Raw genomic sequence first — 72089 nt, forward strand, 5'->3', positions numbered from 1 at the left:
GAGCACTACTATATTAAAGAGGGGTCATACACTGTCCAGGGTCTGGCCCTTCAGGAGGTGTTTTTTTGAGTGTGTTACTTGATTTCTGTTGTTGTGACTTTCAGTACTTTATCTCCCTACTCAGTGTGATGTTTTGGACCCTCCACCAGGTGTGCTTTGATTTGTTCCTTGAAGTATCCCTGGAAAGGAACACAAACAAACAAACAAAAACAAAAACAAACAAATACACAAACAAAAAATCCCCAAAACAGAAAACCAGAAACACCAGCTACAAGTAAACAACAGGGTGGAGGTGGTGCTGATGGAAGAGATCTTATCCCATACAAAGAGAGAAATGACAGGGGGAAGGGGAAAAAGAAAAGAAAATTGACCAGAGAAACCATATGGCTTAATCCAGACAGAAAGGAAAATAAGGGGATGTAGAACAGGTATAAAGAGAATAGATTAAAAATGTCTGCTTAAACAAACCAACAACCAGAATAACCAGACTAGAGGAGGAAAAAGATAAGAAGGAGAAAAGGAAGGGGGAAAAAATCAATATATAATAAAAATTGTCCAAGAATTAAATCAGGCAATGCAAAACTGCAGGGTGTGGGTGGCAGCGCTGGTCTGGAGGAGGGGCCATCTGGTTCATCAGGGTCTATCCCACTGAAGTAGATTTGCAGTTAGCGGGTGCTGAGGAGTGTGGTTTTGTGTAGGCGGGTCCTGCCTCCCCTGTGGGCCCGCTGTTTCTTCCCTGAAGCCCCACCTTGTTGGTGATGCAGAGAAAAATGGTGACACCCCAGTCTCTCCTCCACAGACCAGCTGTCCCAAACTACTCTGTTCAGGACATTCTCACTGTGCTGGGGCGTGAACTAGGTGGTTTGTCCTGCTCCGCCAGCTCCCGTCCCTCCCTGGCACTTGGTTGTAATTTAAACCCTGATGTCTTAAAGAGTTCTGCTCTGTGCACCCTGATGGGGGAAGAGCTCCCCTGCTGCCTCACAGTGCCATGTGTGCTATTTGTCATGCTCTGCTGACTTCGATACCTCCCTGGCACTCCGCTGGAACTTAAACCCTGATGTCTTAAAGGTTCCCACTCTATCTGCCCTGGTTTTGGGGAAGTGGCAGTCCATGCTGCTGGAAATGTGGTCTCTGGCTGGTGGATGCAGGTAGGCTTTGTCCTTCCCACAGCACCCAGGGAGGGGATTTCTTGCTTTTACTGTACTTTGAGGACTGTGCCCCTGACGTAGCCACTGAATGGGGGGCTAGATCCCCTCCTCTCCAGGTGCTTGATCTAGGCAACAAGCCCCATCCAGAGCAAGCCCCACTGTTAGAGATTGGATCTTTCTCCATCCCAGTCTGAGGTTTTTCTCTTGTCTGGGGACAGTCCTATGCTTCCCCAGCTGCTCTTTCTCTTCCCTTTGTCTCTCTGCAGAAGGGGATTCCTTCCCTCCATGCCTACATGGCCCATTTTATCTCTCCCAGTTCGTAATCACCCACCGATGGCCCCCCAGGTTGTCCCAATAGGTCCCTGGAGGCATCTTTGTCACTTTGCCACCCTGACTCTTACAGTTCAAAGTCCTTTGGCCTCAACACTGCTGTGTTTGAGGGATGAGGGAACTTCGGATCCCCCTACTTCTCCACCATGTTGGATCCCCCTCCGATTTGCATTTCTTTCCTGTGTTTTTTAGATAAACTGGGCAAATATGCATACAGATAGATTAATTCTTTTTTTTAAGTTTATTTATTTTGAGAGAGAGAGTGTATGTGAGCACATGAGCAAGGGAGAGGCAGAGAGAGAGGCAGAGAGAGTTAATCCCAAACAGACTCTGCACTGGCAATGCAGAGCCTGACATGGGGGCCCAAACTCATAAAGTGTGAGATCATGACCTGAGCCCAAACCAAGAGTCAGAAATTTAACCGACTAAGCTACCCAGGCACCCCATAGACAGATTAACTCTTATTTCACCTTTATTCTTATACAAAACTTAGTGTGCTACATAAAACTCAGAGTATACTAAATCTTGTGTAAGAATAAACCAATGTGTCTTGCTTTTTTTCCCCACTCAGTATTTCCTGTAAGTCACTCCATCTTAGTGCATAGAAATTTTCTGTGTTCTTTTTCATGACTCTGTAGCATAGATCTATTATTGCACCACTGTTTATTCAACATATCCCTTTTTAATATTCCTTATTAATTAGAATTAAGTAAAGTTTTATTACAAATGGGACTTTATGCCTATGTTGTTAGTCTTTGTGGAGTTATATTTACTGCTGATGTATAAGAAGTCCTGTTTCTCTATAACCTCACCAATGAAGTGTTTTTCAAACTCTTGATTTCTGCCTGTTAGTTAACTAATGATATCTCTGTGTAATTTTGAGTCTCTGATATTATGAGTGATGTTAATCCTTTAAGAACCATTTGACTTTTTTGTTCATTTTCTATGAACAGATTATTAATGTCTTTCAACTCCAAGTACTTGAAATTATTTTTTATTTTTGTAAAACTATAGATACACAGAAAAGTGGTAAGTATAGTGCAGAGAGTTTCCATGCACCCTTCACTTAGCTTCCCACATGTTAGCCTTTTAAATTACCATGGTGCCTTGACTGAAACTAAGAATTTAACCTTGGTATAATACTATTCACTGAATTATAGACTTTATCTGGAGCTTGCCAGTGTTCCCACTAATAGTGTTATATTCTGTTTGAAGATCCAATCCAGGATATGACATTGCATTTAGTTGTCATGTCTTCTTAATCTCTTCTGATCTGTAACTGTTTCTGAAGTTTTCCTTCTTTTTCATGACCTTGACACTTTTGAAGAGTACTGGTTTGGTGTTTTGTAGGAAGTCTCTTGTGGGTTTGATATTTTCTCATGATTAGAGTGGATTATAAATTTTTGGAAAAAATATTGCAGAGCTGAAATGCCTTCTCATTGCATCATATCTGAGGTATGTGATATCAATATGCCTTATAACTGATGATGTTAACCCTGATCACTTGGCCAAGGCAGTTTTTGCCAGGTCTGCTTACAATAAAATTACTCCCCCCCCCCCCCCCCGTCATATATTAAAAGTGAGTAACTGAGTTCAGTCCACACCCAAGGGAAGGAGAATTATGTTCCACCTTTTTGAGGAAAAGTATACAAGAGTTAGTGGATATATGTTAAAACCACCACAGGACTTAAAAAATACTTGTATAGGAGTGCTTGGGTGGCTCAGTTGGTTCAGCATTGACTCTTGATTTTGGGTCAGATCATGGTATCACAGTTCTTAGGATCAAGCCCCTCCCCTATTTGCATACATGTGCACTCTCTCTCTAATAAATAAATAAACTTTAAAAAAAAGAAAACAATTTATAGAAATATTTTTGCTGATATGAAAATATTGTTTATCCTTAAAGTTCTGCCCACTAATTTTAGCACTTGCCTGCAGCAATTGTCACATGGTATTCCAACGGTAATTTTCTATTTCCCTCATTGCATCTACATTTATTATTTGGAATTCTTCTATAAGGAAGATTTGTCTCTTAAACCCCATTTAGCTATTTATTCAATCATTTCTTTATATTACAATCATTTCTTTATATTAGTGTGGACTCATAGATACTTATTTTAATATTTGGCTTTAATCCATCATTATTGTTATATATGTATTGCTCAAATTGTTTCAGGCTGTTGGGAGTTCTTTCAGATGGTCTCCTGTGTGTGTGTGTGTGTGTGTGTGTGTGTGTGTGTGTGTGTTTACTATCTTGCTTTCTAACACTACAAAATACTTCAGGCTTGTCTTATATTTTCCCTATCATGTTCTATAGACACATACAAATTTTAAAAGCTTTTTTACTTTGAACTGTTTTTATGCTTACAAAAGATTTGCAAACATAATAGAAAGTTCCTATAAAGCCTGCACCCAGCTTTTCCTAATGTTCACATCTTATAGAACCATAATACAATATCAAAGAAAAATAGATATTTCTTCCACCTTTTCTTATCTATCATGAATGTGACACTTTTAAAAAGTACTAGTCAGGTACTATCCTCAATATGGTTTTATCTGATATATTCTGTTCTTAAACTGTGTATCTTGGGAAAAAATACTGCAGGGGTGATCAGACACATTTTTTAACCTCTCTCAACTTCAGACTCCTTGTCTGCAACATGTAATGATACAAGGACTTTCCTCATAGATCTGATGTGATAATTAAAGAGACAATAAAATAAACTGCCCAGCATAAGACTTGATGCATATAAAGTTTTTGATGTTAGGTATATAATCATCATCATCATCATCATCATACTTAAGTTGGTAATTTTTTAATTAAAATTTTTTTCCCTTAGCTGTTGTTTTTAGCTTTTGAAAAAGCAAGTGAGAATCCATAAACTGAAACACACACACTTTAGAAAAAAAAGCTTTTTTAATACCCCAATAATGATGACATTGTAGAATGAAAATATATTCAATCACTTTCTAAGTTTGTTGTTAGAAAAATCAATCTTTTGTTGCAGATTAAAAATAAGTTATGAGCCCATTCCCCATGGCTTTTGTATTTTTTAATTCTGCATAATTTGTGTTGTAAACTTGATACCTTATAATATACTTTCACTAAATTTTAATCTTTGTTTTAATATTAATATCCTAATTTGTTTAGGGATTTCTTTTAATTTTGGGGTGAGCATCTTTTTAAAAATTTTCAGTATAGTTAACATACAGTGTTACATTAGTTTCAGGTATACAACATAGTGGTTCAGCAATTCTATACATGAGTCAGTGCTCACTGTGATATGTGTACTCTTCATCCTCTCTGCCTATTTCACCCACCCCCCAACTCTCCTCTGATGAACACCAGTCTGTTCTCTATATTTATCTTTTTGTTTGTCTCTTTTTTCTTTGTTCTTTATTTTGTTTCTTAAATTCAAGTGAAACATATGGCATTTGTCTTCCTCTGACTTATTTCACCCAGCATTACGCCCTCTAGTTCCATTCATATTGTTGTAAATGGTAAGATTTCATTTTTTGATCACTGATAATATTCCGTTGTATATGTACCACCTCTTCTCTATCCATTAATCTATCAGTGGACACTTGAGCTGCTTCCATACTTTGGTTGTCATAAATAATGCTACAGAAAACATAGGGGTCCATATATCTTTTTGAATTAGTGTTTTTGTATTCTTTGGGTAAATGTCTGGCGGTGGAATTACTGGATCATATGATAATTCTATTTTCAGTTCTTTGAAGAACTTCCATACTGTTTTCCACAGTGACTACATCAGTTTGCATTTCCACCCACGGTTCCTTTTTCTCCATATCCTCACCAACACCTGTTGTTTCCTGTGTTTTTGATTTTAGCCTTTCTGACAGGTGTGAAGTGATATCTCATTAGGGTTTTGATTTCCATTTACCTGATGAGTGATGTTGAGTATGTTTTCATGTGTCTGTGGCCATCTGGATGTCCTCTTTGGAGAAATGTGTGTTCACATGTTCTGCCCATTTTTTAATTGGATTATATTTATTTGTTTGTTTGTTTTTTTATGTTGACTTGTGTAATTTTATATTATGCTGGTAATTGTTAATATCACTACTGTCCTTTCACCTTCATTATTTCAACAAATCTTTATTGAACATTTTACCATACTCAAGTCTCATTCCCTGTTCTCCTCAAATCTATCCAACATATATCTACTAGAGTGATCCATAAAAAAACCAAGCATTTATTTGATCAAATTATTTCATTCCTTAAAATATTTCTAGGGGTGCCTGGGTGGCTCTGTTGGTTAAGCATCCGACTTCGGCTCAGGTCATGATCTCATGGTTCGTGAGTTGGAGTCCCGCACTGGGCTCTGTGCTGACAGCTTTGAGCCTGGAGCCTGCTTTGGATTCTCTGTGTCCTCCTCTCTCTGCCCCTCCCCCATTCTCTCTCTCTTTCTCTCTCTCAAAAATAAATATTAAAAAAATTTAAAAAATGTTTCTACTATATTAAGTAACTAACCATTACCTAGAGGGTGAAGTTTAAATTTCTTAATGTGACATCAAAATCATTCATCATCTGGGTCCCACACATTCTTCAGGTTTATCTCCAACTAGTGCTTTGAATAATTGCTTGTGGGTCCTCACGATAAAGATGCTCTTTCTTCTTTTTGAACTCATGTAGTTCTCTCTGCCTGGCTATTTTCTCACAATGTTTCACAACCTCCCAATAAACTTCCATTCATTCTCAAGACTCAACTCTTATTTAATCTCTTCCCAAAACTCTTCTTTCCCTTTAGAGGTTGTGTTAAATACCTGTTCCATAGGTCCATAGCACCCATTTACTCATTTATAGAGTCAATAGATATTTATTAAACACTATGTTCTAGGTTGGGTGTTAACCAGAAGCCTTGATAGGAGCAACTGTATAAGAAATGGGATTGCAGGTGACCAGCAAGAAAACTATGGCAAGAATTATGACCAAGCATATACATTCTGGTTTTTCCTGCATTTAGATTGCTGGCAGAGGTAGACAAACAAAAGTCTATTTGAGTAAGTTGAAGTTTTTAAAAGCAAACCCATATTAGCAGTTTCTGAACTCTGGTACTCACTCCTAATATTTGTTTGAGAAGAGTCAGAAACTTAAGCAGTAAGCTTCCTTTTGAAACATTTATCCTCCCCTTGGATTAAAGGAATGGAAGTTCCAAATTTAGGGTGCACAGTATTAACTGTACCCTTTCCCACAAAAATGGATATTTTTGGAACTCAAAGGTCATATTCAGAAGGAATAAGATTGAAGTTAGATTGTGAAATTGTTATATATTAATTCAATGCTCAACTTTTCTTATGGTTTTTATAAGTTAAAGTAAATTATTTATCTGCTAAAGTTTCTATTTTTCTTATGTAAGCACTAATATTCTCATATTTCCCAGTAATATCTCATTGTTTTCAAGGGACCAAGTTCACTTACATGGGAGCCAGTGTTTTTGAGAATGATGACAAGAGCTTGAAGTCTCTATGGATACCTTCAAGTTCATTTGTAATTTAATAAATTATTAGAGAAATGGAGTTTAACATGTAGAGTTGAGTAGGGATGAGAAATTGACAATTATTGCTGCTTTTTATTAAACTCCTATATGCCACTGACTGTGCTGGGTGCTTTACATACATGATCTAATTTGACTCTTACAGTAGTTCTTCAGATTAACTATTAATATATCCCTGTTCAGAAGAGTTGTCACTTGCCTATAGTCAGCTAGTTAACCATGCGTGTGGGGTTAAAATCCATGTGTTCTGGATTTGAAATTCTTTGCTTTTTCCCTACAGGAATCTATTGTTCAAAAAGTGGTGGGATGAAGGCAAAAATGTGGTTGGAATAAGATGATAGAACATAGAGTCCCTCACTCGGTCAAGTATCAGAGTGATTAGAAGTAGCTTTTTCAAAATAGAGATTCCCAGGATCTACTAAGATCGAGTGAATCCTCAATGGTTTTTTAAAGGATCCAGGGTGACTTAGATACATCCTCTGTATGGAGTAGGGTTAAGCAATTCCTGAAATGAAGTATTAACAAAATATTTCAATTATATTGTATAGAAAGACAAGGACACTTGTCCTTGGAGAGGGTGAAAATATAGCCATAGGAGGGGAATTACATGCGAATTCCACAGAAAGAAGAAATGAAATTTAAGGCTGGGAAAATAGGTAATAATTTATTAATCTTGGTATCATAATATTATTTCTCAGAAGTTAACTTTAAATGACTTTTGGCTACTTCAAAACATGAACCTCAGAGGGTTATAATTTACTACCAGTGAAGCTATTCAATAGAATGGGCTATTGAAGGTAATTTCTAAATAGTTTCAGAAATTGAGTGATGGCGACTTTGTGTAGTTTCTTAAAGAGGCTAGGGTTTACTTGTATAGATCTGACACAGGTTTCAAAAGAGCTTTTTCTTTTATTTCTTTCTTTTTAAGATTTTAATGCTTATTTATTTTGTTAAATTTTAACAAATAATATATATCTTATGTATCTCTTTCTCAAAAAGCTTATTAAAATAATAAGCTTCCCCCCCATTGTATTTTAATTGGGGAAGTAATCTCATAAAAAGGAAATGTAAAATATCTTATAACAATTCTGAGGACCTCTGGTTCCATGCTATAATTTCCCAGCTGAAAGTTACCAATTTATGAAGTTCCTATACTGAAACTTTACAAATCAAGATATGCATATTAGGATGTGCTGTAGGTGCACTGGTGGTGGCTCATTGTGTCAAAGTCTGAGAAATGGATGCACGATATGTTCTACAGACATCCAGGAGTCCCCATCCTCTGTGAGAGCAGCATCCAGAGACATTTGGGGAAATTGGACTATGAGGAAGCCCATCAAATCTGCAAACAGTGCAATGAATACAACAAAAGCCAAAGTGCCTTAGTAGTCTTTTTGTTTTGTTTTGTTTTTTAAGTTTATTTTTCAGAGAGAGAGTGAGCACAAGCAGGGAGGGGCAAAGAGAGACAGAGAGGGAGAGGAGAATGCCAAGCAGGCTCCACGCTGTCAGCAAGGAACCCTATGTGGGGTTTAAACTCACAAACCATGAGATCATGACCTGAGCCTAAATCAAGAGTGAGTCGGTTAACTTACTGAGCCACCCAGGCACTCCTTAGTAGTCTTTCTGGTGGAAGTCTTGAGATTTGTTGTTCAGGGAGCTCTATCATGTCATAAAAACATGAGATAAACCATTTTGATGGATTATTTCTCTTTGCAGAAAGACTTAATGTGGCATTCTTGTCCTTTCTACTGTTTCTTCTTCAGATGGTTCCAAGTCACCTTTAGTTTTTAGTTCACATTTTTCTTCTTCAGCATCTGCCCAGGAATAGGTGCTTATAAATCCTTGTAATGAGGGATGGTGCTCTCTTTGTTATGATCCCCCAAAACACCAACTGTTTGACCATCCCAGTCACCATTCCTGAATTTCCAATATTTCTGGGTAAAGAGATGATGGTCACTCTTCAAAGAGAAAATGGCTTGATGTTTAAAAAAGTTGAACTTTTTTTTGAACTTGGCAGTCATCTTCATTGACAAGAAAGTTAAAAGACCTTTCATTTTGCAAAAGAACCCATTTTGGTTCTTCCAGTTCAACATGCTTTTTGGCATGCATTATTTTTCAGATTTTCTCCCTGCTGAGTCATCATTTCAACTGCTTTACTAACCTGGCTTGCCTGATCAATAGCTCCCAATATCTAAGCCCTCCAGGCTTTTCATGCTGTACACTGGCTAAGGAACATTATATTCTTCTCCAGCTTCTTAATGATTTCCTGGGCCTGGCTGTCATCTTCACAGAACAATGTTAAAGACTCTAATAGACATTTAGGTATGTCTGTCTTCAGATTTTCTTCTGTCCAGTCACAGGACCTTCCTTCAAACTCCACTACTTTCTCCAAGATAAACCAGTTGCATTATTGCTGGAAAACAATAATCTGAGAAATTTGGCCTTCACCTCCTTCTCATTAGCCGAAGTGTTGTCACTAAGATTTTTCCTATTTTTAAAACGTGTTTAAAATAGTCACAAAACTTCATGTTAAAGTGAATTATTAGGGCTTGATTTATAATTTAAAATGTATCCCCATAGTATAAAATAACATAAGGTTGAATAGTCCATTAAAAGGAAATAACAGAAATTTGGCATTATAATTAAGAGATAGTTAACATGTTTAAGAGGTCAGGGTTTTATTCTGTATATATCAAACAGTTTAAAATATATAAAATATGACTTATAGGTGCCGGAAGCCGAGCTATCCAACCAGCCTGATAGCAAGGCCCGGGTGGTGGATGGATCGGGACTGCAGGCGGCCCACCGACAGTGAAGCTTCTTGTACTCCTGCTTTTATGTAATTTGGCCTTAATAAAAGTACCTGGGGAATTGTCTGTTGGGGAATTGCCCTCGACAGGCCCCCTGGGAAAAGTACCATTGGGGAAGGAAATAAGGTTCCGCAAGGAAATTGTGCAGCCCTGCGTTTAGCCCTTTCCACCCTCTATAAAGACTCCTCTACCTAAAGGAAGGGTAGCCTCATACGTTTGCCAGCAAAGGAGGAATAAATGGATTTAAAAGCCCCACTCCGGCAACAAAGGAGTGTATCTATGGGCACAAGTTACTCCACCCCTAGACCCACTTGGCCCCCAGAAGGCGTTCCAGATGATGATTGAACCTAGTAGGTTAAGGTACAGAATGGTTCATTAGTTCCTAGGTGCATTGTCTTTCTGAGAATGCATAAGGCGTGGGTTCCTAAGGCCCTCTTGGCCCCCTCCTGGCACCTCGGACTGAGGCGAATACTTTTGTTCCTCAGGCCACAAATGGTTCAGGGAAACAACTAAGAGGTCATGTCCCTGTAACTGTTCCACTTGAGATGTTGAGAGATAGATGACCTTTCATGAAAACAGCAAAACAAATGCTTTATAGATTATAGATAAACATAGATACATAATGAAAGTAATGTAAGAAATTAATCAATAAGCAAAGGGCAGGAGGGAGCATTATGAGAAAATAACCATGTTATTCCTTAGAGGGTGATTACATATAGGAACATTTTTAGAATTAGGTAATGCCAGAACACATAGATGATGCATGCTACAAGGAAATTGCTAACAAATATAATGCCACATTTGCCACAATAAAGTGGCCAGTTCAACACACTGCTGTTGTCTGTGTCCACTTTTATTTTTATTTTATTTTTTTTTTTTTCACTTTTTCGCTGATGCCATTCATCCTTCGGGAACCCCTGGACCTGCTGGAGCTGGACTCCAGCATAGAGGGCTTCAGGTCTGGGAGGGTTTTTAACCCTCTAATCCAACTGCCCATCTTTTAATTGTAAATCTTTTGAAATATCCTTGTAAGAGAGGAGACAATGTGTGATGAAATAATCCACTAATGGAAATCGCATTGTTTCTTGAGAAGCGCACTCAATCTGGATACAATCCTGATATAAAAACATTTCTTCTTTTGAGATGGAATCTGACTTCCTAATCATTGTTATCTGTTCAACTCCCTAAGACCCTATAAACAAGGTCATCTCCCTTTGCCACATTCCAACCATCAGAGGTCTAGTGACTAAAATGTTCATTCCTCTTTAGACTAATCATCTCCATTCCTATAGTTGCTTTTCATATAGCATTATTTCAAGTCACGTCAGCATCCAGGAGGTGCTCTCTTGCAACCATTTTAGTTTCTCTATATTCCTTTCAAATGTGTGTATCCACAAGCATTTTAAAATTCAACAACGTATATACTTCTCATTATATGGTGTCATAGTGATGGAGTCTAATGTAGTAGAAGGACTCCTCATTAGTCTAGATAGGATAGTTTTTTATTATTTCTCCTTTGATGTCTCTCTTCCCCTGTTGGACTTTTAGCTCTTTGATGTAAGGGAATATAGCTCTGTCTTGGCCCTCATTCTGTTTTCCATGCTTAGCATAATGCCTGTCTGATGCATAGTGTTCTATAAGTATCCATTAATTGAATGAATGGATGGATGGATGGATGTTAAGGTGTGTGGCATCATTTTTATTTTAATTCAGTAATAAATTATTTACCTGTGGTTTCAGCAGGGCTCTGATATAAACTAGTTTATGATAGTATCTCATAACTATTTCCTTCAAGAGCTATAAAATCTTTCTAGCATGACTTTTTACAAAGGAGAAACATTATACATCAAGAGGCTGTATCCTAGAGGATAAGGTGATTCGATTCTGTGAGTCTGACCTGTGGAGCATCCAAGTTATTGATGGATATTTTTCCTTGTGAATTCTTTTATTGATTTCACCCTTTGGAAGGAGGTGAAGTGTTAGGCAATTATTGATCTGAAATAGGCTTGATAATAACATGCCCTCAACATCTTAATCAAGATTATGGATCAAGAGATTTCTGAGAGGCTGATCAATACGCAAATAGAATGGATTTGGAATATACTGTGAACACTGGAATCTTGATCCAAATTGATCTCAGCAGATGGAATTGTGATGCAGTTTCTTCCTTTTTCATCGAAGGTCGAGAGAAGATAGAAGAAGCCATAAATTACATAGCCTGACTTGGAAACAAGAGCTTGTGGCAGACCAGAAGCTATAAGGCATGTACAAGAAGGGGAGTAGATAGGATGCTGCATTAGGCAGTTTGATCTTCAGCAATATAGTCTTAAGGGCTATTGAAGAAAGTACTGCAGGACCTCTCTGAAAGAACCTCATCCCATACAGCAGCACAGGATCAAACAAGTGAAAGAGATATGTAAAAGCCTAGAAGTTTTTGCTAATGTTGAGAGGAGAAGAAATATTATCTTAGGCTGCATTAATAGAATAGGGAGGTGGTAGTTCAGTTTGGAATTTTATGTTCCTTACAAGGTGTCGTTGTTTTAAAAGCAAGATTGAAAACCAATATATCCCAAAGAGTAGCTGAGATGGAGAGGATATTTTGGATTTTATCAGCTGAAGAAAGACCAAGGAAATTAAGACACTGGTTCTTAACTTGGCATGTGCTTCAGAGTCATTTTAATTTTTTATTTTTAATACACATACAGATACCCCTCCTCCTAAGCATTCTTACTCTTTAGATCTGGAATAGGGAGAGGATATGCATTACCCCCCTGCCCCTCCCCAAAGTTTTACAGACAATTCAAATGTATACCTCTGACTGCAAATCATCAAATTAGAAATAGCTTAGAGAAGAAAGTTAAGAGGGATAGGACTGTCTACAATTGTAGAGATGACAGAGTTTTACTCCCTGAACCTCCTGGGAAACCGGTTAGTGAATTCCCATCTGGGGTCTTTTGCTAATTCCAGAACTGACAGCTAAACGTTGTGGCCATGCTCTTTAGGTAACTGTGTCAGTTGAGTGGGCTGGCTGCGATGGATATTGCTGGCACAGAATCACTATACTGTTTTCTCCTATGTTCTGCAACCAGATGCTGAGAATGGATTTTCTTCTTTCCTTTCTCTCCCTCCTTGAACATTCATCTTGTACCAGGGGAGCCCAGGCCTTGGGGGATGGGGGTGGGATGAATCTGAACTAGCAGTGGGGCTTAGATAGGGCCTGACCTTAGTTTGTATGTGGTTCATAATTCAGCAAAGATATGAAATTCAGTGACTCTTACTAAAAGTCTTTAGTAACTCTCTTTTTCTCTCTTTATCTGCCTGTCCCCCCTCTTTTCTTTTCTCATTATTGCCTCAATGTCAGTTTTCCAAACAGGCTTTACTCATTACAAACATTCACCACTCTTCTGTCCTGCCATCTTGGCCATTGTGCTTGAAAAGTAAGATAATAATATGCTTCTAAAACTCTGCAAGACTCCCTATTTATTACAAAGTAGGTAAAATTAGTCACCTGTGTCCATGACTTCACTCTTTTCTCTCTGTTCACTATGCTTTACTCTCCTAATTTGGTAATTCCTGCCTGAATGGATTTTTCTAGTTGTGTTTGTGGTTATCTGACTTTGAAAAAGAAGGAAGATAAAGCAGGCTCAGCTGTACTGATAATTTCCTCTTAAATTTTCTCTCCTTGGAAAAAGAATGGCAGAGGTCACATCAAGTTTAGTTTAGAACATGAGTATGTTTTGTCTCATAAAACATAGCATAGTCCAAACCTAATTATGCTCTAGTATTTGAGACCTCTCTAGAAAAGGTTTTGTTTGCTTGAATTTTGCCAAAGGTTGTCTTCCTAGGTAAGCTACATCAGTTGAGATAGTAACGTAACATCCCTGGGAGAAAGGGACATCTTGGATCAGATCTGCTTATTACACAGGGTCAGAGGAAGTTTGGAGGTGAAATGGACTCCTCACATTTTGTGTCTTTGGAGGAGGCTCTGAGACCCTACTATAACCTGTCACTTCCCCTAAAAGGACAAGACACACCTGAAAATATAGGCTCAGTGAAGTCAACTAGTTCATCAAAGAATATTTTGTGTCCCCTCTGTCATCTAGTCCATCCATCCTGAGGAAGGAGGAATGCCCAGCCACCCACTCTGGGACCAGTGAGATGAAAATAGGGAAGCAGGTATCTGGTTACTTTATCTGTTCCATGTTTTTCTGTGGCAGAGAAATAAATAGCCCCTTCCATACCACTCCCCTCCTTATTTTAGAATACATAGGATTTTTTTTATAATCCAGTACTTAATTCCTCAAGTGGTAAACTAGCCTCCTGCACTTTTCCTTTAAGAAAAGTGCTAATAGCAGTTTTTCCCATTTCAGGAAATGGTACTTTTCTGGATATGTTTACTTGGTATTTTTCTTAGTCATGTTTACATATTAAACCTCTCATTTAAAAAAATAGAAGCTCAGTCTTTTATTAAAGAAATTTCAGGGGCACCTGGGTGGCTCAGTAGGTTGAGCATCCGACTTCGGCTCAGGTCATGATCTCGCGGTCTGTGAGTTCGAGCCCCGCGTCGAGCTCTGTGCTGACAGCTCAGAGCCTGGAGCCTGTTTCAGATCCTGTGTCTCCCTGTCTCTCTGCCCCTCCCCTGCTCAGGCTCTGTCTCTCTCTCTCTGTCAAAAATAAACATTAAAAAAAATTAAAAAAAAAAAGAAATTTCAGACATGGTGGACTCTGGTGTGGCTAGTGGGACTGTGGGATATGCTTTGGAAACTGTGGTTGTGTCAGAGCTTCTACATTCATACCAAGAGATATGATATGATATGATATGATATGATATGATATGATATGATATGATATGATATGATATGATACAGAGCAGATTTTTACATTAAATATCTCTGTCACTCCTGAATTTTTCCCAGCTAAGACCTCTGATACACATAGCAGTTTCCCTTAAAATCATGTTAATGACTTCAATCACTCACCACTAGCTTCATGTCTCTATTGGAAATGTCACCCTGACAAATCTATCTCATCATTTCCAAATGATTGATTGAGACCTTTCATATCAGTGAGGTCAGAGTGCATAGTGGTTTGGGTTTGGGTCTTAAAGTCAGAAGAACCTAGGCTTCAATCCTAACCTCTACACTAATTAGAATGACCTAGGACAACTTACTTAATCTCCACGATTCCCAGATTCCTTACCTATAAAAGGGAGATGATGATGCTCAGCCCACAGAGGAAACGACGCTACCTGCCTTAGAGTAAGCAGCAAATAAATGATGGCTCATATTTTGATAGTTGCCTTACTTACTAACCTGATGTTCTACTTGCTCCAGACTCTCTTCTCATTAGTTAAGCTAAAGCATTAAAAGCCATAGTAATGATGATTATAACAGTTATTGATAATAATTATAATTTATTCATATTTACTAAGTGATAAATTTATGTGTATAATCTGGCATGTAATAAATATTCTTACCCCTATGTTTCATAGCAAAGCTGAAAATGAGTCTGAATATTCTAAATATAGTTCACACTCACCACCCCCCACTACCCAAAAGAAATCTCTACTGGTTTTGAATTTCAATCCTTTCTTTCTCTTTTCTTGATTAAACTTGTGGTGTTTTTTTTTTTCCACAATGAATGCCATAAAAAAAATCTAACTCTGTGACATAGAAGTGGAAAAGGTAACTTTAGGGGATGATTTAAGCTGGAAACACATTTGTTTATAGCACTCACATTATCCCAGGGCATCCTGGACAGAATGAGTGCTGCCTCAGGCCACTAGCTTCTCAGGTATTCATTAATCCTGAAGAAAGCTTCAGGTTGAGGCCATTACCGCTTAATTACAGTTTGTGATTACTGGCACATTCTTTAGTGACCTTATTCTACATGCTGGCCTGTTCATTCACTAGAGAATCCATGCAGCTGGAAATTTTGGCTGACTAGAAAGTATAAATGGGGATTTTGGGGGGGGGGCTTGAATTGAAACCATTCTTGCTGAAATGTCAACACATTTTTCTCTCATCTGGATATGGTTAATCATGGTGCTTGCTTTGATATACTTTTTCCATAAGCTGCGCTTTTGAGGTGTGCCTGAACTTATCAAAATGCTATTTTAAAGCCGAGCTTTGAGCAGAAGTGCTTGTCTATCATTATTTACCCTTTGTGGCCATAACAAGGGAGGTTGCTTATGAACAGTTCAGCATTTTAGAGCTTGCAGCCTAGGTACCATCCAAGACTAGAAGAAACTGGAAGGAATTTAATTCGCTGATTACTCTAAGAATAATATTGTTCTATAATCGAAGGGAAGGAAGCCTAATCTAGGAGCAAAGAGTGCTTGGCTAGGAACTGGAAAATCTGACTGGATTCTCTGCTTAACTGCAATTGATTTGGGGGCAAAATAGTTTCACTTATAAATAACTAGTGAGTGTTTTTTTTATGGGCCACACACTGAGGAAGGTATTGTGAATACCGAAGTCTATGGGGCGTGGGATGGTATTTTCCCTTTGTTCCTATGACACCTTCCCCAATGTATGATAATTATATAAGCAAAAGAATGTGGCCAGGCTCCAATAACATTATATTTATGAACCATAAAATTTGATTTTCATATAATTTTCTGTATGTCATGAAATACCACTTTTCTTTTTTTTAAGTTTATTTATTTATTTTGAGAGAGAGAGAGAGAGACAGAGAGAGAGAGAGCGCACAAGCAAGGGAAGGGCAGAGAGAGGGAGAGAGAGAATCCCAAACTATGAGATCATGACCTGAGCCAAAATTAAGAGTCAGATGCTTAACCAACTGAGCCACCCAGGTGCCCTGAAATATAGCTTTTCTTTTGACTTAAGACACTTTAAAAATGTAAAAACTATTCTTAGGTCATAGACCATTCAAACAGCAGTATAGATTTGGCCTATGGGCTATAGTTTACCAACCACTGATATATACCACAAACAAAATAAACAATAGCATGATCATTGTTGGCAGTAGATTTTCTGGGTTTTATGGGAGCATGTAGAACTCTTGGGTATCTGAGTCTTTCCTAAGGGATGAGTTACATGATAGGACTGAAAGGATAAGTCCGTTGGGACCAAAAAGAAGGGTATGTGTGAAGGCCCAGAAACAAGAGAATAAATACAATAAATGAATGACTGAAATACAGAATATAAGAAATAAATACAAAATTAAAAAAAAAACAGTGATAAATGTATGGTCTGCTTAATTGTGCAGGGACCATATTTTGAATAGCTTTATGTGCCATATAAAGATTTTGGAGCAACAGGAAACTTCTGGAAGGTTTTTAATAAGCAAGGACAAAATTAAATTTCAAGTTTAAAACATCTCTGAGGATACACATGGAGGATAGAATAGACATGGCTGTGCCTCAATATGACTTTATTTACAAAAATAGTGGCAGATCAGATTTAGCCTTTGGGCTTTCATTTGCTAAACCCTGCTGTAGAGTCAGACAGCTTGATTGAAATCTTGTCCCATAAATATTTTTTTTTTGCAAATTGCTATTTTTTTTACTATTTTCTGTTCAACACTTCTTTTCCTTCAAAAAAATCCATCAGAAATCCATAAATATCTTAAATGAAGAGTGGACAAACTTCATTTGCTATGTTGAAAGAAAGCACTAACTCTGGGAAGATATTGAGACAACAGCTACTTTATTTCATTGCATTGAATGTTAACTCCCAGGGATTTGTCCTTCCATAGAGGAATTTGTCCCCTCATTAGTTCTAATGTCCCCTTTCCTGCACATCTGTATCCTGATTTCCAGCTTATGCTATTGAGCTTCCTCTGTGACACTGGTTATATTTACTTGAGTTATAAGATGCCCAGCTAACTAACTTAAAACCTAGCCTTAGTCTTCCAATTTCAGTGACTTCAAATGCAAGTAGAGAATGTCAAAGACTGTCTGCCAGACTACTTAATTTTAAAGGCTTTTTACTCACTTTGATACATGAAAGAACAATTTCTCTAGTGGTAAGATCGCAAAAACAATCTTGAATACAAACATGTATAAGAAAAAAATGACAAAGAATGGTAGTGCCAGTGAAAATGCTGACAAAGGTGAATATGAATAAACTCTATAGAAGTAAAGACCTCCTTTTCAGCAAAGGATTCAACACAAATATCCAGAGTTGAAAGTTCAGCAATAGAAAGAGAAATTAGAAATTTGAAAAATCATGAACTCATTGACATGCTTGGCATTCTGAAAAAATTGTATGACTATATATTTTTTTAAATAAGAAGTGGGGAACACCTGGGTGGCTCAGTTGATTAGGCATCCAACTTTGGCTCAGGTCATGATCTCCAGTCTGTGAGTTTGAGCCCCTCATCAAGCCCTTTGCTGACTGCTAAGAGCCTGGAGCCTGCTTCAGATTCTGTATGTGTGTGTGTGTCTCTCTCTCTGCCCCTCTCTCACTTGCGCTCTGTCTCAAAAATAAACAATTAAAATAAATAAACATTAAAAAATGTTAAAATAAGAATTGGGTTAAGCATCCAACTCTTGATTTTGGCTCAGGTCATGATCTTACAGTTCATGAGTTCGAGCCCCATGTTGGGCTCTGTGCTGACATTGAGGAGCCTGCTTAGAATTCTCTCTCCCTTTCTCTCTATCCCTCCCCTGCTCATGTGCACTCACTCTTTTCCCTCTCAAAATAAATAAGTAAACTTAAAAAAAATGAAAGAGAGGGGTGCCTGAATGGCTCAGTCAGTTAAGTGTCCAACTTTGATTTTGACAGGTCATGGTCTCATGGTTGGTGAGATCTGCATCAGGCTCTGTGATGACAGTATGGAGCCATCTTGAGATTCTCTCTCTCCCCTCTCTCTGTCCCTCTCCCACTAGTGTTCTCCCTCTCTCTCAAATTAATAAACATTAAAAAAGAAAACCCAAGGGATCTTTTCAAGGTAAATCAATATATGAAATGTGTAGTGGATAGACTCCAACGGGGTTGCAGGGGGGGTGGGGAACACAACCTGTGTTATAGTCCAGTATCTGCAGTTAACCAGACGCTATTTGACTTTGAACAGGTATTATGATGTCATATGAAATGAGAAAAAAGAGCGTATCGTGTTTTCTCCCCCTGCATTTGCTCCCTACTTCTGCCAGCTTATCGCCCCAGAAGAAATCTAGACTTAATTAAGACAGTTTTCTCCAACATTAGTCAATATGTGTACTTAACAATATTATAACAACTATAAAAGCAGTAATTATTCTTAAACTGATCGCTCCAAAAATTGATAAGAAATCATATGTGGATTTGAAGACTCATATAGATGAAAATTCTTCCAAAATTGATCCTTGGACTTTAATTCCAATCAAAATTCTGGCAGGTAAGTTCTGCTTCTGAAAGCTGCAAAGGAATGTTGCTCCCATCCTAGCAGTAAGAGAAAGCCAGTGGTTTACAAATTTATCATTTAGCTCAAAGCCATCAGAGTGCTGAGGTCACAAGACAAAAAAGAAACCTGACTTCTTAAAAGTGACAGATCCCTTGGCATGAGGAGGACAGACACAGACCTTTCAACCTTGGCCAAAGCACAGGAAGAATATGTAGCTACCACAGAAGTATATAAGAAAAAAGTCAGTTGATACTGTAAATACTTTTTTTAAAATTTCATTTATTTGTTTTGAGAGAGAGAGAGCAGGGGAGGGACATAGAAGGAGAGAGAGAGAGGGAAAGAGAGTAAAAGAGAGGGAGAGGGAGGGAGAGGGAGAAGGAGAGAGGGAGAGAATCCCAAGAAGGCTCCTCACTGCCAGTGCAGAATTTGATGCAGGGCTTGAACTCCAAGATCATGACCTGAGCCGAAATGAAGAGTTGGATGCTTAACTGATGAGCCACCCAGGTGCCCCATATTGTACATACTTAAAAGGCCAAGAGTGGGTAAAGATTTCGGTTTAGAAAAACTGAGAGCCACAGGCACAGGGGAGTTTGGCCTCACTCACAAACTCTTCTCCACGAGTGTCATTAAGTGCTCACACAGAGTAGGTTCAGGGCAAGAGAGCCCCTCCCTACCTCTTGACCTGTGATAGGGTAGATGTGCAGGAGGTGATTAGATGCCACTGACTGACAGGCAAAAAACAGTACTTACTTCACAAGATCCTTCATCTGAAACAAAAGAAGTCTGAAGCCATGAGGAGGGTCAATTCATCCAGAAGATATAACCATCTTAAGTGTTTATGTACTCAATTACAGAGCTTCAAATATATTTTTAAAACCTGATAGAACTCTCAAAATAAAAAATAGACCAATCTATAAAGATAGTCAAAGATGTCAACACTCCTCTGTCAATAATTAACAGAAAAATAGACAGAAAATCAGAAAAATTATGGTAAGTAGTCGAAATCTGTAGTAAGACTGTAGAGATCTGAAAAGTTCATCAACTGCCTAATTTAATGGACTCTTAGCAACCCATTTCATAACATCACCACACACATTCCATTCAAGTGCTTGCAAAACATTTACTGAGATCGAACATATTTTTGGCTATCAAAGTATGATAAATCTCAATAATAGGCTTATACCAGAGACAAATAACAAAAAATATAAAAATTCTCACATATCTGAAAAGTAAACCATATATTTTGAAATAACTTTTGTATCAAAGAGGGAATGCTCAGAGTCATTTGAAAATAGTTTAATTTCATGAAAAAGCACAACATATCAAACTTTAGGGTATACAGCTAATGCACTGTCTATAGTTTTCTCTATATAAAAAATAGAAATAATATAAACAATAGAAAATAAATATTAGAAAAGAAGAAAGATTTGAACTGAAAAATCTAAAGTTTCACCTTAAGATAACAGCAAAACAAAAGCAAACTAAATTGAAAGCAAGCAAAAGAAAACATGTAATAAACTTAAAAGTTGAAGTAAATGTAATTCAAAACAAGAAAATAGAGAAAATCAGTGAAACCAAATGCTGGTTCTTTGAAGAGATCAAATTGATAAACTTCCAGATACAGATGACAAATATCAGGAAAAAAAAAAAAAGAAGATCAGTATAGATCACAGACCTTGAGGTTATTAAAAAAAATTATTAACACATTTATTTAAATACATTTGATGGCATAGATTAAAAGGACAAATTTCTAAAAGGTCACAATCTACCAAAGTTAATTCAAGAACTAGGTAACTTAAGGGGTGCCTGATTGGCTCACACGGCTGAGCATCTGACTCTTGGTTTCTGCTCAGGTAATGATCCTGGGGTTGTGGGATGGAGCCTGGTAACAACTCTGCACTGGGTGTGGAGCCTGCTTGAGATTCTCACTCTCTCCCACTGTCCCTCTCCTCTGCTCATTCTTTCTCTCTCTCTAAAATAAATAAAATGAAAAAAAAAAAAAACCAACAAGAATTAGATAACTTAAATGGTCTTCTGTTTAAGATAACCTGTGCACAAAGAAAATTCTAAGTGAGATGGCTTCACTGATGAATTCTACCGAATGGTTATAAGCTACAAAAAAATTCTCTAGATAACTGAAGGAGGAATACTTCCAAATTTATAAGGCCAGTGCTACCCAAAGACATGACAAAAAAAGAAAACTACAATATTCAATATTCCTCATAAGCATAGGTGCAAAAAAAAACCCCTTGAGAATAAATAGCATATTTTGTGAGCAGAAAATGTTCTCAAAGGAGATCTTGGTGTCTGGAGCAATTTTCCAACCTCAATCAGCTCGAAACCCCTAAGAGTCAAGGGAGGAGTTCAGACTTCGACTCCAAATTCTATTTGCTAATTTTGTCTCTAATCTCATTTCCCCAAACAGATTGTAAATACTTTGTAAATACCACGAAATTGGAGATCATATCTTCTACTTAAGTTTTTTCCACTAGCATAGCAATTAGGTATTTAATTAATGTTTGTTCAGTAGTTTGAGAGACACAAATGTAGAAATCAATTGTATCTGTCCAACAGATAAATTGACTGCACACTGAGATTTTGATACTGAACTTAGTCTGACAGTTATCTTGGGCTTGCTAATGGCAGGTTCTCTCTCTCAATACATAAAGCTTCCAGTGCAAACTTTTAATACATCTTCAAAATGCATAGAAATAAAATGTAGCAGAATAAATTTCACAAAGTAATACCAGCAGAATACCACCCAGATCCCCAAAATCCTCTTCTGTCCCCTTACAATTTAGTGCCAGGCCTCTAAGAATAACCAGTTTCCTGACTTTTAACACCTTAGGCTAATTTTGTCTGCTTTTGAAACTTTTATCAATAAAATCGTAACATATGCACTCTTTCGGGTCTAGCTTCTTTTCCTCTTCATCAGATTTACCCACGTTGTTATATATAATTATAGTTTGTTCATTCTCAATGCTGAATAGTATTTATTTGTTACATAAATACTATTTATCTAGTCTACTATTGTTAGATAGTTGGGTAGCTTCCAATTTGGAGATATTATGAACAGTGTCATTATAAACACTTGTACATGTCTTGTGGGGTATATATTAATATATTTCTATACGGTTTAATTAAAAAATTTTTTTAAATATAATTTATTGTCAAGTTAGCTAACACACAGTGTATATAGTGTGCTCTTGGTTTTGAGGGTAGATTCCTGTGATTCGTCACTTAGATACAACACTCAGTGCTCATCCCTACAAGTGCCCTTCTTGATGCCTATCACCCATTTTCAAAAGTTTATTTATTTTGAGGTGTGTGTGTTGGGGTGGGGGGGAGAAGCAGAGAGAGAGAGAATCCCAAGCAGGGTCTGCACTGTCAGCACAGGGCTCAATCTCAACGCAGGGCTCAATCCCACGATAGTGAGATCATGACCTGAGCCGAAATCAAGAGTCAGACACCCAACTGACTGAGTCACCCAGGTGCGCCAGTTTTTACTAAGGAGTAAAATAGCTGGATCAAAATATGCATATACTTAGCTTTAGTAGATATGGCCAGGAATTCTTCCAGTTTATCGTTCTAAGGGCGGTGTGGGAGAGTTCCAGTTGCTCTACATTGTCCTCAGTACTTGAAATTGTTACATTTTTAAATTTTAGCTGTTTTGGTATGTGTAGTGGTAATTGGTTTGTGATTTAAATTCCGACATTCTTGATGATTAATGAAGTGGAGCACCTTTCTTTAGTATTTTTGGCCAAATGGTATGTTATTTTGTGAAGCACTTGTTCATATCTTTTATTCATTTGTTTTCAATTGGATTATATCATGTATTCTTCTTGATTTGTAGAAGTTCTTTGCATATTCTAGTTATAAATCTTTGTTGGATACATTGCAAATATTTTCTCTCACTTTGTGGGTTACCTTTTCTTAATGGTATCTATTTACAAGACTACTAAAGCTTTTCACAGTCTTTTAAACTTTCTGTTTAGGTTTTAGTATCCTGCTTGCTACTGTTCCAGAAATTGGTAACTGTTGTGAGATAAAACCAGCAGTAAGCCTGAGGCTCCTCGTATATCTATCAAAAGCTTAGTTTTTTTCTTTCTCTGTCCTCCATTAGCATCCCTTTCTGGGATCTAAATTTAAATTCTCATCCTTATGCCCATTCACAAAAGTTACAATGAACCTTGGATAAAAGTGATTGCAGAAATCTGTTCACTTTTGCTACATTCCTTCTCTCTGAAGTATGACCCTTCCAATTCTCTGATTAACATGTTTTATCTTGGTTTTCCTTTTTGTTCTCAGTGGCAGCATTGGTCTGCCAAAATCCACTCTTTCCCATTTATTTTTTAAGCAGCAATCTACCACAGTATATTTTGGATTGATAGATACTGATAATTTATCAACTACCAATCAATCAAGAAACATCAGCTAAGTGGGGTGCCTGGGTGGCTCAATCAGTTAACCATCTGACTCTTGATTAGGGCTCATGTCATGATCTTATGGTTCGTGAGTTTGAGCTTTGCGTCAGGCTCTGTGCTGTCAGCCTGCTTGGGATTCTCTCTTCCACTCCCCTGCTCATTCCCTCTCTCTCTCTCTCTAGATAGATAGATTTTTTTTTAAAAAAACTTAAAATTAAAAACAGACATGTCAATTAAGAAATATTTTATGTAAAATGGACTTGCAAATATTACTCTTCTTGAGGCTGACACATTTTGGGGTAAGTGGGCATCGGGAGACCTGAAGAGGAAGACTCTTGAGAGAGGAAGACCTCATCTTTATTTGCTTTTGGGAACTGAACCCTTCTTAGAAGCACTGGGAAACTAGAGTGGAGCTGTTTGCCCTAATCACATGGGAGAAGTGAAACAGAAACAGATTTAAGGGTGTTTAAACACATTAGTAGTGATTTTTCCCGTGCATGACTAGCTTTGTTGCCAATTCAAGTAATGTAACTAAATCATGGCTTTGGGACTTTTCTCAGAAAACCATGAAAAGAAACTGAAAAATTACTTGGCAAATTGCACATAGAAAATTGTGATTTGTTCTGAAATGAATTTCTGACCTAGATTGCCAGCCTGATTCCTGTATTTATGCCAAGGGTGGAGCTTGAACCTATGATGTCATAACTATTTATGGTTAAGGCAGACTCATACTGGCAAACCACATGGCTGATGCCTGAGGATAACAACATGAACAATCTCAGTCTTTTTAACTACATTGTCACTCTTACTGGTATTTTAACTTCTTATTTAGGTTTCAGCAATGTTTGTGTACAGTTACTTTTTTATCTAAACAACTGCCTCAACACAAAGCTGAAGTCTTAATAATATTTTAATAATAGTTAAGCCCTCCCAGGGGATAGTTTTGGATTTTATTCTTGAGCCAAGAGATTTCCTAAAGATGATCTGAAATAATATTTCAAAAACAGACACAGGTTTTTAAAGAAAATTCATATCCAAGTATCACTCACTATGATCGGGTACAAATAATGTGACACAAATAATAATAGTTAAATATGTAAGTGTGAGGTACGTAAGTGTAAATATGTAAGTTTTCTCTGATTCTAATTTTAAAAATAAGATTTATTGACTTTTTCTGATTATAAAGATAATGCTTTTCTGTGCAAAACTTTAAAGAAACGATTATTTATCATTTCACCCAGAGAAGTGTTAGTCTGTGTAAAACCTTATATTTTTATATCATAAATATATATATATATTTATATATATATATAGTATATATATATACACTATATATATACACACATACATGTTTTTACATATGTATATAGATGTTTAAACTGGATTTATATTATATATTATCTTTTATAAACTGACTTTTTTCATTTAACTATATATTTTGAGAATATTTTGAGAAATTTCCCTTTCCATTACATTTTGTGTAAAATGTGATTTTAACAGGTATATAGTGTAGCAAATGTATATGCTAGTACACTATTGATGAACATATAAGTCGTTTGAAACTTTTTACCATGTTCTAAGAACATTCTTGTATATGAATCTTTCTGTACACATCTAATCATTCTATTAGAATAATTTCTTACAAAAAGAAATATAAGACAACAAATTCATAATTTTAAGGCTCTTGAATCATGATATCAAATTACTTTTCAGAATAGAAGTGAGTGTATTAAAGCATATATTTCACTGAGAATTTGCCAGTACTGAAAATTGTGCATTTAATTATCTTTCCCAGCTTCACAGTTGGAAAAAAAAAAAGAGTTATTTTTTTGTTCTTTTAGCATTATTTACCATTTGGCAAGACTGGGAATTTAGATAACTGTTAATGTTCACTGGCCATTTGTGTAAGCTGTTCTTTATTGAATTGTCACTTTACATACTTTGCTTACAGTTATAATTGGCAGTTTTATTTCTCTTAAGATTAATGAGACCTCTTTTAATATAAAGATTGTTAGCCATATATCTGTCATGTATGTTCCAAAATATTTCTGTTTATAATTTGCCTATTAATTTTTCTGATGTAATAACATTTTTTTACTAGTCACATCATCCAAACCTATCATAGAAACAGAAACCATAGAAAGCTATTAAATTTCTTTATGGTTTCTTCTTATAGTTTCTTTGCTATCGTTTCTTTGCTATTGTTGATTTTTCTGTAGCTTCCTCCTTTGTTTAAAAAGGTCTTACTAACTCCAAGATCAAATAGATGTTTATCTACATTTTCTTTTATTTCTTTTATTATTTAATATTTTTATATTTAGTTCCTCAATCCATTTAAAATGTGTATGAGGTATGATAATTATCAATTTAACTTTTTCTAAATATACAATTTATTACACAGCTTTTATTAGCAAATTTTTATGTATAGCAGGTCATTAAAAGATGTTCTTTCTGTTTGTGTTCTGCTTTTCACTATTGTACTGTTTCACTTATTGCTTAAAATGTGTTTAGACAGGTAGCAGGCTACGCCAATTCTCTCTTCACTATTATTCTGTTTTCAAAATGTGTTGAATGCTTCCATGCATTTTTTTCCTCCATATTAATTTAAAGATAATGTTTTAAAGTATAGAAATAATCCCACACAGCTTTTCAAAAACATGAGTAAGCTTCTGGTGAGCTCTTCTATCTGAAAAAGAAAAAGTAATAGGTAAAAACAAAAACAAGATAAATAACCATATAGAGTAAACTATTTTTGGTGTTAAAAACGAATAAAAATTGCATTTGCTTGAATATGAGAAGATTTTCTCTGGAAGGACACATAAACAGTTCTTAGTTTCAGGATTGGAAGACAGGGATGACTGGGAGGTTTACTTTTCATTAAACATTCTTCTGTACTTTCAAATTTGATAATATGCTGAAGAAAACAAATTCAAAATTTTCAGTCATCAAATAACAGCCTTGTAGGTGGTTTTAAAATTATTTTGAGGTTTACACATTGAAAGAATTAAAGCTGCAAGGTTAAAGCGCTTGCCCCAAACCATGTGACTAGTGAGTGGTGTGGCCAGGACTCTCTGAATGGACGCCAGAGCGTTACATGCATAGTCCACTCAAGGATGGAGGCAGAGAACCCACAAGCAACCGTAGTCCAGGAAACCCTTTTTTTTCTTACTGCTTCCTAGTTTTTGCTTGAGTCATCTTAGACATAAAATTGTTAGTTTGAATATCATTCAATTTCTGAAGGTAACCTGTATCTTTAAAAAGTGAGGATAGGAAGTTAGTTTGAAGAGAAGCAGGAGAGTTGAAGAGACCCAGTGCAAAGAAGGTAAATGCCTGAGAACACAGAGGGATATAACCCATGAAAAGTTCCATAGTGCCCTGAACTGTTGATGTGAAGTGGTTTGTAATGGTGATATATAGGAAGTGTTACCTTATACATATAAGCAACTATGTTTCTGCTGAGTACCAAGTAGGAAGAGTGTCTCAACAAAGGGCATTAGTGCTTCCCATCTTAATAGCACAGGAAAAAATGGAGTCCCCTATACAGAACACTGAGAAATCAAGCATCCCACTCAGATAAGAGGGGCAAGGCTGACAATTCACACACTGCATTTGGAGAAAAGCAATGTTTTTCATAGTGGTAGACTTGACCACTCCGTATTTAAGAGCCTCTTATTGTTTGCCTCCCTCTCTGTTTTTATCTCACTTTTCCTTCCCTTCCCCTATGTTCATCTGTTTTATTTATTTATTTTTTAATTATTTATTTATTTATTTAGAGAGAGAACACATGCAAGGGGCAGAGAGAGAGGGAGACAGAGAATCCCAAGCAGGCTCCACACTGTAAGTGCAGAGCCCAATGTGGGGATGATCTCAGGAACCATGAGATCATGACATGAACTGAAATCAAGAGTTGGATGCTTCGGGGTGCCTGGGTGGCTCAGTTGGTTGAGCGTCTGACTTTGGCTCAGGTCATGATCTCACGGCTCGTGAGTTTGAGCCCCGTGTTGGGTTCTGTGCTGACAGCTTGGAGCCTGGAGCCTGCTTTAGATTCTGTGTCTCCCTCTCTCTCTGCCCCTCCTCTGCTCATGCTCTGTCTCTCTCTCTCAAAAATAAATAAACATTAAAAAAAAAGAGTTGGATGCTTAACAAACTGAGCCACCAAAGCACCCCTCATCTGTTGTGTTTCTTAAATTCCACATATGAGCGAAATCATATGGTATTTGTCTTTCTCTGACTTATTTCACTTAGCATAATACATTCTTGTTCCATCCACATTGTTGCAAATGGTAAGATTTCATTCTTTTTGATCAAGTAATATTCCAGTGTGTGTGTGTGTGTGTGTGTGTGTGTGTGTGTGTGTGTGTGTGTGTGTATCACATCTTCTTTATCCATTCATCAGAGAACAAACTAAGGGTTGCTGGCAGAGAGGTGGGTGGGGGGATGGGCTAAGTGGGTGATGGGTACTAAGGAGGGCACTTGATGGGATGAGCACTGGCTGTTATGTGTAAGTGATGGATCACTAAATTATAAACCATTAAAAAAAATAAAAAAGGGAATGAGGCTGAAAAGTGAAACTGGGCTTGGCCAAAGTCATATAGCTAGGATGTAGTCAAAAACACAGCCGTCTGCATCCTGACTACACATTCTGTGCTTTTTCCACAAGCCTACAACTGTGGTATCAAATACAGCTACACATGACAATGTGTTCAGTTCATGGCTCATCCTCAGGGATAAAAGTAAACTAGGGTCCATGATAGTTGGCATAACTAAAGATAGACCCAAGTGATACTAAAATATGAGTTCGCTTGGGGCGCCTGGGTGGCTCAGCAGGTTGAGCATCCTACTTCAGCTCGGGTCATGGTCTCATAGCTCGTGAGTTCGAGCCCCGCGTCGGGCTCTGTGCTGACAGCTCAGAGCCTGGAGCCTGCTTCAGATTCTGTGTCTCTCTCTCTCTCTGCCCCTAACCCACTCGCATTCTGTCTCTGTGTCTCTCATAATTAAATAAACATTAAAAAAATAAAAAAAATAAAATGAGTTCACTAAAAATGGCAACATTCAGTGCCCCTAACATATGTTCGCATAAATTATCTGAATAACAGCAATCTTGTGAGATACATAGGGCAATACTGAAGCCACCAGCCACATGTGGCTACTGAGTACTTGAAATGTGGCAAGCCCAAATTGAGTTGTGCTGTAAGCATAAAATACTGAGTTTCAATGACATAGTATGAAAGACAATGTAAAATATCTTTATAAATTTTTATATGAACTGTAAAAAATTCTTCTGAAATATATCCTTTGACTTTTGAAGTCAGATAAAACTGGGCTTTACTTCAGCCCCAAATCTTAACTGTTTAACCTTCAATGAAGGACCTGTTCTTTCATAATTTTGGGGCAAGGCAAGATCACCAAGCCTTTGTTTTTTCTTATGTCAAATATTTATTACAATACTTCCAACATTCACCCATTCACTCAACAAATTACATATCAGGCACTGTTCTAGTCATGGGGGATACCGTGGTAAGTAAGAAAGAAATATTCCTGCCTCCATGGATTTTATGTTTCAATAGGGGAAAACGAAATGAAATAAAAATGATGCCATGTTTGCTAGGACATTTAGCACAGTAAACCCTGAATGATGGATATTATTCATATTACATTTATTATAAAATTGTATATGTATACTATAGCATTATAGATGATTTTGATTATTTTAGCAAGTACCTGAGCAAGATTCACGTCTGAATTTTAAAGCACTTGGCACAAGGCCTGGCAGAGCAGCAGACATGTGGCGCCCACAAAGTTGGAATAAGACGGGAGCAGCCCTCAGTCCTTCAATCTCACTGGTAAAAAAAAAAAAATCTTCACTGGTCCTTAGCAAAGAGTTCTACAAGCTCAGAACCAGCCTAATATTCTTTAGTTGTCAAGTTTTATGTGTTATAAACTATGCCTAGTTCTCATATTGCAAGATTTAGCTCTTGGCAATGAATTTTACCATTTTTACAAAGTATTAAGTCAAAGAAACCTTGTAATCTGGTTCTATATAGAGATCTATATTGGGAGAATACAATTCTGTACTCTGAGTAGAAAAATAAAAGCCACCTGGGTGGCTCAGTTGGTTGAGCCTCTGACTTTGGCTCAGGTCAAGATCTCATGGTTTGTGAGTTCGAGCCCAGCGTCAGGCTCTGTGTTGACGGCTCCAAGGCTGGAGCCTGCTTCGGATTCTGTGTCTCCCTCTTCTCTCTGCCCCTTCCCCACTCATGGTCTGTCTCTCTGTCTCTCAAAAATGAATAAACATTAAAGAAAATAAAAAAATAAATAAAAATGAAAGCAGCATTCCCTCTCTCTCTCTCTCTTTTTTTAAATGTTTATTTATATTTGACAGAGAGAGAGAGAGACAGAGCATGAAACAGTGCATGAGCAGGGGAGGGGCAGAGAGAGAGGGAGACACAGAATCCGAGGCAGGCTCCAGGCTCTGTCTGAGCTGTAAGCACAGAGCCTGATGCAGGGCTCAAACTCACAAACTGCGTGATCATGACCTGAGCCGAACCAACTGAGCCACCCAGGCGCCCCACAGTATTCCCTCTTCAGGGGGCTACATACTTCCTCGGTAGTTAGAAAATTCTAGTTTGATGAGCTTAAGAAAATGTACCTCTTTCAAAAGAAATTATACCTCTCTCTCACCTTTATTATTCATTTAACACTTATTAAGCAAGTCTTTGACATTGCTCAGAAGTGAATAAGGAAAAGGTGAGGCAGCATATGGAATTTATTCTGATTTTGTGAAGGGTTTTGATTTTATCCCTTAAGGGTTTTTGAGGTGAAATTCATTACAAAGTGGTGAAGTATGAAGCACAGACCTTCATCACTGAATATCACAAATCACTTAAAACTATTTGGGGAATCCATTGGGTTCTCTTCTTACATGAGAAAATGGTATTTTTGAAGACCAGGAAGAGAAAGGTAAATTTTTCCTAGATTAATTCTAGAATTACAGGGTCAACATCAAATAGTCCAAGTATAACTAAGATAATTGTAGAGATAATGGGAATGCAATGATGATATTTTGGAAGTGCAGACTACCAGGCCACAAGCACAAATAATTGTTTTCTTTTTTAGCAAAACCTTTTGGCTGCTCATTTCCATTTAAGAGGCTCAGACATATGGCATTACCCATTGCTCGGCAGGCATTTTCTTAATTGGAAAACATGTGTGCCCCGTTTAGAGTCACCAGGATACTCCGGAGAAATCATTTTAGCATCCATAGATGTTCACGTCTGTTCCTCTTTACCTGCATCAGAAGTTGTATGTTAAAAAAAACTCAGCCGCATTTGGTTGACGGCAATCACTATTTCTAGCTTGCTTAAGTGTTTGGGCTGAGAGTGAAGACAGGAAAAATCCCTAGAAGAGGAGATAATGCTTTTAAAGTCTTCACTGTATCCATTTAGAGGGAAAGATGCATGGCAAGGTCAAAGAACTAGAAGACTCGTATTTATAGAGGATGCCTTGGAAATCAGCAGACCTATTCTCCCACTGTCTTTTTTCCAGCTAGAAATAGATTCCAAAAGACATTGTTGTCTCATATCCGTGGCTTTGGGTTTTGGGGAAAGGCTCCTCTGAGGAAGGATTACTGCTGTTCAACAACCTCTTCCCCCTCATTCCCCAGCAGCCTCTGGGAGGGATGTAGGGAAGAGAGTCCAGTGCTGGACTCAGGGACATCTTTGCGAGGTAGTAACCCAGTTTATGCATCCTGTTTCCTAACCTTATACCATTGTTCTCCAGGAGAATCGCATCCCAGGGAACAGATGTTATAGCTTTTCTCTCCTAGCGTAACCATAGGAGAGTTAATCCAAGCAGTTTGCTTTGCTTCATGAAGTACAAGGTTAAAGATTAAAGGACCTATAGAACAGAGAAGATCTGTCACATCTCTTGCTCCATAGAACTGACATTTGCTCAAGTTCAATGTTTTTTTTTTTTTTTTTTTTTACTAGTCTTTTGTGCTCCCAATGGCTATCAGCCCAATACTATGGGACTTGAAGGTCCTGGTCATTCAGACATGCATTAAAGCTCCCATTTAAAGGCTCCAAAGCATGGTGCCTTAATTTTACACCTGTCTCCTTCTTTCCCGAATAGGTAGTGCCCATTGATCTGTTGTGATACAATTCTGGACAACTGAGGCATAGACAGCAACTAGTCTAAAGAGATTGCTTAGGGAAATTGGCCATGCTGAGAGCAATGTGTAAGGGCTCTATCTGCCAGTCTAGCCATCTCTGCAGTATTTCTTCTGTGAGAGGCACCAGGCAATTCTAGCAGAGCATGGGCTTTCTGGTCAGCCTACCTGGGTTTTGATCTTAATTTCACCTGCTAGTGCCTTTGTGACTTTGGGCAAGTATTTTCATCTCTCTGCGTTTCAGCTTCATTCTGTGAAATGGGTTAATAATATGTCTACATAGAAAAGTTGGGATAATTAAATGAGTTGATACATGAACAATGTTTGGAACAGTGTCTGGCACATAGTAAGTGTTGTAAGTTTCCTGTCATTATCAGTAGGCAGAAGTTCTTTATCTTCTCAAGTTTTACTGGCTCTGTGAACTCCCTTGAAATTGTATACAGAATCTAATGTGTCTGCTTATAAAATTTCTTGGCAGAGTGCTCATACTGTTCATCAAAGTCATCTCTGAAATGAAAATGTTTAAGAACCACTGTGCCACACTGTATAGGTCTCCAAACACTAAGAGTTAGTTTCTATCATTACTACATGATTTGGGTCCCTATAAATAACAAATCTTCAAGTAAAATAATCATTAAGAATCTATAGGGTTTGTGAAAGCTATTGGTAAGGTATGCTACGTTTGTTTTCTACAACTGCCTTTTCTGAATAAGAAATTATTATTTCTTATCCACAATTACAAGCAGAGGTTAGCTAGAAAGATCACTGGGCCAAATTAAATAATCAAAGAGAACATGCCATATTGAATAGCCCCCAAATTTGGGCATTTTTTTCCAGGCTTTGAGCTGCCCTGCATTAATGCAGTGACCCACTAGATGTCAATGTTTCCATGAGAATGAGTAAAGGCATTCTGTTGTCATCCTTAAAGCAAAGGATTAATTGATTGCTATAAAAAGTTAGATGAAATAAAATGTTCTCCTTGCTCTTCACACGAAGATAAGCTAATAACTTTGGACACAATTTTACTCCTCTGAATTCACCAAATGTCCAATTACATATCCTCTCTGCCTGGACCTTCAAAACAATATAAAATTGAATGAAGGCAATGAAAGAAGTCACAGGAGGATTTCGGCAGAGCACCATCCAGTTCAGAAACAAAGCAATTCAATATGTGTCTCCAAGACTTCTAAATGCAGTGACTTAGTAAGTAATGTTTTTCCTGTATCTCCCCCTATGTTCTTTTTCTTTTAGCTTTGGGACATTAAAAAAAAAGTCTCTTTAAGAAAACAATGTTTCAGCCATCTTTCTTCAAGTAGGCTTGCTTAATTGGACAAAGATGACCCTATTTGAATCATAAATCTGTGTGGAATAGTTCTGTGTTTTTAGATGTTCTATTTTTCCACCATTTGAGCACATTTTAGATGATGTGCCTCAACCATCAGACACAGATAATTAGCAGAGCCACAAAGAGCTATCTAAAGAGGCAAGGAAACATAATAGATGGGATATAGGAAAATTATATAAGCAGAAGTATCTAAATGAGTAAGGAGGATGCTGAAAGCATTAATTCAAGGAAAACACCAGCACAAGGGCTTCCTGGTATCCTGTCCTTGCGGTTTTATTCAGTACATGTTCTTTTCTCCAGGAGCAAGGAGCAAAGCAAATGTTACTTTATAGTGGTTCTGCTGCATGTGCGCTGAAACTTCCCCACTGTCAAATATCACCTGGGAATTTAAGATCTACCATGTTTACTAGAAAATTAAAACCAGGGAGTTTGTCAAATACATGCCTGAGTTAAACAGAAAGATTGATTAGGCTGGAAATGCTTTTCTAATCAAAACAGTAGGAAAAATGTGTTCCAGGGATTCAGCGTCCTAGGTTATTTTCAGAGCTGACAACCACAGAAAGCAGATGGCCTCAGAGGCTGTGCTGGACACTGGTTAGGAAACATAACACAAGGTTAACAGTGACATATGCTGTCATCTGTGAGGTACCAGAGTTCCAAGAAATATGCTAATTTCAGGGTCTTCTCTGAAATAGTGTTTCCTCTGTGCATTTTCTAAAAGTTAATGTAATCAAGGCTTAAAATGGCTCAGAGAAGGGAGCCATTTTATTTCCCTTGGAAGATCTCCAGGGAACTTCCCCAGAATCCAATCCCTTTACTCCATCTTTGACAGTTTCCTCTTCCAACATGTTGAAAGTAAAAGTGATTATTTGTGAATAACTCTTTATTATTTTCAACAAGACAGTATTTCAGTATAATAGTCTAAACATCCTAGAAATGTAATTCTTTATTTTAAAAGCAGTATAGATGTATTATTTATGTAAACCCAGGGTTTTAGACTTGAAAATATCCAGATTAATATTTATGGTGAGGTTTAGGGCTAGCAGTGGTTAGCAAAACTGTTCCCAAAGAAATCCCCTTTTTCTTCTTGCAACTTATCCATGATGTCTGAAATGGCCCCATTAGAGATTCACAAGAGAAATGCCTTTGCTATCAAAGGAGAAATCCCTTTATCAAATTACTATCATTAATGTCTTACTGTGAACTCATTTCTTTGCCTCTTTCTAATGTCATGGGTAAGATGGTAGAAACCAAGTGTGTAGGGTTCTTCCCAGAGAGGGTAGGTCAGGTGGATTGCCCTGGATAGTGATAGTATAAGGGAGCCCTGGAAGTGGGGGGTATGAGTTAAACAGAAGTATCCAAAATTAACAAGGATACCTGAAGTGTTAATAAAATCTTAGGAGAACATTATTTTTTTTAAGTTGATTCATTGTTTTTGAGAGAGAGGGAAAGAGAGAAAGAGAGAATGTGCACGAGCATAGGAGGGGCAGAGAGAAGGAAAGAGAATCCCAAGCAGGCTCCACACTCAGTGAGGAACCCAATGTGGGGCTTGATCCTGTGACTATGAGATCATGACCCAAGCTGAAATCAAGATGCTTAATGGACTGAGCCACCCAGGTGCCCCAGGAGAACATGTTTTGTCTCCTCTTTAATTTTGTATCAGAAGACACTGAGAACAGGGCATTGGTTCCTGAAAATTATGTAGCCAGTTTTACCTGAGAAGTGCCATTTTCTAGCGAGAAAAAGTAGAATTACAGGGGAGAGGTAATTAATGGAATTCTTGGTATGATGATATGTTGAGTTTAGTAAATCATTTTTCCTCCATTCCACGGGTGTTAGGAAAGACTGTTGCCTCTCTCCCTTTTTCCCAGCTGTGGATCCCTTATATAGGTACAAGGTTATCATGGTTTTAGAGGCGGCCACATGGTTTTCAAGAATTGTTTTACCACTATGTGCTGTTCACTTTGAGAATTTCCCTTAACCTTTCTAAACTTCAATTTTCTCCTCCTCAAAATGGAAAAAAAACAAAAACAAAAACACCACCATAATCTGTCCAAACAAGTCATAGGGTGGTTTTAAGTTTAAAATGACAATTAAGTGTAAATGGATTGTGTGAACTGTGAGATGCTTTACATGATCCCTTGAGTGCAATTATTTGTATACATAGTGTAATTATTTCCTCTTAAAGTCTTTCTGGTCATGAAAACTAAAGTAATTGCAGGTAAAAATACGTCTAGTATGAACTCTGTTACAAAGCATGGAAATGTGTATAAGCAGATTAGAAGAAAGTTATACCTCTGAGAAAGGAAAACAAGAAATACTGTGGGATTTTATTGGACCCCTGACAGCGGCACAAACTTTACAATGTGATGTTAGCAGATAAGGGGGATGGAGTGAGATTGTCGGGCTTGTGACAATATCCTTCTGATGTTTTCTTTGGAGATGAAAGAGATAAGGTAATTTTTAAAAAGCATGTCCCAAATGCTGACTTGGCTTGTGACCCTTTCCAAACATTTGTGATCACTCATTTTGATGGCCTTTCTGATGTGACTAAACCTTATGAGTTATTTTTATTAAGATCTTGCAAGGTTGCCAGATAACTAATTACAGTGGAAAACAGCCAAGAAGCAGGGCCCAGAGTAGTGCACAGGGTGGATTGTCTTCCTCGCCTGTTAGTTATCAACTTCCCTAATCATTCTAACAACCTCCTTTTAAAACTGAACACACCTATTTCTGTGTATTCTTCTTTTATTTTGTCTGTGTCATGTATGTGTTTGTAAATTGCTTGCGTCTTATCTCCTCCTCAACACAGTCTGTACTTTTTGTTATCTTTGAGACTATCTTCAGGGTCCAATGTACTTAGACACATGGGTCTTGCTCTGATGTATATCCTTTCACCTTCATGGAAAGGAAGATGGAGTCTAGATTCAACTGCTCTCCTTACTAATTGTACAAATTTTATAATTATCTTTACAAAATTGGATCTTGATCTTCTTATGAAGACCCAAAAGAAAAGAGGAAGCTTAGCTTATTCCTTCACATTAATTCATTCATGAAACACTGTTGAGTGTGTGTTGCCTTCCAAGGCTCTGTATAGGGACTGGACTTACCTGAAAGATTTGACAAGAATTCTATCTTTGAAGACTAGAATAAAGATTTCAGAGAAAGAGAAACTCAGAGGAGAATTTCAACTGGGTGAAATTTATCTTTCACAGAAAGATAAACCCTAGGTGATGAGCTTTAAGATTCAGATATATTTGTACCTCACTTGTTTCTTTTATCCTGACCCTCTTTGAAAGAGGACATCTCAAAGGCATTCCATTTTGTCCTCACACTTTGTTTTCCCATTGTGAAACTCATTATCAATAATAGGATAGTTCAGATTATTGGGTATCTTAGGTGTCTCCTTACCCCTAAACTTGGCTTTACTGAAGTTTCTTCATAATGGTAGGATATAGAGGGAGCATTCTTGGGCCAGCTAATAAGGCAGCACTAAGAAACAGGGCTCCGTCATCAAAGAATACACAGGACGATTAAGGGAATTGGGGATTTGACAGAGGTGATAAAAGAGAAGATTAATGAGAAGAGGAGAGGCACTGAATGCATATAAGTTCTCATTACCAGTGTACAAGTAGACTCAAGTAAAGCAGAGGTTAGAAGTGAAGGAAGGGGGCCAGTCATTAACCCAAATCCTAGGTACCAAGATATTTTATGGATACTATGGGAAGGTGAATAAACTTTTTGTCACTGTTCCTCACTAAACTTTCCTCCAATCCCCCAAGTCCCTCCTCCAGTGACAGCTGAAAATAATTCTTGGCTAAGAATTATATCTGAATGTAAAGCATTAAGGGACTGCTATTGTAAAATCTTAAGGGATGGTGCGTTAAAATAAGGAACTGCAGAAGTCATCTGGATGATTCTAATTGCTGATTATTTAGATGGGGGAATGGATCTGTGTTCTTAACACAGATTCTGAGTGTCCTGAGTGTTGGTGGACGTAATGGTAGAGGTATTCCTCCTCTATCTGCACATGTGGTTGAACTGGTTTGTTGGTCCAGATGCTAATATCATTCTGCTGGCTCTTCATCTGATTGTTGTAGCTCAGGGTGGACACTGCTTAGCACACTAATTATACCATTAATTCCAGATTAAGATAGATAGAGGATAGACAGGAGAGGAAAGGAAAAGAAAAAGAAAAGAAGTTCTCAGCAACACATCAAACGGAAGAATATCTGGAATTTGTGAGGCAAATGAGACATCTATACATAGATAAGGCTAGGGCATAAAATGACTAATCTTACCTAAGGATGAAACTCAATCTTAGTGAATAAATATACTAGTATATATAGAAGCAGAAATATACCAATTTATCTAGAAACAAATTCATTACAGTATCTTTTAAAACAGGAGATTGTTGGAAAGCACGTACGTATCTTCCATGAAAATAACGTATAACTACATTATAATCCTTAATGGATGCTATTTCATTTTATGCTTTTACGTGTGTCTAAGATTTTTTCCTTAGGATAAACTTCTTAAAAGAGAAGTACTGTGTCAAAGGATATACACATATTAATCAATTCAATATATTTTGTAATCTGCATGCTAGGAATGTTTTGAAACATTTAAATTGATGGTTTGAGTGATGTTTGAATAATTTATACCCCCACCAGCAGAGTATGAAGGTCTTATTTCTTCATCTTTTAGACATTAGGTATTTTTCCCTTCCCGCCTAATAGATAAATGTTGAATTTTCTTGGTCTTATCATTTTTATTTCTTTGATTATTAATGGCTCTGGCCATTACTGGCTCGCTGGCCATTTTTATTTCTCTTTACAGGTTACTTCTTCCTGTCCTAAAGCCATTTTAGGATATGCTTTTTTGTCTTTTTCATGTTCTTTTTAAGAAGTATTTATGTATTCACATCATATGTGTTGCAAATACCTTTTTAAAAATTTTTTAATGTTTTTAATTTAGTTTTTGGAGAGAGAGAGAGAGACAGAGCATGAGCAGGGGAGGAACAGAGAGAGAGGGGGAGACACAGAATCTGAAACAGGCTCCAGATGTGGGGCTTGAACCCACAAACTGCAAGATCATGACCTGAGCCGAAGTCAGATTCTTAACTGACTGAGTCCCTGCATTTATTAGTCTTTTATTTTCATTTCTGCTATTGGTGTCATGCCTAGAAAGATTTTTCCACCTTGATGGCATTTAAAGTGAACACATATTTTCTCCAACTATCAGTATGGCTTACTCTCTTTATATATGATTCTTTCAACCTGATGACATTTATAATGGTAAAAAAAAAAAAAGTAGGAATCTAACTTTTTCTCTCCAAATGTTAGTCAGTTTTCCCAATGCCACTCATTGGGATATCTTCTTTATTACATTCTAGGTTTTTCTGTGTGCTTCTGTTTCAGACTTGTCTGTTCTTACACTTATTACCACAGTGTTCAGATATTATAATTCTAAACTACACTAATATATGATAGATATTATCCCCGCCCTATCACTCATTTTTATGTGTTTTACAGTAATTTTTATCCAATTACAGGAAGAAACTAAGATGTCAGAAAATAAAAATCTAAAGGTCCTAGTGTTAAAGAACTATCTCTTGTCAGAAGGAGAAGATGAAGTATCAGAGATTTTTTGGATGATTTCAAAAAGGATAAAGCTTATCTAGCAGAGGAATCCAATTCTGATTCAACTTCAGATTCTCTAGACTCTGTTGATCCAGTTAATCCTGTAACAACTGCCACTTCAACAGATTTGGAAGGCAATTTGATAGCCTCTATAAAGCTGCCTTGTAATACCCAGGACCAAAATAACTACGGCTGGCAAGATATTCAATTAAAATAGGTAGCATTGATACAAATGATGCAGAGTCAGACATAAGGTACTCAACCTTATATTTTATGATCAACCAGTGGTAGTGAACTATTTCCATTTAAAAAAGCAATGTACCTCTAGTGACCATATGGTACCTGATATCGAAGGAAGCCCAGGCCCGTACTTGGGGATCTGCCATCGATGCCCTTGCTATTGGATCAGAGTAAAATCTTTGGCACAGGTCGGAGAAATGGACTTTAAAAAAAATATCTGAGACCAAGACTCTACTAGGAGCTTAAGGAACTAAAGAGACCTATCACCCTAATCCCAAAAGTGGACATATTTATTGCTTTCTATGGATTCACCTTCTCATAACCTTACTATTAAAAACAATTCCAAGTATAGATAACATAGCCTAATTTTAAAGTTATAAAATGCTAACTTTAGGAGTTTTCAATATAAAAGCAGTCAATAAGATCGATTTTTCTGAAACCACGGTCTTCACCACCTCAGATTAATAGATTCAATCTAACTTTATACAAGAGCTGAAGACCTTTAAGGAGAACTCTAACCAACTCTAATCGGTCATTCAGTCTCTATTTGAATATTTGCAGAGTCAGGAAACTCATATTTTTCTAAAGTAGCCCATTCTCTGCTCCTTAGTTTTATTAGATCAAAATAGCTTTTCCTATAACTTCTGTGATTCTATTTTCTGGAGACCCAACAACACATACCTACCCTCTCTTTGACAAGTTTGCTCTTTAAATGTTTGAAAGGACTAAACTTCTGCAGGATCTCCAGGCTGCCCCTGGTCCTCCTGTGGTGCTAGTCTCTGAACTTGCATGTTTCCTCTCTGGTGTATCAGAATCTGGAGCTCCAGATCAAATGAAAATTCTGAGTCAGAGTCAATCAACATAGAGTATAGTGAAATGAATCATTTTAAAAATCAGATATATTTCTCTTTGTATCCCCAGTGTGTAGCACAGAGCTCAACAAGTATATAATAGGTGCTTATTAAATATTTGAATGTCTAAATGAATCAATGAGACACTTTAGATCCTTTTCATGATCATTTTAACAAAAAACAGGTTGTGTTTTCTGAACAGAATGCAATTCTTATGCACATATGCCCATATTCCTTGAAATGTGTGGAGAAAAATCATAGTAGAACAGGTTAAATAAATTTAACCTGCTTCGATTTTGCTTAGGTAGCTTCAAGTGTTACAGATTTGATTTGATTTTTATTCTGTTTATAGTTCTAGGACCCAGAGCAGAGGTTTGGTTCGTGGCAGCTCCACGTATCTCATAAAGGATCATTTCATGTGGAAAGTTCCTGTAATGTCCCAGTGCACAGACATTGGTCTTTTTAAATGTGCTGGTGCTAGAGGATGTGTGCCTCTTTGTTTCATGACCTGGCAGTTTGTTTCTCAGCTGCACGTTGCTTTTGTTAGTGTTTCTGCTATTGCCAGAGGCGTATCTGTTGAACCTGGCATCTGTTAGTGTACTTTCTCCAAAACCGAAAGCTAATTTAGGCTTTGTAGTGTATGAAGTCCTGCTAGTTCTTGTCATTTCTGATTTTTATTTTGGCCCAAAATTGTCACTGTAATGAGGCCATTTTTTAATTTTTTTTCCCTCAAATGATTTATTTTTCCTAGTGAGTTTTTTTTCCCCCTGGAATCTGACCTTGTACATTTGTGCTTGAGTTTTATTAGGAGTGCTTTCTATTAATACTCTGTGACTTCTCCCATTCTCCTCTGCCCTTTTTCCCACCTCAGCTTCTTGCTCTAATTTTTGTATAAGGTTTCCTTTGTCCGAAACTGAGAATTGGATCTCTACCTTACACTGTCTCATAACTACCCAAGTAGCATATTGTGGACTGTTCCAGGGTAGGATGAGACCCTTCCCTAGGAAGTGAAGAAGAATTAGCTGCAGTATAAAGGAACAATGATAGTTTCAAAATGTCTATAGGGAGAAGTTTGGGGGTGATAATCTGGTTGAAAGAATTGGAGGAAGAGTATGTCTGGACGGTTGTGTTGAAGCTGTGTTTGCATTAAAGCAAACTTTCTACTTAGAACTGATTGTATCTTTATTGAGGGGAGAACATGATCGGAATTATTGTGACAACTAAAGCCACCTTAGCTAGCCCTCTGCACCACTCCTATGCCTTCACTTGGTATTATATGGTCTGGGAGAGAACCCTCTTAAATGCTTGCCACCTCCTTTCCATTTATTCCTTCTCCAGGATCTGCTTTCCTCCAGTTTTATGACAAAGCTGGGAAGGACAAAGACAGCTCAATGATGGAATGGAGAATTCAGGAATCTAGTTTCCACCTCAGCTCCATATTTTCAAGATCCAAGCCTGCCTTCCCCAATTCCTTTAGCCTGGCTTCCTACTCTCACTCTCCTTTGGATGGGTGCTCCTGGGAATGCGGTGTGGTAAGAGAGAAATCATATTGGCCGAAGTTGATGCCCACATTGGGATTCTGGCTGTGGCATCTATGAATGTGAGGCAACTGGGCAAGTTATTTGGCATCCTTGAGCTTCAGGTAACTTAATTAGAGAAAGGGGGATAAAGAAAAAAACCTACATTTTAATTTTATTGGTGAGTGGGAAGATTGAACCAGGAATTGTGTGCTATTTGTGTAAGAAATGTTGAACAAAACTATCTCTCCTCTTTCCCCAAGGAAACAGTAGAAATTATGTAGCAATGTGAGAAATATAAAGAACATTCTCCCCTCTCTGGTTGCATTTAATTCAGTTCCATTCAATATACTCTTTAACTGGGTTGATATAGCTAATGGAAAAGTGGTGTGTGGAGAGGGATCCAGACTTATAGATGGTGGTTCCTTAGCATTAACTTGACATAAAGGATTGTACTTGTTCAAAATTCAATAAAAACATTTCATAATAATACAATTAATAATTTGTAAGTAAACTGCTTGCTAGGAAGTACATTCTGTGATGGAGTTTTGTGTGGTGTGTATGCATGTGTGTGTTGTATCCATTCAGGGGACATCATTTCTTCTACCCAAATTGTGTGCACACGTGTGTGTGTGTGTGTGTGTGTGTGTGTGTGTGTGTATTTCTATGTTTTTTTCTCTATATAAAGACCTGATGACTTATTATCTCACAGGTGTGCACATAGGTGGTAATACATGAGTACACGAGTAATATGATAGGCTGTATTCAGGCATATGCTACTCTAAAGAAGGGCCAGGACCTTAGCAAGATGAGCTTTCCTCTAGCTGAATGTCTGGTTTTGAATTCCATCTCCACCACTAATGTTCTATCTGACCTGATAAATTATCTTCCTGAGTTCACTTTCTTGACTGTAAAGTGAGAGATTTTTAATTTTCCAAGTATCCACCTTGTAGAGTTTGGGACACATTTCAAATAATATAGCTGAAAGAGATTTGTAAATAAGAGTGCTATACATGTGCTTTTATTAATTAAGGTTGGGGTGGGGAGCTTCTTGTGTGATAAGCCAGCATTACGTTCCCAAAGGCAGAGACCATGATGGCCCTATTGGGGAATCAAAAGTTGATGTCCTGTGGGTACTTGTCCTGGAAGCCAGAGGGAGAAGAGCTTCTCCCTATTGAAAATTTCCCCTTCCATTTACTTCCATACTTACATAGTGAATGCAATAGTGATAGCAGAAACACTACCAGAAATAGGAAGCTTCCTTAAAAAGTCCTCAAGGTCACTCATTAGTATCTTATCACATGGAATAAGATTTTTAAAATGTGTTGATTTTAACACATCTTAATTGAAGCATGCTACACTTCTTTTTTGTGTGAGTCATCGGAAATCTTGCACTGACCTCTAAAAGCAGACACATACAAGGATATGAAAAGTGATGTTTCAAGTAGAAGGAAATGTCATTATGATGTTTTCTTTTTCTTTATGTAAATATGGTTATTCTGTAGAAGAAGTACTTCCCACCTTGTCAGAATGGGGCTCTGTGAGTTTTCATGTAAGAGAGTAGATTAGTAAACTGGAACTCAAAGTGACATTGATAATATTAATATAGATGGCATTTATTAGAGTGTGTGTGGAAAAAGTAGCTTTACATATGCATTAAGTGATTCATTATTTTTTTTTTAAATTTTAACCTTTGTTTATTTTTGAGATAGAGAGAGACAGAGCAGGAGTGGGGTGAGGGGTGGCGAGAGAGAGGGAGATGCTGAATCTAAAGCAGGCTCCAGACTCTGAGCTGTTAGCCCAGAGCACAACATGGGGTTTGAACCTACGAACCGTAAGATCATGACCTGAGCTGAAGTTGGATGCTCAACTAACTGAGCCACCCAGGTGCCCCATGCATTAAATGATTTTAAAAGAAACTTCCATTTGGATGAATTTACTTCTCTCAAATATAGGTATGTTAGATTGAGAAATATTTGCATTTATTAGAGTTGAAGATTTGCTATTTTTACTATGTACAAGTTGAATGTTTTACTTTTTCTCAAAATATGTGAAAGAAGAGTTCCCATCATGACTGAGTGCAGGTGGCCGAGGAACTTGGATATGATCAGGGATACAAGATGGGTTCATTGATCTATAGGGACCAGGCCTGGGAAGCACTGAATGAACAGATGGTCATGAGGAATCTTTTCACATGAGGCGACAGACAAAACTGTAGTTGCATTCCAGAGGGGATGTCACATGCCAGAGAGATCTGTCTATGGGTTCAGAGGCAAGACACTAAACATGTTGCTGAGGGCACCCTTAACAATTTTGTCAAATGGTCCCTAGTCAGCTGTCTTCATAGAACTGGGTACACATCAGTGATGTTTACTCAGGGACATCTTATATTTCAGCTAAATGAGGATGAGGTCTAGGAGAGGGGCTATAATGCTTCCGGGTGAAGTCCTCTCTGGGGAAAAATATGTACAAAATGAGAAATAATAGCACAAGAGGAGAAATGGGGGACATTAGATAATTTTTCCCTGAGCCAGCAGTTACCCCTTCCTTCTTTCTAGAAGACCAAATTATAATAATGAAGCTCATAGCCAAATTTGCTTTGGGGCTATAGAGTATAAACACCATGGAAAGATAGGTCCTCACTCCCCATAATGTGCAGATCTAGGATTTGTACAACATCACATTGTCCTCACTCTTATACGTAAATGGATAGATTCGTACATTAGGAGTTTAATAGAACATGAATATCCTCTGAGAGAAAGTCCTAGTTTCTTAAATGAGGCAGCTTTGGGTTAATGCTATTTGTGGTGTGCTACGGACTCAGAAAAGTCACACCAACCTTTCAAAAGTGACAATATTTAGAATATATAAGATGAGGGTAGATAAATAACAGCTTCTGTAATCAACAGATTTTTGGGGGGGATCAAGTTAGCTATGTATAAAAATCTCCGTACATAGAAAATACAATCGTGATATAGTATTATTTAGGTGAATTTGAATTGCTGTGCCACCACGCCCCACTAAATTAGAATCTAAAAGTGCATCTCCCTTAAGCTTCTAATTAATTTCCATAATTTATTCTATCTATAACACATTCTAAAACAGGTAGGATCTGTCTCATCCAATTTCCTCAAAGCCTTAATTGTTCTATGTAAAAATAAAAACTATTCTTCTAGGTTCCCCTGGGTTTACCTTTCAATCTTCATACTCTTTGTGTATTCAGGCAGTTTGATTAAGTCACCTGTGAGATTGACACCAGGGGTAGTTAAATCCAGTTTCTCTCTGCTCCACACAAACTGGTAGATATTGCCGCACCTAGCCAAGTGTGTAGGAATTTCAGGTGGTTTTCCTTTCCTTAAGTAGTCATGGCTCACTCACATGCTTCTTTGTGCCTTCTGGGATTAGAAACATATATCAATGTCTATCTAAATTAGATGAGCATGCCTGGTAGAATGTGCTGCAATGCTATGTGCTGCAACCCTGAGTGTCTGACATGTGACCTAGTAGACCATATGGAGCCAGTGGACATGGAAGAAAGTATAGGCAGTAATAACTTGGCCAGCTTGGGTTGAATATTTACTGTGTATAAGGCACTGTTCTTCCCACAGCAGATCTTATCAGCACCAATAAGAAGCTCAGGTGGTAGGTAGTGCTATGATTTCTATTTTACAAGTGAGAAATAGGAGGCTAGTTGATTTCAATGATTTTTTGTATGGCCAAGTTGCAAGGTGGGTATAGAACATCAATCATCTGGCTGCAGATCCATGTACTTAACCATCACCTATTTCAACTCTTTGTCCCTGGCCTTTAGACATTTAAATGTTTGATCCATTTTTCTAATAGCATCTCTTCTTAATATGCCTGTTTCACCTAATCCCTCAGAGAAAAGAAATCCAACCATTAAGACACTGGCTTTCTACCATTTCCTGGTATAAATAGCCCACTAGAGCATTACCAAAAGCAAAGTAAAACAAAGCTAAACAAAACAAAAAATGAGACTGGACATTTTTAACCATGAACTGATCAAAGCAGATGCATTCTGTTTTTTAATATATATTTTTTTATCCTGAAGTTTCTTTTTCCAAAAGAATCTTCAGGAAGAGAGGTAAAGATACACAATTTTAAACAAACAGAACAGTAAGGCATAAAGTTTTCTAGGCAGAAAGAATATTTTTAGGAAAACATTTTCTGTTTAATACATTAAATTCAGTTTGGATTCTGATGAATTATATCCAACATAATTTGCAATTAAGACACTTGAAAGTAATTAGCTATAATAATCATTGAGTATGAAGCAGTATAACATAATATTGCATATCATGGACTCCAGAGTCAGGAAACGCAGATTCACATCCTAGATTTGTCACTGTTTTGTGGCCTTGGACAATTCACTTAACCTGTCTAAGCCCTTTTTTATTCCTCAGTATAATGAAAATAATTATATATCTGCTTCAAAAGTTTGTAAAGTTCTAAGCTCAGTTCCTGTATTATATAGTAAGCAACCAGTAAGTAACCCATTATTATATAAGTCTGTGATGCTTGGGGTATATTTAGAGTAATGTTCAGGCATGAGTATTATAGTCTTGTAGATATTAGTTGTTGCCATGAGTTTAGGTTTATTTCTTCAGGAGTTATTCATAAAGTAAAAACACAGGGGTGAGAATGAACCATTTAGGGTGGAACAATGAGGAGGAAATAGGCTGTGAGGAAGATTAAGGGATGGCTGGAGAAATAGAAAATTAGGCAAGAGGGAGTGTATTAGGGTATTGAAGAACCAAATATATATGAGGGTATTTATTATAGGAATTTATTATAGGCTCATGTGATTCTGGAGGCCAGAAAGTCTCATAATCTGCCCTCTGCAAGCTGAAGAACCCAGGAAAGCTGGTGGTGTCATTCAATCTGAGCTCAAAGACCTGAGAAACTGGGGAGCCAATATCATGCTTCCGATTCCAAAGGCCCAAGAATCTCAGGGATGATGGTGTAAATATGGGTTTGAGTCTGAAGGCTTGAAAATTAGAAATGCTGATGTCCAAGACCAGGATGAGACAAGCCAAAAGAACAAATTAGCCCTTCCTCTGCCTTTTTGTTCTATTCAGGCCCTCAGTCCTCAGTGGATTGGATGATGCCTGCCCTGGTGGATGAGGATGATCCTCTTTACTTAATCTGATTCAGAAGCCAATCTCATCTGGAAACACCCTGATAGGCACACCCGGAAATCATGTTTTACCAGCTATCCCTTAGCCCAGTCAAGTTGACACACAAAATTAACCTTCCTGAGTCCACCCCTTATCAACTTGGCACCCACATAGGTCACCTTAAACCATACTTAATCTCCAAATAAAGATAATTAACAAGGTCATAATTCTTCCTAACACGAGAAAACTATCCTGCATACAACTGAAAATGCACTAATCCTTTCCTCAGAAAGGAGGTCAAGTCCATTAGTGGTGTTTACTCTTCTCCTGATATTCCATAACTTAAATACTTTGATGTAGAATTAACAATACTTAAATACTGATATAATATCAATACATCTTATGTTACATCATAAACAAAACAAAGACTGCTTTTATATATATCATATATAAATATGTGTGTGTGTGATGTATTCAGAACAAAATAAGGAAGAAACATTAATGGCAACTATAGTTCTCAATTCTGTAACTGGTCAAATAGTCTTAGCTGGTGTTTTAACAACCTTTTTCTACCATCCATTCTGTCTGTATTCCCTTTGTCTTTAGCAAGCACCTTAACTAGTCACAGTTTTTCACCTGACAGGGTGATTCATATCCTAATTCATGAAGGGTCTGAATCATTAGTAGTCTTGCCTGGATTGAGTTATTGTAGGTTCTATTGACCTTAATCACAGGGCATGGTAATAACAAGAGATGGCCTGTATTCCAGACATACTCTTCTCTATTTCCATCGTGGAGTAGTAGTTCAATTTCTCCTGGGTAGTCAGGATCAGTCTCCCCAGACAACACCACAGTTACCTTCTTTGCCATTGATCCAAAGCCCAGACTGGCTAGGTGGCAGTTCAGTAGAATCATTGTGTCCCTTGGTAGAACTATTACTTCCTCTGGAACTGACATCTGTACACCAGCAGAACATAAAGCAACAAACACAGGAAACAAAAATTTCACTGATTGGTTACCAGAGGTAATGGTGAATGGTGCCATTTCCATTTCTACTTCTTGATTCCTGGACCCCTGAATCCTGGCTATTGGAGAATCCACACCACATATTGGATGCTGATTCAAAGTATAAAGAGCCTCTGGAGAAACTTTCTCCAGCTATGCAAGGAACTGCCATCTAGCTGGCCCTATAACTGAGTCTTCAAAAGGTCATTTCACTATTCTATCAAGTCAACTGTTTCAGGGTGATGGAGAGCATAGTAAGACCAGTGAATTCCATGATCATGGTCCCATTTGCCTCACTTCTTTTACTGTGAAGTGAGTTCCTTGATCAGAAGCAGTGCTGTGTGGAATACTTAAAAGAAAATGAGTTTCACCCACCAAAGGAATTGCAGTCACCTAGTCAGGTGAGGAAAAATATGCCCATTGACTTTGACAATTATATATTTCATGGGCAATTTACAACTTTATAGTAGGTAGAAGTGACCTTCCAAGTGTGAATGACAAGTGTGCCACTTAAAAGGGAAAAAGGTTGGTAGCTAAAGGAATCAAAGAAAGGGTTTTCTGTTGTTGCTCTAAGTTGTTTTTGTTCTTCAGGTAAAAAAAGGCATGTGCTGAATGCCAAAGGGCCAGTACTGGTAAGAGAATGGTTTAAAATATAAATGAGAAGGTGAGTCACAATCCCTTGAAGGGAATGAAGGGCTAGGACACAGAGCCCAGGTTCTTCATGCATGCATTCCTTCATCGTTATTCTACCAGTACAGCATTTACTTCTTATCAGGCACCAAAACAAGTACAGGAGACGTTGCGGCAAACCAGATGTATAAATCGTGATTCTCTTCTTTGTGAAGTTTTCACTTTACAGTTTGGATTTTATTCCAAGTCCAAGGAGAAGAAGTCATCGAAGGAATTTAAGCAGATAAATTGTCTGATTTGTTACATAGCATCGTTGCAGTAATGGCTCATCAATATGTAAGGAACAGAGTAGCATGTTAAAATCATCCACAGGAAAGTAATCGGAAACACTCTAAAATGGTTCTGGGTAGCTCATGGTCTAGTAAGGTGAGAATATGGGTTCTTTGCTCCAGCTCTTTCATCTGCCTGGGACCTCTTTGCCCATAGTGTTTGCAAGACTGGCTCCTTATTGTGATTCATTTAGCAGCTTAAACTTCATTCTGTCAGAGAAGCCTTTCTTAATTCCTCAATCTAAAATAGCTACCAAGTTGCTCTCTATCACCCAATCTCAGCTCTTTGTATAGCTTTATCTAGCTTTATGTCACAATATAAAGATGTTTATGTATAGATACTTACTTCTATTTTATTGATTCTCTTTCTCTATTGGAATCTAAATGTCATGAGAGCAAGTGCTATTGTGTGAATTTCACAACTGTGTTCCTGCATCTGGAATAGAGCTTGGTACATTAAGCAGGTGCCTAATGAATGGATTTTATGAATAAATACATAAAAGCATAATATTAATATAACGTAGCTGCTGAAACAGAAACATGCACCAAACACTGTGTAATACAGAATAAGAAAAACTGCAGACTAAGTATCATTTGTATATCAATAGACAAGGAACCCAGGGGACTTTCTATTTTAAAGTAGGGATGTAAGCAATTAATAACTCACCACACTTCTAATAAATAATAGAGGTGGGATTTGAACTCAAGTTGAAGTGGGTTCAAAATCGACACATTTTACACCCCGCCATACTGCCTTTCCTTTCTCCCATGTGTGAAAACAGGGTGGTTTTTATTAATTTCTTATACACAAAAGGAACGTGTTTCTCTAGTTATTAATATAGAAGACAATTTAACATGATCAGCTGAGGAATGAGACAGACCTAGTTTGAAGCCTGACTCAGCTGTCTACGAACTGTGTGACTTAATCTCTCTGGCCTTTCATTTCTTCACAGTCATTGTAAGGATTAAATGAGATGATACATATTAAGTGTTATGATACATATCAAGTATGTATACTTGTGTATTAAGTATGATGGTACATATCAAGACTATTAGAATAAGTGTTGGCTATTTTTATTCTAATAGTCTCATTAACATGGGCATTATTGTTATGACTCACTTGAAAGAAAAGCTGCCACTCAAGAAAAGAAACTAGGCTGTTTCTAGATTCTTCTGTCATTGTTACAGAAAGCTTGGAACTTGGAGGCAGCAGCATGTGAAAATTGCTTGATCTTAAAGACCTAGGTTGGCATCGTATCACAACCCTTGTCACTTGCACCAAGGATGTCAGTGATGAAGTCTGAGTGAGATGCTCCGGCTAAGTATGACAGGGATCAAGAAGAGGGAAAGAACTCTGTGAACCAGAGCCGAGTCCTTCTAGGCTGGGCCCAGCGGAAGCAGAGGCCTGGGAAAGGTGGAAATATATAAATTCTGTTCACAGTGTGCTAAGTAGGGAGGCTTGGGTAGAGCAGTGGGATCCTGCGTGGGGGGCTGATGTTAGAGAGGACATTATCTTGTCAGAAACAAAACGTGTCTGTTATCACTTTACCTGCTTTGAAGAGTTTTCTTTCTAGGAAAGTAGTGTCACTCTGTAATCAGGAATTAAATCTGATATTTTTCTTAGTTCTGTTTAAATGTATTTTGGAAAAATGCCACTTAAAACAAATTAGCCTCCTCCTCCTCAACAAAGTGTTCTGTTAACATCCCAAAGTGATCCTGCTGTACCTTTCCCGTGCTTGTTTTAATGAGCTCTTTTTATCTTTTAAATCCTATAGACCTTCCCTAAAACCATCTGAAAGCCTTCAATTTGTTGCATTCTTACCCAAGAATCTTGCCTCCAATACCTATGTGTCAGGAAACATGCATAACTATGTTCAGTCCGTTATCATTTGTAATCACAAAAGATAGGAAATAACCTTAATGTCCATAAGTAAAGACATTAAGATAAATTGTGGTACAGTTACAGAATAGAAAACTACTCAATAGTAAAATAAAGCTAAATCTACGTGATTTAAAAAAGTGTTAAAGTTTAGAAAGCAAGGTATCAAGTCATGTCTAGAGTATGATAGCATTTGTATAAATTTGAAAATTCCCACAAAACAATAATCTATGCTATTTATGGAGATATAAATAAAAGCATTAAAACATGGATTAGGAAGATAGAGATCAAATTCATGGGAATGGTTGTGTCTGGGAAGGGGATGTGGCAACTGGGATTGGGGAAGGCCTCCAGGAGGGCTCAGTGTTAACCAAAATATTTTATTTCTTTTGTAAAATAAATTAAGTAAAAAAAAAAAAAAAAAGACAAAATATGAGCATTTACAGGGTGCCTGGATGGCTCAGTCAGTTAAGCATCCAACTTGAGCTCAGGTCATGATCTCATAGTTTGTGGGTTTGAGCCCTGCATTGGGCTCTGTGCTGACGGCTTGGATTCTGTGTCTCCCTCTCTCTCTTCCCCTCCCCCACTCACACACTGTCTCTCTCTCTCTCTGTCTCAAAAATAAGTAAACATTAAAAAAGTATGAGCATTTACTCATTCAGTGAGGGTTTACATGTACATTGTTATCTTTTTCTCTGTAGTTTTCTGTATTTTTTCCATCCTATCAAGAATAAAAGTTAAAGATAAAAATGATCATTAAGGAATAGATTAGAATGTAAAATCTCACACTTTCTACCTTCTAAGACCACTTTTGTTATTCTCCGTCCCTCATCAATGGACTTTATAGTCTGAAAGATTTTGTTTGACAAGTTGTACTTATTTAGCATAATTCATATCCTCACTTAAGAAACAAATGTAAAAGCTAGGGCACCTGGGTGATTCAGTCAGTTAAGTGTCCTACTTTGGCTCAGGTCACGATCTCATGGTTTGTGAGTTTGAGCCCTGCTTTGGCTCACTCCTGTCAATGCAGAACCTCCTTCGGATCCTCTGTCCCCCTCTTTCTCTGCCCCTCCTCCTCTTTCAAAAATGTAAATGCCAATACGAGCTTATCTTGAAATAAACATTTGTAGAGGCACATGACATGGTGATGGTCATTTTGCCCAGATTTGTACTTGCGTGAATGTTGTGAGGTTATTGATGAAGGGGCTGGTAGGGGGGGCTGGGTGACTGCCCGGCTCCTCCTCTCCAGGCCACCCTGCTGCTCCCTGCTCTTCATTAGCCAGCTGATGAATCTTGTAAAGGGATTACACACTTCATTTTGTCACAAAACCATCTATACTCAAGGTTAATGTTATAATCCTGACTATGCTTTGCAATGAAGTTTAGAATTATTGGGGGATGTGTGGGAATTTATGCTGATAGCTATAATCAAGTGTTCAAAAATTAAGGATATCTAAGGCAGTATCTTTAGTTATAATGTACATCATGTCAGGAGATATTATATAATGTAATATATCCACAGTTTGGAAGAATCACCTTGGGAATGCCACAGGTATAATATAACTCCAACCAAAGCAAAGAAACCTGACATTTTAGTTAGCCTATATAATCTCATTTGGGGCAAATACCTGATTACTATTTTAATTTTTGAAATATTTAAAGCAACTTGAAGATTTTTATTAATATCTTTTAGAGCCCCCAAGTAGCGAGGGATTTCACACTGGGGACAACTACTCTCATAGGGATCCACTTAATGTTTTTTGAATCAATGAAACAATTTCCTTTTATCTCTAAATAAGCCCAAAAGCTTCACAAGTGTGACTATTTCTTTATTTAGTCTGAATTTAGGAGTACGATGGAAAAACATTAAATCACAAAAAGACACATTCTGGCATGAGAAAATGGTGTATAGGGCACATGAAGATGTGCCATTTATGGGAAAGAAAGACTGAGTCTGGGGTTGAAAATCCATTAGTATGATGAGGTCTGAATTTGGGGTAAGTATCGAAATCACCATAGTAAAACTAAAAACGTAGACCAAGAAAGCTGAGGCAATAGTTTCTCGCAGAAATTCTAAACTGAAGAAAGGAAACCATTCCTCTTTGCAAGTCACTGTAGCCTATCCATTATCCCTACCTCTGGTGAATACTTGGCAATGCTTGGGATGCCTACCAGTAATGCTGGCTGACAGGCGAACACATTCATGCTAGAGCTGAGATACTGTGCCAGATTTCAGAGGTAATTTTAGGTCACCAGATCCAAGCCAAATATCCACACTTGAGAAAGACTGCCTAATGCACTAGGAGAGAGAATGGGGGAAGGGGACCCCTACGCCTCCAAACTCTATCGGGGCTCCTCCAACAGTTATTACTTCAGTTAGATTTCTTTGCATGGCTCCAGAAGGCTGGAGTGAAAATCTGCTTGCTAATGACAACTCATTTAGTTGAATGACAGCTGTTTGATGCTCACAGGGAATGAAGCGAGCATTGCCTGGTGCATGCTATACCCTCTTTTAACAGCTTTGCTGCCAGAGGATCTTTACTACTATGGCACTAGAATTAAATGGGAGCTTTTAATGAAGGGAAATCTCACACTACCAAACAATAGCCTAAAAAAAGTATGAAAGAGAAGAAAACTCTGAGAAATAATACAGTGTTTTACTCTGGTCTACTAGCTGAATCGATTGCTACACCATTCAAATCTATGGGGTACTGATGCAATAGGGTTTGGAACCACAGATATATCAACATAAATCCTTGTTTGCATTCATTTAAGAATTCATAGTACTGCTTGTCATAGGAAATAGGGGTCTTTTAGGCTGCCCATCTGTATGCAGACATGCTCTTACATACAATAGCGTTTGTACAATTTAGAATTTAGGTAGCAGTAAGTCTGGATTCTGAACAGCTTTATGTAAAACTTTAAGAAAATTGCCAAAAATGGGTTCTATAATACGATCTTGACTACCATATTCGATTGATTTTCTTTGATGAGATTTTGTAGTCTGCTTTGATATACTGTTTCTTGAACCCATCATAACAGAGCTGGAGATGAAGTACAGTGACTACCGACATTGCTGCTGCTCTGCTCAGCTCATCAAAGTGATTTGATCTGCACACAGAACTCCGTTTTGTTTGGCTGCTTGAGAGATAACTATTACAAGACTTTTACAAAACGTTAAAAATTGTTATTCAAATTTTATATTTCAGGGAAGAGTGATTTCTTCAGGAATTTACATTTGGTGAAGAAAATGTTGCTTCTCTTTTAGACCTCAGATTCCTTTTTGTAGCAATGCACAGTTGGCTACATGAGCATAAACAAATGTGAAACCACATACTGAGAGACGCTACATTAAGAAAGTGAAATAAATTCAATGCAATGTCAGGAAATATCATTCTCTGTCACTCTCTGAAGGAAAGGGTAATATGTTTCTTTGTGCCAGACTCCTCTTGGCATTAAAAAGACCTAGAATACATCTTTGTGCTATTCATTATTTTTCTTCCTCTGAGCCCTCATTCATAAACCTGAGACAGTTAGGTATGTTTACTGCCTTACATTGCCTCATTCTTACTTATTCTAGGACACAGAATTTTTTAAAATGCTTAAAACCGGTGATTTGATGTGGTCCCTTACTAACAATTTAGCAGTTTCCTTTTTGGGAAACATCAAAGAAATCTTCCTGCTTTCCATGTCCTGCTTGGAAAACTTTACTGTATTAAATCCTTTATCAAGAATGAAGACCTGAGGGGCACCTGACTGACTTGGTCAGAGAAGCATGCAACTCTTGTTCTCAGGGTCATGAGTTTGAGTCCCACGTTGGATGTAAAGATTACTTAAATAAACAAAACTTAAAAAAAAAAACGAAGACCTCGAAGGAACCAAGTAGGCAGAGTATCATTCACTATGGTATTCCTTAAAGAAAGATAACTCACCCTTGATCTCCTGTCAGAAAGGGATTTGACTCTTTGCTCAAGGTGAAAACTATCCTGTTACCTCTGTTTTATAATGCTTCTTAGAAGACCATGGGGGCTCTAGCACATCCTTCTGTACTCCAATTACATGGGCATATAATGAGGATAAGTATGTAAAGATCACTCTGCTGGCTCCCTGTTGCCACAAGGTTGTCCCGCTTCTTTTTTTCCACACAAATTATGTGTATATATATATGGGCTTGAACTGTGTGGGTCCACTTATATCCTGTCTTTTTACAGTTACAGTACTGTAAATGTATTTTCTCTTCTTTAGATTTTCTTAACATTTTCTTTTCTCTAGCTTACTTTATCGTCAGGATACAGTATATAATACATATAAGATACAGAATATGTGTTAATTGACTATGTTATCAGTAAGGCTTCTGGTCAACAGTAGGCTATTAGTAGTTACATTCTGGGGGACTTAAAAGTTATACATGGATTTTCAACTATGCAAGGGTCAGTGCCCCTAATCCCTATGCTGTTCAAGAGTCAACTGTATATGTAAAGTACACAACATGATGTTGGATACACACATACACAGTGAAATGACTATTCCCATCATGCTAATTAATATATCATTTTCTCAAATAGTTACCATTATTTAAAGTGAGGTATAATTGATGTCACAAAATATATTAGTTTCAGGTGTACAATATAATAGTTTGGTATTTGTATACATTTGCAAAATGATCACTACAGTAAGTCTAGTTAACATCTGTCACCACGTACAATTGCAAAAAATTTTTTTGTTTTCTTGTGATGAGAACTTTTAAGATTTACTCTACAAAATACAATATTAATAAGCACAGTCATGATGCTGTACATTATATGTCCATGACTTCCTTATTTTCTAACTAGAAGTTTGTACCTTTTGACCCACTATATTCATTTGCAGCCCCTGCCCCTGCAACCTCCACTCTGTTTTCTGTATATATGAGCTTGTTTGTTTGTTTTGCTTCTTTCTTTAGATTTCACATATAAGTGAGAGCACATTGTATTTGTCTTTCTCTGACTTGTTTCACTTAGTGCAGTGCCCTCAGGGTCCATCCATTTTGTCACAAATGGCAAGATTTCACTTTATTATTGCTGAATAATATTTCTTTGTGTATATATATAAGTATTTGAACCTTTTATCTATGAAAGAACTGCTGGATCATATGATAGTTCTATTTTTAATTTTTTGAGAAACTTCTATACTGTTTTCCATACTGGCTGCATCAATTTACATTCCCAACAATATAAGGGTTCACTTTTCCCTTCATATTCCCTAAACTTTTTATTTCTTACTTTTGATAATAGCCATTCTATCAGGTGTGAGGTGATATTTCATTGGGGTTTTAATTTTTTTTAATGTTTATTCATTTTTGGCAGAGAGAGACAGAGCATGAGTGGGGGAGGGGCAGAGAGAGAGGGAGACACAGAATCAGAAGCAGGCTCCAGGCTCTTTGCTGTCAGCACAGAGCCCGACTCAGGGCTCGAACTCACAAACTGTGAGATCATGACCTGAGCCGAAGTTGGACGCTCAACTGACTGAGCCACCCAAGCACCCCTCATTGGGGTTGTAATTTATATTTACTGGATGATTAGTGACGCTGAACAACTTTTCGTATACCATTGGCCATCTATATGTCTTCTTTAGGAAAAATAATTTACTCAGATCTTGTGTCCATTTTTAAATCAGATAGGTTATTTTTTTAATTTTTACTTTTTTAAGGTTTTATTTTTGAGAGAGACAGATTGTGAGTGGGGGAGGGGCAGAGAGTGAAGGAGACACAGAATCCAAAGCAGGCTCCAGGCTCTGAGCTGTCAGTACAGACCCTGATGCAGAGTTTGAACCCGCAAACCGCGAGATCATGACTGGAGCTGAAGTCACACACTTAAGTGAATGAGCCACCTAGGCACCCAGAGATTGGTTATTTTTGTTTTTGTTTTATTTTTACTAAGCTGTATGAATTTTTAAATATATTTTGGATATAACCTCTTATCAGATATGTGATTTGTAAATATTTTCTTCCATTTGATAGGTTGCCTTTTCATTTTGTTGATGGTTTACTTTGCTGTGCAGAAGATTTTTAGTTTGATTTAGTCCCAATTATTTACTTTTGCTTTTGTTTTTTTGCTTTTGGTGTCAGATCCAAAAATCATCACCAAGACTGATGTCAAGAAGCTTATTGCCTGTATTTTCTTCTAGGAGTTTTATGGCTTCAGGTTTTCCTTTCAAGTTTTTAATCCATTTTAAGTTAATTTTTGTGTATGGTGTAGATAGCAGTTCAGTTTCATTCTTTTGCATGTGACTGTCCAGTTTTCCCAACACTATATATTGAAGAGACTGTCCTTTTCCCCATTGTATGTTCTTGCTTCCTTTCTTATAAATTAGTTTTCTGTATATGCATGGGCTTATATCTGGGCTGTCTATTCTGGTCCATCGATCTGTATGTCTGTTTTTGTCCCAATATCATACTGTTTTGATTAATATAGCTTTGTAATATAGTTTGAACCCAGTGAGTTACAGTTACCATTTTTGTGTGTGTGGTGAGAGCACCTGAAATCTACTCTCCTGGCATATTCCCTGTATTCCTTCATTAAAGAGTCATCTTATTTATTTTTCTAGTTAAATGCATACTCAATGTTTAGATTTTAATTTGTGTTACTTTTTCAGAAAAGCCTTCACTCGTCTCCAATTCGGGTTTTTTGAGTCTTATACTTTTATGGAATCATGATATTTTCTTTCCTATGTAACACTTCAGCTTTTATCAATTTTATTTGTGTTATATGACTGTAAACTCAATGAGACTAGGAATTGTGTCTGTTTTCACTGTTATCTCAGGCACATATCATGTTTCCTGGTACTTAAAATAGTACATAGTAAAATGTACATAGAAAATATTGTTGAATAAATATATACCTGAATCCACAAAAGATTTGAACTAAAAATTTCTACCAATTATCAGTAATTTCAAATGTATTCACAGAAAATAAAATGACCTTACCTTTAATATCTTATAACTAGAAGCAGTAATTTTGCCTTCAAAAAAAGACTCTTTGATGCTTTATATTTAAAAGGAAGATGTAAGGAAGAAAGTTTCTCAAAACCATTATAATATAGCCATCTCAGTTGCTTTTTTTTTTAAAACATTTTTCAAAAAAGACTTAGAATTGCATGGGTAGAATTTTTCTACTGATCACATAAGTGCTTAACCAGCTCTTCAATTTACATTGGATAGGCAAATATCAGCATAACGGGAGAAGTTTGCATAATGGAAAGTGCTCTGATACCCAACCAGCTGTGCCAAGATTCAATTTTACTTATTTACTGTGAGCACATACATCAAATGCATGCAGTAGACAGCAAGGGGTTGCCTGGTGAGGAATGTGAGGCTATGTCTTGGGGCACATGAGGTGACTTAGCTCTCAAGAAGCTGTTTACTAGGATGAGTGATAAAAGTGACTCCCATCATTATGCTGGAATCTTTTTTTTTTTTTTAATGTTCATCTATTTTTGAGAAATAGAGGGAGAGAGAGGGACAGGCAGAGACAGAGGGAAACAGAGAATCCCAAGTAGGCTCTGCACTGACTGAGCAAAACCTGATGAGGGGCTTGAACTCACAAATTGTGAGATCATGACATGAGTTGATAACAAGAGTTGGATGCTTGACTGAGACTGAGCCACCCAGGAACCCCCTAGCCTAGAATCTTTTTAAAGGAAGGTGTCTTGTGCTTCTTCCCTACATACATCATGTTCTGACACACACCTTATTCTCCAGCCACACTAAACTTTTTATTTCACCCCAAACACAGGCCCGGTCACACTTTATGCCTTTGTACATACCTGTCCCATATCCTACTTTTTATTTCCTTCTAGTTGAAACAAGATATAAATTTGGTCTTTGAAGAGTTAATTTAGGGGCACCTGGGTGGCTCAGTCAGTTAAGTATTTGACTCTTGATTTGGACTCAAGTCATGATCTCATGGTTTGTCAGTTCAAGCCACACATTAGGCTCTGCGCTGACAGCAAGGAACCTGCTTAGAATTCTCCCTCCCTCCCTCCCTCCCTCCCTCCCTCCCTCCCTCCCTCCCTCCTTCCTTGTTCCTCCCCTGCTTGTACCCACACTCCCTCTTTCAAAATAAATAAATCATGTTGGATAATTCTCCTGACTTAAAAAAAAAAAATAGTCCTTTCCCAAGCTCCCTTATGTGTCTTCGTGTCTGTTTTCTATGCCCTTACCCCTCTGAAGCTAACCATTTGGTTCATGGTCTTTCTCCTGACCCCATCTATCTCTCTCTCTCAAGGACATTATGCTCATACTTACCTTCCTCTCTTTATAATCATCAGTCTTTCTTTGTTGTTTCCTGTCCTCAATGCTTATATATTAAAAATTCAACTCCCCCATCTATATAAAAATAAAGACTACCTGGGATATGCTTTGTAGTCATTGATTGACCTTATATTATTCTCTTGGAAGGCCCCAATCCAGTGTCTGACCACCTGGCCCCTCTGCTTCTGCATCTACCATTAAATTAGACCCAGTTTTTTCAATGGCACTAAGATGCCCTTCTTGATCAGATTTCAAAGCTTCCTAGACCTCTTGTTACTTTATACCTCAGTGATAGACGTTCTATTGGTAACTTCAGTCTCTTCTCAGACTCCACTTTGCCCTTTCTCCCACTCTCTTATGTGTCTTTTGCCTTCAGTCACCAGCTCCTCTTTCTCCTATAGTCTCTCAACCATGGGAAGTCCCCAAACTTTTTTTTCTAGTTCTTCTTAAACTTTGTTTATTTTTTGGAGGCTACTATCCTCTTTTTCTGTTTTAAATCTTCACCTGTAAGTTAATTTTTCCTATATCCTAGTCTTTTACCCAGTCTCTCCTTTGTGGTGCAGCCCTTCAGTTAAAACATCCTACAGGAAAACTTCTTTGGAAGTTTCCTCCAAACTAAAAACTTAAAAAAAAAAAAAACAAAAAAAACCCTGAAAACTTTAGAGTGACTATAAGAAAACTTGTTATTTTTGTCCTTAAGAAGTCTCCATTTGTCATCATCTGCATTTCAGATCATGTCACCAGTACTTCTAATGACAAAGCCCAATGTTCTCCCCGTTTTATTGTCCTCCTGTCATTACCCTATGCGAGGACTTCACACTCATCTGTGAACTTAACGGCTTCCTAGTTTTATTTTCTATATCTCATATCTTCCATTCTCCCCAGACTGTATCTTACTTTTCTCTAACTCTTTTTTGCACTAACTGTATTACACAATTGGGTCCTCCTATTATAAGTAGGTGGTTGTCTGAAAGACTATATTCAGAACTCCATTTATGAAATCATAAGTCTTAGTAATCTGCTTCCTCCAATTCAAAAGATTTTTATTGCCTTAAAAAAAACAACTTACTATTTATAAGAAACTTAATAATGTTTGTAACATGTTCTCCAAAATGAGCTCAAACACAGCAAGCATGTGGGCCATTAGGAAAATGAGTAGGGAGATGACAGCAATTAGGCACAAAGGCATAGGAATCTGTTGGTGATGGGCACAGTTGCCCTGGCACTCAGATCTCTGCTGTCTGTGGAAGTTTATAGGCAGAAAGTCTGAGAAAGAAGCGTTGGTACTGCAAGAGTTAGTATACTGCTTACTATTATTTGATGAATTGTATTCTCCCTAATATCTCCATATGAAGAGAAATCATGTTTCCCAGTTTGTCTAGCATATCTAGTTTCATAGAGAAAAACCAAAACATCTATAACTCTATTGACTAAGTTGTATTATAAGTAACGTGAACAAAAGTTAGAAATTAAAGATTCCATCATTAAATAATTGGAAACACATACATGTTAGTTTTGTTTATCTTTAAATGTGAAGCCTTTTAGGAGAATTCAAACTGCATACTGGTGTGTGTGTATGTATGTGTGTGTATATTTAATGAACATAGTCTCCTTCAATTTAAATGTTTCTAGATCTAAAATGTCTTTTATAGGTAACTTAAAAATTAATAATTATATTATACCATCAAAAAGTTTGATAAGTCCTGAAAAGAAAAAAATTAACATGATGTCACTAATCATACCCATCTGTTAACAATTTTCTGTATTTCCTTCTAGTCTTTTTTTCCACATTTATGTGCTCTGCACTTCTGTAATCATAGTGTGCATGCTATTTTTCCCTATGAAAATTTAAAAACAGCATTGTATTGTGAATATTCTCCCTGCATACGCTATATGGCTTCTATGTTTCTGTGATGTTTTTAGAAACAGGATCTCACTAGTAAGCAGGATGAAGTCTAAGGACTTGGAGCCACGTGCTTTCCTCTTTCATTGGTAACATGCCAGCGGCCCTTCCACTCTTCTCAGCTTCTAGCTCACTGTGCCACACACTATTACATGATACTTAAAAAAAATAGTTAATTTACAGGAAATAATTAAGACTCATTGCCTCGAGATTAAAAAAAAAATCAGAATTGGCTCTACATGAAAGATTCTCTCCAGTGTAATGCTGACTGAGAAAACAGAGTAATGTTTCTATCTGTGAAATAAATTATCAGACAGTCTAAACACATTCATGCTGAGAAGGAAACATCCAGCCATTTCAACGTTTTAGAGATACAAAAAATTTGATCTCGTCCTCTCTGACATCTCTGTCATATTTGGCCACCATCTTAGCTGTCAGCCCCTGCCCTATTACTTACATGACTTGTTTGATCTGTGTTGGTCAGTTATTGCATCAGAAGCCCTAACTCTCTGTTAGTTCAAATCAGTTTAAATATGACAAAATAGGTCTGGGTTAACTACAGACTTGGCTCTCTTTATTTTGCATAATACCTGTTACTTTCCCCTTATATTTAAATCAGTTCTTTCCTTTGCCCTAATTATTTGCTTCCTTCCTCAGTGCCCTGTATCATCTGTATGTTACAAATTATATTTTGGTTCTTATCTGGGGATTATTTTAGAGAAACAGCTTTGTTTTTATTACTCATTATTATTTCCCATTTTATTTTAAAGAATTTCATTATTTTAGTGACTACATTTATATTTCTGGCTGAATCTGAAGATATATCAACCTCCATCCCACCCATTCATCCATCCCATGCATCCATCCCTGCATTCTTTCATTTATTTATTCATTCATTGAGGGTCCTCTTTTGCAGTAGGCAAAACCTAGTTGGACTACTTTTATGAGTTGAATCACTTAGTTCAATTAAAGAAAGAGCTAATTTAGTTAAGTAACCATTTGTGACCTATCAATTTTTCCAAAGCATCCATGCATGAAATCAGAATCTGTTTCCTAGAAATGGAGTTTTTATATAGCATCTCCTGTCAGAAATAGCAAATACATTTTTCCAACAATTACTTAAGATTTTCTTTTTCATATCTTTATTTTAAAAGCTCGCAAGTTTTGTTTCCTAAATCTATATATTGGGTCCTCTAGAACTGATACATGAATTCAGCAAAGTTGCAGGATACAAAATCAATGTACAGAAATCAGTTGCATTCTTATACACTAATAATGAAGCAAGAGAAAGACAAATAAAGAAACCGTTCCCATTCACAATTGCACCAAGAAGCATAAAATACCTAGGAATAAACCTAACCAAAGATGTGAAAGATCTGTATGCTGAAAACAATAGAAAGCTTGTGAAAGAAATTGAAGAAGATGTAAAGAAATCGAAAAACATTCCATGCTCATGGATTGGAAGAGTAAATATTGTTAAAATGTCAATACTACCCAAAGCTATCTACACATTCAATGCAATCCCAATCAAAATTGCACCAGCACTCTTTTCTAAGCTAGAACAAGCAATCCTAAAATTTGTATGGAACCACAAAAGGCCCCGAATAGCCAAAGTAATTTTGAAGAAGAAGACCAAAGCGGGAGGCATCACAATCCCAGACTTTAGCCTCTACTACAAAGCTGTCATCATCAAGACAGCATGGTATTGGCACAAAAAGAGACACATAGACCGATGGAATAGAATAGAGACTCCAGAATTGGACCCACAAAAGTATGGCCAACTAATCTTTGACAAAGCAGGAAAGAATATCCAATGGAAAAAAGACAGTCTCTTTAACAAATGGTGCTGGGAGAACTGGACAGCAACATGCAGAAGAATGAAACTAGACCACTTTCTTATACCACTCACAAAAATAAACTCAATATGGATAAAGGACTCGAATGTGAGACAGGAAACCATCAAAACCCTAGAGGAGAAAGCAGGAAAAAACCTCTCTGACCTCAGCTGCAGCAATTTCTTACTTGACACATCTCCAAAGGCAAGGGAATTAAAAGCAAAAATGAACTACTGGGACCTCGTGAAGATAAAAAGCTTCTGTACTGCAAAGGAAACAATCAACAAAACTAAAAGGCAACCGACAGAATGGGAAAAAGATATTTGCAAATGACATATCAGACAAAGGGCTAGTATCTAAAATCTATAAAGAACTCACCAAACTCCACACCCGAAAAACAAATAATCCAGTGAAGAAATGGGCAAAAAACATGCATAGACACTTCTCTAAAGAAGACATCCAGATGGCCAACAGGCACATGAGAAGATGATCAACGTTACTCCTCATCATGGAAATACAAATCAAAACCACACTCAGATATCACCTCATGCCAGTCAGAGGGGCTAAAATGAACAAATCAGGAGACTATAGATGTTGGTGAGGATGTGGAGAAATGGGAACCCTCTTGCACTGTTGGTAGGAATGCAAACTGGTGCAGCCGCTCTGGAAAACAGTGTGGAGGTTCCTCAAAAGATTAAAAATAGACCTACCCTATGACCCAGGAATAGCACTGCTAGGAATTTACCCAAGGGATACAGGAGTGCTGATGCATACGGGCACTTGTATCCGAATATTCATAGCAGCACTTTCAACAATAGCCAAAGTAAAGAGCCTAAATGTCCATCAATTGATGAATGGATAAAGAAATTGTGGTTAGAATACTACTTGGCAGTGAGAAATAATGAAATATGGCCTTTTGTAGCAACGTGGATGGAACTGGAGAGTATTATGCTACGTGAAGTAAGTCATACAGAGAAAGACAGATATCATATGTTTTCACTCTTATGTGGATCCTGAGAAATTTAACAGAAGACCATGGGGGAAGGGAAGAAAAAAAAAAGAGAGGGAGGGAGCCAAACCATAAGAGACTCTTAAAAACTGAGAATAAACTGAGGGTTGATGGGGGGTGGGAGGGAGGGGAGGGCAGGTGATGGGCATTGAGGAGGGCATCTGTTGGGATGAGCACTGGGTGTTGTATGGAAACCAATTTGACAGTAAATTTCATATTAAAAAATTAAAAAAATAAACATAAAAAACCTATATATTGGGGTTATACACTGACATTGTTTCTGTTTATAAGACAGTGTTTCTTTCTTCACATGCTAGTTGTCATTATGGTTTATTGTCCTTACTAACACTGATAATTGGTCTATGAATGTACTTTGAAGAATGACTTTTGCTTATACTAATGTACTAAAACTTATTTTCTTTTTCTTCTGGAGTTTTCATTAATGTTTTTTCCTGTTCTGCATATTGAAGAAAACAATTATTTCATTTTCTCACATTCTTCAATTCTTTCTGTAAAATATCTTTGATGTTTTATTCAAGATTATTCTCTAGATAGTCCTCATAATACAAGCAATAATAAACAGTTATTTTGGTATAATAATATTAATAAAATAATTACCTAGCTCTTTGCTGCTGGTTTATTAAATTTTAAATTAGACAATACTGAATTGAAGCCAAGTAAATATTCTAAGTGATATTACAAATTTCCCTTTTCTGGATCACTCTTTGTGGCAGGTTTCCTGATGATTGTTTTCATGCTTCAGGCAAAAGTGTGTTTCTTTACAAGGTATTTTGAATCTAATACCAACCATCCTATGCCACTGGTACTGGAGACATTTCTTCTTGGCCTAGTAAATATTCATTGAAGGTTTTACCATTAATAGTCTTTTCTTATATTAACCATTCAAATTCTTTCAAAGTGATTCATGAACATTTAATCAACTGAGAGTAAAACCCTATATTTTTAGAATCTCATTACGCATCTTCAGAGCAATGAGTAATTCCTGCTAAAGGAATATTTATTGGGAAGAAAAGCAGCATCAGTCCAAATTTCATCATGTTTATGTATTATGATATCTGAGGCATTCCATTTCTCAGGAGAACCCTTCTCTACTCTACACTCTCAAAATGCATTTATGGTAGAACTATATACGCTTAACAATTGTACAAACTCTCTTTGTATGACTCACATCAATTGTGGTCTTTTATGAATTGAGTTTTACTTTTGTGTGTATAACAAATGAGTTTAATACAGCTTGATATGCAGCATTGACCAGAAAACTTTTAGATCATAAGTCAGTACTAACTTATGATCATAAGTTATGATCATTGACCAGAAAACTTTTAGATCATAAGTCATCATCAGTATTAACAGATTTTTTTCTATTACATCATTACGTTTCCACAGTTGATGAAAACACCTTTCCCCACACTCTCACCGAAATAGAGCTTCCTATCTGTTTCTGCTGTAGCAGCCTGCTGCTACATCAGGATTGGTCTATGTTCTCTCTCTTTCTGTATCTCTATTATGAAGTAATATTTAAATACCTTCTTGTCTTAAAAAAATTCAAACAGTATACATGCATGTAAGTAAAATGTAAATATTTTTCTTTATTTTTTCTCCAGGTAACTACTCCCAATAGTTTAGTTAGCACATCCTTTATAAGGCAATTTTTAAACACATTTAATTGATATGTATGTGTGTGAGTTTTTGCATATACATATTAAGGTATAGGCATTGTCCTATCTTTATTTTTTCTTAAGAATATTGTAAGAATATAAATCTATTTTTAATAGTTGCCTGTTTGCTTTTTTGTTCTTTTAGGTTTCTTTTTTTTTTTTTTTTTAGTGAAAGAGAGATGGCAAAAGTGAGCAAGGGGGAGAGAGAGAGAGAGAGAAGCAGAGCTCACATGAAGTGGGGCTCGTGTTCACCTTAAGCAGGGCTCAAGTGCACCCAATGTGGAACTTGAACTCACAAACCATGAGATCATGACCTGAGCTGAAGTCACATGTTTAGCTGACTGAGCCATCCAGCCACCCCTATTTTTTCTTGATTATATGTAAAAGAATACCCATAATTAAGAATGCTGAGTAGAAAAATATGTCTAATTTAATTTATTAACACTTGCTTATTAATAGAATTGATCACTTTCCCCATGTCCTTAATTATTTTTAGCTTGTTTTATCTATCAGTTTCAAAAAAAGGAAGAAAAAAATTTCCCACATTGTGGATTTGTCAATTTCTCCATAGTATTAATTTTGCTTCATGCATTTCAGGACTCAATGTTCAGTGATGCACAGTTATGATTATTATAACTTCTTGGTGGACTTCTCTTTTATCATGATTTTATTTTCCTCTTTATTTCTACTAATTTCTTTAAATTCTGTCTTGTCTAATATTAGTATTGATATACCAGCCTTTTGTGGGTTTTTTTTTTGTTTTTAGTTATTTGTTTGGAGTACGCTTCTTTCTTCTTTATGAATCTCATGTGTATAGAATTGGATTAATAATAATTTATAGTTCTTAATGCACTGTCATTGACATCCTTTATCTTCATTTACATAATTTAATTTTTAACAATATTCACTAATGCATGTATATACAGGTGTTACTATCTTTAAAATCTCAAATATAATATACATTTTTAGGGTTAGATTCATCATTCATTATCCAGTTGCCTTTTTGATACTTTTGAACATTTTTGACTGATTTCTTGTCACATTTGATCAGTTCATCGCTGATTTTAATCTAATAGCATGACCGATGATGAGCTCACTTTGGGAGTACAAGTGCCAGCTGTGTCATTTTAGGTTTGCTTGTGTTTTCTGTATTATTTTTAGCCTCTTGTTTCTTGGCAGAAATATTTAAAAGTCATTTGACCCTTTTTGTGGGGATTAGCCTCGTTAAAACGCATAATATAATTGGCAAATCCACTTGATATCATAAATCAAAATATAAACGAATAAGGGAGTAAGGTCACCACAGTAAACCCCTTTGGGTTGAGGAACTCTTTTTCCTCCCTTAGGATATAACGTATAATGTATGATACATAATCATTTGACATGCCAAAATGAGGGTACTGGTGTTCAATAGTATATTAAATATTTAGTAAAGCTTTATTTCTTGTTTTAAATACAAATTGCATTTCAGAGAACATATGCCATTTTCCTCATCGCAATAAATCAGATAGTGGAGTGATTCTCAAAGTGTAGTAAATGAACACCTGGGGATCCAGAGACCCTTTTTAGAGGTCCACATGTTCAAAATTATTTTTCTAATAATAAGAAATTATTTACCATTTTTTAAACTATGTCTGCCTTTGCACAGGTGATGCATATGCCATAGTAGACAAACCAGTGGAGTCTTAGCATGAACCAAAGTAGTGGCAATAAACTGTTCTGGTAGACACTGTATTGTTCATTGCAATGCAGGTACAGGAAAGGGGGAAAAGTTTCACTTACAAATGTCTTGGATAGAGCAGTAACAATTTTTTTTTAAATTTTATTTGTTTTGAAAGTGAGAGGACACGTGTGCATGTAAGTGAGAGAGGGGCAGAGAGAGAATTCCAAGCAGGCCCCATGCTGTCATCAGGGAGCCTGATGTGGGACTTGATCTCACAACCCTGAGATCATGATCTGAGCTGAAATCAAGAGTCAGATGCTTAACCGCCTGAGTCACCCAGGTGCCACAAGAATTTTAATTTTGTTTAGTCTCAATTCTTGAGTATGCATTTTTTTTAACATTGTATGTGACAAAGTATGCATAAAGCATTTCTGCTACATAGCAAAGGGCAGTGGATGACTCATTGCACAATGTTGAGAACATTTTTTTTAATGAAATACTATTTTTCGCTTGAAAGAAATTATGGTTATCCAGACTTGAGTATTTGGCAGACATTTTCTTGAGAGAGAATGAAGTGAGCCTGCCACTTGAAGGAAAACAACTGACAGTATTTTTGGCCAATGATAAAATTTGAGCTTTCAAGTTACAAATCAGAATTTTGAAAACATGTATCTGCCACCACAAACTTGATAGCTTTTGAATATAGACCCCAGTGCAAAATGAAAATGTGGGGTCCTTGTTGAAAGAGCAAAAAAAAAAGTGCCATTAAGTTTACTAACATAGAAAGCTTTTTTCCTTCTTCCATAGTTTCTCTTATTTTTTGCTCGTCATGATATTTTTTATTTGCTACTTAATGTTGTTCTAAGTAAAGGAAGTGAAATTTTAAGTTATTAACATTAATTTTACCCTTTATATTGTGCAATGGCAGGTTTATATACAAATCTGAGAACATTTGATTCATATGCAAAATCACAAAAATTGCACAATTTGTTTTTCATGGTTGATATGGGCATATTTTTGTCATTACAGAAGAGTAGAAATGATGTAAAACTCTGAGGCATTTGTATGTTCTGTGAACACAATCTTCAGCTTATTTGTGACCAACAAAGGACTGAAAAGAAAAGGGACTATGGGCTGCTTGATCTTTCATTTTCTTACTGTCATCATTTTCAGGGAAAATGGTTGGCTATCACAAGAAAGGAACACCAATGACAAAGGATATGATAGAGCTCCTAGGTGCTTCATCTTTCTTAGAAAGCACTATCTTCTTTCTGCATTCAAAGCAAATTCTGATTTGATTGTAGAGTGTGGTTTCTCAGGGCCGTTAGCACCCCAACTTCATCATAGGCTTATAAGCTTACTTTGCACTTTGAATCTTGCTGAATTCCCATGCTGTGGGCACCCCAGAGCCTTATGAATTTTGAGCATTGTATACAATGTATGTATATGAGGCACCAAGGAATGGCTGACATATTATATATTGCATGTATCCCTTTTGCTTTTGTTATCTAATTGGGCTTCACTTATAAAACACAAGTTCAAAGATAAAATTATTAAAAATTTCAAGATGGCAATAGCAGGACACTATTAAACCAAACCCAGGAAGTTTCTGAGTGTGGGGCCCTCTACCACTGTGCAGCCTACACTCGCACAAGGCTGATTCTGCCTAAAGACGTTTATGAGATTAGTGATGATACTAATGTGAATTGTTTATATTGTATAATGCAATGTGTCAGCATTTGGGAGATTTGCATAAAGCTGTGAACTGATATTTTCCAAATGACCAATGCGTAATTATGAATGGGTAAAATATCCACTCCAAGTGCAAAATAGGCCAATGTATTTTAATGTCAATGGAAAACAAAGAATTCATTGCTATGGTTTCAGATTCTACATAGCAACTAATTTTTAATAAACTATCACTCATTGATTTGGGTGCAGGACCAAAGAAAAATATTCACAGTTACCTGAAAAAACTGTGATAATTTTTTTTTCCTTTTTTCAACTACATACCTGTGTGCAGCTAGACTTTCTTCATACTTAAAACAAAAACATATCACAGTACATTGATTGCAGAAGCAGATAAGAGAATCCAGATATTTTTCTATTATGCCAGACTTCATTAAAAAAAACTTGCAAAATTACGGAATAATTTCACTGTTTGTATTGATTTTTTTGGCAAAATATTTATATTTTTAAATTATCCTATGTTGGCTAACATGAACTAGGCTTGGACTGTTATTTTCAAATTAATTTATAATTAAAAATTTAATAATTTCTATTGTGACTTGGACTAGAAAATACCCAGTAGAAAAAATTTGTATAAGATAATGCTCTCTGGGACTCTCAATTTTTAAGAGTGTCAAGGGGTTCTGAAACCAAAAAGAGAGAGCCTCTTACCTAATAGATCAACGAATGTGACATGACTTCTCAAAACAACAGTGAAACTCATTTTATAAAAATCAGACAGTTGGCACTTTTTTTTAGAGACCTATTTTTTAAAGTTTATTTATTTTAAGAGGGACAGAGACAGCATGAGCAGGGAAGGGGCAGAGAGAGAGGGAGACCGAGAATCCCAAGCAGGCTCTACACTGTCAAGAAGCTGTGAGATCATGATCTGAGCCAAAACCAAGAGTCAGACACTTAACCGACTGAACCACCCACGTGCCCCAGACAGTTGGTACTTTTAAAAAGTAGTAAATATACTACCTCTTAAAACAAAATTCTTAATAATAGGGTGTTGTAATACAGTTTTAAGACCTTGGATTTAGGTAGGAAAAAATAGTATCACAAAGCATAAATATAAAACTAATGCTTTTATTGACTGTGACAAAATATTTTGTTAAAATCCTCAAGATACATGCTAGTTTTTGTTCATCTCTTCTTCTAAATTTGCATGTTTTTATTTCCTAATCATAAAATAACACATGTTGACTAAAAGAATTTCAAATGTACAGATGTAGAATATTGTAAATCCTCTGAACGCTCACACTTTTTAAAAAATTTACATCCAAATTAGTTAACATATAATGATATGCTGATTTCAGAAGTAAATTCCAGTGATTTATCTCCTATGTATAACACCCAGTGCCCATCCCCAAAACTGTCCTCCCTAATGCCCCTTACCCATTTGCCCCATCCCCCCTCCCACAACCCCTCCAGTAATCCTCAGTTTGTTCTCCATATTTAAGAGTCTCTCATGTTTTGTCCCCCTCCCTGTTTTTATATTATTTTTGCTTCCCTTCACTTATGTTCATCTGTTTTGTATCTTAAATTCCTCATATGAGTGAAGTCATATCATATTTGTCTTTCTCTGGCTAATTTCGCTTAGTCTAATACACTCTAGTTCCATCCACGTAGTTGCAAATGGCAAGATTTCATTCTTTTTGATTGCCGAGTAATACTCCATTGTATATATATACCACATCTTCTTTATCCACTCATCCATCGATGGACATTTGGGCTCTTTCCATACTTTGGCTATTGTTGATAGTGTTGCTATAAACATTGGGGTGCATGTGCTCCTTTGAAACAGCACACCTGTATCCCTTGGATAAATAACTAGTAGTGCAATTGCTACTCGGGTGGTAGGGTAGTTATATTTTTAATTTCTTGAGTAACCTCCATACTGTTTTTCAGAGTGGCTGTACCAGTTTGCATTCCTACCAGCAGTGCAAAAGAGATCTTTCTCTGCATCCTCACCAACATTTGTTATTGCCTGAGTTATTAATTTTAGCCATTCTGACTGGCATGGGGTGGTATCTCATTGTGGTTTTCATTTGTTTTTCCCTGATGATGAGTCATGTTGAGCATTTTTTCATGTGCCTATTAGCCATCTGGATGTCTTCTTTGGAGAAGTGTCTATTCATGTCTTTTGCCTATTTCCTCACTGGATTATTTGTTTTTCAGGTGTTGACTTTGGTAAGTACTTTATAGATTTTGGATACTAACCCATTCCGTCAGTTGCCTTTTAGTTTTGCTGATTGTTTCCTCTGCTGTGCAGAAGCTTTTTATTTTGATGAGGCCCCAGTAGTTCATTTCTGCTTTTGTTTCCTTTGCCTCTGGAGACATGTTGAGTAAGAAGTTGCTGCAGCCGAGGTCAAAGAGATTTTTGCCTGCTTTCTCCTCTACGATTTTGATGACTTCCTGTCTTACATTTAGGTCTTTCATCCATTTGAGTTTATTTTTGTGTATGATATCAGAAAGTGGTCCAGGTTCATTTTTCTTCATGTCACTGTCCAGTTTTCCCAGCACCATTTGCTGAAGAGACGGTCTTTATTCCGTTGGATATTCTTTTCTGCTTTGTCAAAGATTAGTTGGCAGTATGTTTGCTGGTCCATTTCTGGGTTCTCTATTCTGTTCCATTGATCTGAGCGTCTGTTTCTGTGTCAGTACCATACCGTCTTGATGATTACAGCTTTGTAATACAGCCTGAAGTCTGGGACTGTGTTGCCTCCAGGTTTGGTTTTCTTTTTCAGGATTGCTTTGGCTATCTGGGGTCTTTTCTGGTTCCATATGAATTTTAGGATTGTTTTGAACTCTCACACTTTAAAGGCATTATCACTTTGTCGCATTTCCTCCGGTGTCTTTTTATCCCCTATTACAAATAGCATTATAATATTATAATTGTTATATGTCAAAATCTGGTATTGATATTCTTTTTCAAGATAATAATGTCTTAAGTTACGTTTTATGAAGACTTCTTTCTATTTTATTATATGAGTTCTGCCTTTAAATATTATATTTTTTAAAGACATATATGAAATTTGGATCGTTTCTACTTTGTAAACAAATATTTACCTGCAATGACTGATTTGCAATAGACTCTTATTTTTCATCTGATAGGATTTATGGTTATTAAGCACATTCATAAATGGACTTTTCCAATGTGCAATTGGTCATGACCAATACATAATAACTTGTTAATAAATTTGACATTATGATTTGTGAAAAATTCAAGTTCAGTTATGGTTTAAAAATGAGCATTATGGAGTCTCTGGTCTAACAAATGCTAGAATCATATAGAGGAACTACCATGTACATAAATAACTGTAATACTAGTAGTGTGTCACAAGCCTATTAAAAAGGAAAGTGCCTTGTACTTTGTGACCTACATGAATTAATATTTGATTAATAAAATTAATGCCTATAACAAAAGTGTTTGGTAAAGTATTTTCCATTTTACCAGACTTTTCCAGGTTAAAAAGGTTTTTCTTGAGCACTTATGCCATAGTTTACCCATGCTAGTATTAATAATTAAATGAAATATACTGAATACAGTTCAGCTCTTGCCTGAATCAGAGTTACGGCAGGTCCATTGCCCTATTTAATTGTGAAAAAGAAGAATGTCAATAATTTGCTCACAAATGTCTTCTATACTCAATTTGGGTA

At 36.9% G+C, this 72089-nt stretch overlaps 1 pseudogene; it reads right to left on the reverse strand.

Moving 5' to 3' along the window:
* Window positions 1-8124: 8124 nt before the first annotated feature.
* LOC102969025 lies at window positions 8125-52524 on the reverse strand (annotated as a pseudogene).
* Window positions 52525-72089: the final 19565 nt, after the last annotated feature.

The sequence above is a fragment of the Panthera tigris genome, chromosome C2 (genome assembly GCF_018350195.1).
Source record: "Panthera tigris isolate Pti1 chromosome C2, P.tigris_Pti1_mat1.1, whole genome shotgun sequence".
NCBI lineage: Eukaryota > Metazoa > Chordata > Mammalia > Carnivora > Felidae > Panthera > Panthera tigris.